Genomic DNA, 72,089 nt, shown 5'->3' with positions numbered 1-72,089 from the left:
GAAATGCAATGTCCCCTTGAATCTCCTTCTCTCTCTCTGTCTCTCTCAGTCTCCCTCTTCTGCCTGCTGCTTGTCATTCAGTATGAAATGCTCTCAGTTCTGCTGAAAGTCTACAACAAGTTATCTGCTTGCTGAAGTGACATCATGGATAGTCTCTGTAAAATTATAAGAATTTTTCCAAAAAGTTGCCTTGGTCATGAGGGTATTCCCAGTAGTAATTCACTGACTGAAGACATATCTCTACATTTAATAAATAACATTGGGATCTGTGATGATATGAAAATCACATGTCAAGGACAGAGAACTTTACTAATAAACACTTGAAAGAAATATGTGACAGATTAACTGAACTAAATTGGACACAGGAACTGTCCTCTCTCAGTAGTGTGCTTTCAGCTGCCCAGATTGAGGCATGCAGGGCTGCTCAGCCTTTCTCTCAAGCATGCTGTCCAGTTGGGACTTTTAATAACTGTCTCCTCAAACTCTTACTGGCTTTCACTTGTTTCATGACATCATTCTTCCTCTCAGCCAGTCATCATCTAACTATTGTGATATCATAATAGCGTTGGGATATCATGATGAATTTTCATGTCATGATGCCATTGTGACTTCATAATAGCATTGTGATGTCATCATAGCACTGGATGTTGTAATATCATTTTGAAGTCTTACTGTTGTGAAGTCATAACAGCTTTTTGATCTCAAAATTCCATTTTGATATCATAATACAATCATGTCGATATACAATTTCAAAATCATAAAAGCCTTGGAATGTCATAATAACATTGTGAAATCATAATTCCATTGGGATGCCATACCATTGTGATGTCATAATACTATTTAGATGTCATAACACTTTTGTGATGTTGTAATAGCATTGTGATTCCATATCTTTGTATTCTTGAATACCATTGAGATAGCGTAATAGCATTGTGATGTCATAATAGCATTATGAACTTATAAGAGCATTGTGAAGTCAAAATAGCATTGTGATATCATAAAAGCATTGTAATGGCATAATATCATTGTGATTGTCAAATTTCCTTTGTGGTATCATAAAACAATCATGTTGTAAATGCATTTTGATGTCAAATAGCATTGAGATATCATGATGAATTTTGATGTCATGCCATTCTCATAGAATAATTGCATTGTGATGTCATCAGAGCATTAGGATGTCATAATACCATTTTGATATCATCATAGCATTGTGAACTCATAAAGTTGTGAAGTCATAATAATATTTTGATGTCAAAAGTCCATTGTGATGTCATAGCACAATCTTGATGTAATACCATTTTATTAATAACATGGTGATGTCATAATGTCATTTTGAAGTCATGATAACCATTGTGATGTCCACATAGCATTTTGTTGTTATATAATTGTGATGTCATAATAGCCTTGTGATGCTATATCTTTGAGATGTCATCATAGCATTATTATATCATAATACCATTGTGATTTCATAATACCATTATGATGTCATCATAGTATTATAAGGTCCTAATCCCAGTATGATGTCATAAAATTGTGATGTCATCATTTCATTGTGAAGTCATAATACCATGGTGAAGTCATAATAGCAGTGTGTTGTCACAATACCATTGTAATGTCATAATACTATTATAATGTCATAATATCATTTAGGTGTTATATCATGGTGATATAATGAATGTATTGATATGACATAAGACCATTGTGAAATTATCATACCTTCTTAATGTCATAAAAGCATTTTGAGGTCATAATAGCATTGTGATGTCATAATACCATTGTGAAGTCATAAAACCATGATGACGTTACAATACCAATGTGATATCATGTCATTGTGAGGATATTATAGCATTGGGATGTCTTACCATTGTTATGTAATAATTACATTAGATGTCATAAGTACTGTGATATCATAATGCCATTTTGAAATTATAATAACATTGGAATATTATACTACTATGCTGTCATAAAAGCATTGTGATGTCATAATGCCTTGGGAATTCATGACCCTTTTTTAGTTCATATTACTATTGTGATGTCATAAAAGCACTTATATGTAATGTCAACCTCGTTATGACATAATACCATTGAGATGTCATAATAAATTTGTGATGTCATAATACTACTGTGATGTAATTTTATCAAAAAGATATCATAATACCATTGTGATGCCATAATAGCATTTTGATGGCATAATATGATTGTGATGTCATGACAGCATTTTGATGTAATAATAGCATTTTGATGTCATAAAGCCATTCTGATATCATAGCACCATTGTGATGTCTTAACATTGTGATGTCATAATAGCATTGAAATATAATACATTGTGATGTCATAATAGCATTGTGATCTCATAATATCAGTGTGATGTCAAAATACCATCGTGATGTCATAATTGTATTGGAATGTGATACTCCTTTGATGTCATAATAGCATTTTGATGTCGTCATAATACCATCCTGATAACCTAAGATTGTGATGTCATAATCACATTTTAAGGTTATACTGCCCTTGTGACTTCATAATTCCATTGTGATTTCATACCACAGTCATTTAAAAATAGTTTTTTGAAATTCCTAATTCCATTGGGATATCATGACCCCATTGTTATTTCAAAAAAACATTGTGATGCAATAAAAGCTGTGAGATGTCATGACTCCAATGTTTTGAATTAATACAACTGAATTGTCATAGTAAAATTTTGATGTCATAATGTCATTGTGACTTTAAAATTCCATTGTGATTACATACCACAATCATGTTGAAATACCACTGTGATGTCATAATAGAATTGTGGTGTATAATTGTGAAGACATAAGAGCATTGTAATGTCATAATTCCATTGTGATGTCATAATACCATGTGACGTCATAAGAACCCTGAGATGTCATTACACAATCGTGATGACATAAAGCCATTGAGATGTCATAATAAGGTTTTGATATCATATTACAATTGTGATGTCATAATATAATTGAGATGTCATAATACCATGGTAATGTAATAAGAGCACTAAATGTCATGACACAATTGTGAGCACAAAACAATAAACATTTCATAATAAATTGTGATGTCATATTACAATTGTGATATCCTAATAGAATTGTGATGTCATAATACCATTGTAAAGTCAAAATACCATATTGATGTCATAATAGCATTTTTATAGCATATTGTCTTTGTCATGTCATAATAGCATTGTGTTGTCATCATAGCACTGTGAGGTTGTAATACCATTGTGAAGCAAATATCAACTGTGCTGTCATAATATTGTGATGTATCATTGTGAAGACATAAGAGCATTGTAATGTCATAATCGTATTGTGATGTTATAATAACATTGGGATATCATAACGCCATTCTGATATCATGACACAGAAGTTATGTCATAATACCATTTTAATATCATGATACAATGTGATGATATGATAGTATTTGGATGTCGTACTATAGCGATGTCATGATACCATTGTGATATCCTATATATTGTGATGTCATTATAGCACTGTGATGTCATAATAGCATTGAGATGTCAGACCATTGTGATGTCATAAAAGCCTTTTGAGGTCATAATGCCATTGTAATATCATAATATCATTGTGATGTTATAAAAGATTTGTGATGATGTAATAGTATTTTTAGGTTATAATGCCATTGTAATGTCATTATTCCAATGTGATATCATACCACAATTATGTTGGAATTGATTTATAATGTCATAATACTATTGTGATGCCATAAAACTTTTGGGTGTCATAATAGATTTGTGACATTCTAACACTATTGTGAAGTTATAATAGCATTGTGATGTCATAATATCATTGAAGTCATAAAACAATTGTGATATAATACCATTGGATGTTATAACATTATGCTGTCATAATAATATTGTGATGTCAAAATTTCATTGTGATGTCATATGACAATCATGTCTGAATAGAATTTTGTTGTCATAATAGCATTGGGATGTCATAATAGCATTGTGGTGTCATGACACTATTTTGATGTCAACATAGCATTGTGATATCAAAATTCCATTGTCATGTCAAAATAACATAATGATATCATAATAGCATTTTGATTTCAAAATTCCATTGTGATTTCATAATAGCATTTTGACGTCAAAATTCCATTGTGATGTCATAATAGCATTTTGATATCAAAATTTCATTGTGATGTCATAATAGGTATTTCCACAATAGGCTGTCTTTTGCTCCTATGTCAGTTTAAAAGTCTCTCTTAAAAAGACAGTAATAGATCTGGGAGTTTTTAAGTTTTGGTTGTTGGGGTTTTATTACTGAGAGCTTATTCCCCCCACCAAATTATGTTAAAGTATGATGTAAAGGCTGTGGATACTTAAATTAGTTGATGACTATTTATTGTACAGTTAGATTAGCTGGGTGCCATTTGTTAATAGCTATTAATATTTACTATTGAAATATCTTTTAGTCAAGCAGCAGTTATTTCTAATCCAACTTTATACCCAAATCACAACACAGAAACTGAGGTTTATTTAAATAACCTAGAGCACAATGCTGGGCAATAGTTATTCCATCCTAAACCTCCAAGACCACATAGATACCTACCATTGATACTTCACTCATTATATGTGATTTTAGTCATATCTTAGGTACAGTCCATCTCCTCACATGGTTCCAAGACCTCTCCTGATTCTCCACCTCTCCTTCCCTGCTTTCTTTCTCTTTCTCCCACTGTGGACCAAGATGTCCTACCCTTTCCTCTCCATTGCATAGCACTGTAGCTGGTTGTTTTATTAAAAATACAGAGAACAAATGGTGGCATGTTTACACAAACTTGAGACAGGTGATATGTAGAATAAGCATCATAGTGCAATTTCTGGATTGAAACCAGAGAGTGGGGGACAGAAATCAGCATTTGAATGAAAAAGAGTAAATTGTATATATTCCAAAAGAAGGTTTTATCAACAATTTATTTACTTATTATATATATATATATACTTATAATAATAAGTAAATAAATACTGTATAAGTATGTATATACTGTATATACCATGTTCTGCCAGCATTGCAAAAAAGGATACCAGATCTCATTATAGATGGTTTTGAGCCACAGTGTAGTTGCTGGGAATTGAAGAATGATATCTGTAAGAGTAAACAATGCTCTTAAACTCTAAGATCTCCATCTCCAGCCTCGGTCCCAATTTTCTTTAGTTCATATTCCTTAAATTTTTGGTGTTATAATATCATTGTGATGTCATAACTTTGAGATGTTATAATACATTGGTGAAATCGTAATTCCATTGGGATTTCATAATACTAATGTGATGTCATAATATTGTCATTTCCTAATATCAATGTGAAGCCATACTGTTGTGAAGTCCTAATAGCATTGTAATGCCATGATTCCATTGTGATGTCACAACAAAATCATGTCATAATAGCATTGTGATGTCCTCATAACATTGTGACATCATAATATTATTGGAAAGTCTTGACACAGTTTTGATATCATCATAGCATTGTGATGTCCTAATATCATTTTGAAGTCATACCATAGTGAAGGTGTAACATCATTGTGATGTCATAACATTATTTTGATGTCATAATAGCATTGTGATGTAATAATTCCTTTGTTAGGCCATAACACAATCATGTTTTTATATTATAATAGCATGGTAATGTCATAATATACTTGTGAAGTTGTCATAACATTGTGATGTCATAATAGCATTGTGAAGTCCTAACATCATTATGATAGCATAATAGCATGCTATGTCATCATAACATTGAGATATCCTAATATTTATTATAAAGTCATACACTTGTGAAATCATAATAACATAGTAATGTCATACCACAATCAAGTCTTAATACCATTGTTATGTCTTAATAGCATAGGGATATCATGATTAATTTTGATGTCATAATGCCATTGTGATGTCACAATAGCATTGTGAAGTCATCATAGGGTTGTGATATCAATATCATTGTGAAGTCATAACACAATTGTGATGTCATAATAGCATTGTGATATCATCTTAGCATTGTTATGTCATAATACTTTTTGTGATGTCATATTACCATTGTGATAGCATGATACTATTTTCAAGTCACAATAGCATGGAGATGTGTAATACCATTGTGATGGCATAATAGTATTGTGAAGTCATAATACCATTGTGGTGTCATCATAGCATTGTGATGTCATCATAGCATTGTGATATCATAACATTGAGATATCATCATAGCATTTAAATGTCACAATTTGTCAGACTCAACCAAGACTTGGTAAGCACATCCTACATAGTTCCTCCTTCACATGTATGTCTTTCAAATATTCTGGGCCAGAAGGCTGAAGATGATGCTCCAATGTTACAGAGATAAGTTATGGGAGACTGTGTAGGCAGCAAATTGTTTCTGTCAATTTTTTTTTATTTTTTGGAAGCTGCTAACATACACTTCCTATTCACACTAGTAACTAATTTAATTCCTTCTCAATTCTCCGATGGGGTTGAATGCCAAATAGCTATACTGCCATAATTACACTTACGTTGTTTAGCAGTTAAGAAATGTAGGTAATACCAATGAGGATGAAAGTTAATTTAGGTGTAGAACTCTAAACTTGTCAAGATAGATAGGATAATTGGATACTTTCTCCTAAGTTTCTAAATACACATGGACTGGATATTACACATGTAGATTTTACCTAACAGTTTTCATAATTTTATAATTACTATTGTATTTAAAGAAAATGAGCCTTTTATTGGATTTAAAGAGGGAAATGTTGGCATAATGTTCTTTTGAAATGTATACACCTGACCCTTGTTCATTCAAATGCTGACTTCTCCCCCTTAGCCCCACTCTCTTGTTTCAATCCAGGTATTGCTTTGTGATAAACAGGCCAAAATAAGACAACTAGCCACAATGTTGAGAAAGGAAAGAGGAGGAGCCTGAACACAGGAAATGAGTGGTAGGAAAAAAGGGCAAATGCAAAGCTAGGAGAGCTGAGCTGGGAGGGGAACTAGGAACTACATGGAGAATGAACCAGACATAAGATTTCACCAAAAAGCAAGTAAAATGGGTAAAACCTAAATGTTAAGAAACTATGAGGGCTTGGAGGTTTAGGATAGAGTAACTATTGGCCAGCATTGTGTTCTAGGGTAACTGAATATAATCAGAATCTGTCTGGTGATTTTGTTATACAGCTCTATAGGATTAAGAGCAACTTTACCATAGATATATCAAAAGTAAATATTAATCAAAACATACAAAAGTGATGTCATAAAATTGTGATGTCATAATAATACTGTTAATTCATAAAAGAATTGTAATGTCATAATACAAATTTGAAGTCATACAAGCATTATGATATCACAATAGCATTGTGAAATCATAATAGCTCTGAGATGTCATGACACCATTGTGTGATGTGATATCACTGTGATTTCATCATAGCATTGTGATATCATACCATTGTTAAGGCACAATAAGATTGTAATGTTGATAATAGCATTGTAATGTCATAATTCCACTGTTATGTCATAGTCATACCATTGTGATGTCATCAAAGCATTGTGAGTTCATGATAGCATTGTGATGTCATAATACAATTTTGATTTTACCATATCACTGTGATGTCCTAATAACATTGTGAAGCTATACTTTTGTGACATTTTAATAGAATTGTGGTGTAATAATAACATTGTGATGTCATATCATTGTGTTTTCATAATAGCTTTGAGATGTTATACCATTTTGATGTAATTATATCATTGTAATGTCAACATACCTTAGTGAATCAATTATTTCATTAGGATGTCATAATATCATGCTGATGTCATAATACCATTGTGATTGAATAATAGCATTGTAATATATCATTGAGATGTCCTAATACCATTGTGAACTCAGACCATTGTGAAGTCATAATAGCTTTGTGACAGCATACTATCAGTGTGATGTCAAAATACCATTTTGATGCCACAATACCACTATGATGTCACAATAGCATTTTTCTGTCATAATAATATTTTGATATCATAATATTGTGATGCCTTAATAGCATTGTGATGTCATAATACCATTGTGATGTCATCATAGCATTGCGATATTACAATGATATAGTGATGTCATAATAGCATTGTGATGTCACAATAGGATTGTGATGTTATATAATTGTGAAGTCATACACACATTGTGATGTCATAGTAGCATTGTGATACCGTATCTTTGAGATGTTGTAATAGCATTGTGGTGTCATAGTACCATTGTGATATTATATTATTGTGAAACCAGAAAAACATTGTGATGTTATAACATTGTGATGCCAAATAGCATTGAGGTGACATAACATCTTGATGCCATTATTGCATTTTGATGTCATAGTACCACTGTGATGTTATAATATTTTTGTGATATTGTCAAAACAGCATTGTGATGTCATAATTCCATTGTGATATAATAATCATGTGATGTCAGGATAGGATTGGATATCATAATTGCATTGTTATGTTTTATTATTATTATGAAGTTATAAGTCCATTTTGATATCAAGCCATGTTATGTCATAATAGCAGTGTGATGTCCTAATAGCACTGTGAAGTTATAATAGCACTGAGATGTCATGACACAATTCAGGTGACATAACACCATTATGATGTCATAAAAATTGTGATGTCATATTAGCATTGTGATGTCATAATATCTTTTTGATGTCATATCATTGTGTTATAATGATAGCATTGAGATGTCTGTCAACAGTTGTGAAGTCTGAATAGTATTATGATGTCATACCACAATCATGTTGTAATAGCATTAGGATACCATAATACTATTGTGATATCATAATAGCATTTTAATGTTATAATGCCATTGTGATGTCAAAATTGCATTGTGATGTCATACCACAATCATGTGGTAATAGCGTTTTGATGTCGTACTATTGTGATGTCATAAAAGAACTATGATGTCATAATATCATTATATCAAAATTCTATTTTGAAGTCAAAATACCATTGTGGTGTCATACTTGCACCGTGAAATACCTTTGTGATGTTATAGCATTGTAATATCATTAAATAATGGTTCTGTCATAATGGCATTTAGATGTCATATGAGTATTGTGAAGTCATAATACCATTGTGAAATAATAATACCTTTGTGATGTCATATGAGCAATGTGATATTACAATAGTATATTTCAAGTCATATTGCCACTGTGATGTCAAATGTTCCATTGTGATGTCACTCCACAATCACATCAGAATAACATTGTGATGCCATAATACAATTGTGATTTCATACTATCATTTTGATGTCAAAATGCTATTATTAAAATAGCATTTTTAAGTCATAATCAAATTGTGATTTCAAAATTTCATTATGATGTCATAATGACAATGTGAAGTAAAAATAAAATGGCAATGTCATAATACCATTGGGGTATGACACCAATGTCATGTCATAATACCATTGTGATATCATAATAGCACTGAAATATTATGACACCATTGTGATGACATAATACTATTGAGATGTCATAATAAAATGGTGACATCATAACAGCATTCTGATGTCATAATATCAATGTGATGTCATAATATCAATGTGATGTCATAATAACATTGTGAAGTCATAATAGCATTGGGATTTAATAATACCTCTGTGATGTCAAAATAGCATTTTGATGTCATAATATCCATGTGATGTCATACTAGCATATTGAAGTCATAATGAAATGGTGATGTCAAAATTCCACTGTGATGTCATAATTACAATGTGATGTCATAATAGAATTGTGATCTCATAATACCTTTGGAATATCATGACACCATTGTTATGTCATAATACCATTGTTATATCATAATAGTACTGAGATGTCATGACATGATTGTGATGACATGATGCAATTAAGATGTCATAATAAAGTTGTGTCAAAACACAGTTATGATGTCATAATATCATTGAGTTGTCATAGTAGCATTGTGATGTTGTCATAATATCTATGGGATGTCATAATATCATATTGAGGACATAATCCCATTGTGATGTCATAATAGAATTGTGATATCATCATAGTATTATGATTTGTCATAACATTGTTGGTATAATGTTCTTTTGAAATGTATTCACCTTACCCTTGTTCATTCAAATGCTGATCTTGTTCATTCAAATGCTGATTACTCCTCCCACTCTCTGGTTTCAATCTGGATATTGTACTGTGATACGTATTCTATGCATCCTCTCTCAACTATGTGTAAGCAGGCTTGACTAAAATAACTAGCCACAATGTTGACCTGTGGGAGGAGCCAGAGGGCAGAAAATGAGTGAGAGGGCAGAGGGTGAAGGAGCAGAGCTTAGAGAGCAGAATGGAAGGAGAGAACTTGGAACAGCATGGAGAGAATGAACCAGACCTAAGACTTCAGAGAAAGCAAGTATAATGGGTAAAATCTAAATGTTACAAAACCCTGAAGGCTTGAAGGTTTAGGAGGGAGTAACTATTGACCAATATTGTGTTCTAAGTTACCTAAATAAACCCAGTCTCTGTATGGGAATTGGTTATACAGCTGTTTAGGATTAACAGCAAGCATTAATAAAAGATAAACCAATAGTAATTATTAATCATCACTTAAAACATATCATTATGAAGCCATTGTACTATTGTGATGTCATAACACCATTGCAATGTCATATCATTGTGAAGCTATAATAGCATTGTGATGCCATAATAGCATTGGGATGTCATAGTAGCATTGTGATGTTATAATACATTGAAATATCATTTACCATTGGGATATCATGACAAAATTGTTATGTCATCATACCATTGGGAGCTCATCATAACACTGTAATGTCATCCTATTGTGATGTCATAATACCATCATGATGTCATTGTGATAGCATAAAAGCATTGCGATGATATAATAGTATTTTGATGTCATAATGCCATTGTGAAGTGAAAATTCTACTGTGATATCATACCACAATGATGTTGTATTAGCTTTATGATGTCATAATACAATTGGGATATGATAACAATAATGTGATGTCATAATATAATTGTGATGTCATAATTTCATCTTTATGTTTTATTATTATGATGATGTTAAAATTCCATTGTGATATCATACCATATGAGGGCATAATAGCATTGTGATATTACAGTAGCATTGTGATATCATAATTCCATTGTGATATCATAATACATTGTGCTATCATCATAGCATATTGAGAACATAATAGTATTATTGAAGTCATAAAATAGTATTGTGAGGTCATGATAGCATTGTGATGTCATAATATTATTATGATATCAAAATTACATTTTGCTGTCATACTAGACAATTTTATTAATGACATTTTGAAAGAAATGTGTGACAGTATTCCTGAACTAAGAGTCTTGGACAGGAACTGGTTTGTGTGCTATCAGCTGCCCAGATTGAGATATGTATGGCTGCTCAGCCTTTCTCCCAAGCAAGCTATGTCTAACTCAGTGGTCAGTGAGGAAACCTCCTGGTCCTGGGGTTTACAGTTATACCTGAGCTTTCAGGACAGAGAAATCGGTCCATGATATATGCCTAGGACACAAGAGCAGCTGTGTTTACTTCAGTGGTGTTTCAGACAAACCCACTAAACATAGTGTTAGTTCCAGGACTGATTGTTCAATGGAATCTTTTCTCCATTTTCACAGTCATTGTAAAAGTTGTCAACATATTATTTTTACTGATTATGTGGGAATTTCATATAATATACAATACACTCCATTTTCCATTGCTCCCTGTTTCAATTCATAACCATGTGTCACATTATTATTTTTATTTAATGTACACCAATTCAATTACGTGTTGTTCATATACTCATTGGAACATAATCAAAGTCTCAGTACAAGTCCCTTAAAGAAAACAGAGTACATCGTTGCTACACCCTGCAACCACATCCAAGAAGAAGTCATAGTCCTGAAGAGGTCTATAATTCATCCCCCTGATCACAGTTTTTCTTGTGTATTTATTTATTACAATTTGTTTACTTTGTATCATCTCTGCCGCTCTCTCCCTCTTCTCATTCAAGACCCACCCATACTCCTTCTTCTAACCCTATGCCCTTTCTCTAGTTCACTGATAGGGGAGTTCCTCTCCATTTCTATCTGACCCTAGATTATCAAAACTCATCAAGGCTGGCTGCATCATCTACCTCTGTGGCCTGATTCTCAGGGTATTGTTCTTCTTGTGTCCTGAATTACCTCTACTTACAACACTCTTCCTACCTACTCTTCTGCAGGCTTCCCAGAGATCTGAGGGGACGGAGAATTCCATAGTTAAATCACATTTAGAGCTGGGTGCTTTATGGACTCTCTCTGCACAATATTGGACTGTGTGTTTCTGTATGGAATCCCATTTCTGTGGATCCAAGAACATGACACTGATCTATTAGCTGAAGGCAGAAAGCAACATATTTAAATAACAACAGCCTGGGTTGTTTGAAAATTTCCATAGGATGATGTCCTGGCACAACAACTTAATTAACTGCCACCCAATCCCCAATTGGAATTTGGGTTGGTCACAATGGATGACCTAATAGAAATTTATCCCCCCCAATTAGGACACCTCCTAATAAGGGAATGCATAGCATATTTGTCTTTCTGCATTTTAGTTACTTCACCCAGGATGATTTTTCCTGGTTCTATCCATTTGCCTGAAAATATCATGATGTCATTTTCTTATTTGAATGATTCTTGTTTATGGGAATAGAACACAATTTCCCCATAGGAGATTGTCAGTCCTGACTTTAGACCTTGGATGTTACTGGGACTTTAGTCATTATATTTAATGAAAAAATATCCGTAAAACAATGTTCTTTACCATGAAGTCCCTGAACCTTCTTTCACTTCCTTTTGTTTTAAATTGCTATGTCCCCCCAAAACATCTATTTACATGTTAGGTCCCCAGAGCAAATGTCAGAGAAGGGTTATAACGTATGGCCTTGTACGATAATATGATTCCTATTGCAGTTATATTATAGGAGGGTGTGCTTTTAGATTGATATGCCAATGAAAGTGACCAGACAGAAGAGAGTCTGTGTCTCTCAGTCTCTGTCACTTTCTATCTTTGTTTCTGTTGGTCTTGACCTCTATTTCTCTGAATCTGTCTCTCTAGCTCTTTGTATATCTGTGTACATCTCTCTGCCTGTTGCTTGTGGTAAAAAAAGCTCTATGCTCTGCTGAAGGACTACAAAAAGGTGACTACTTCCTGATGTGACATCCTGGATGATCTCTGTAAGAATATAAGCCAGGTACAATTAAATGCTTTTTGTTCAAAGATTTGCCTTAGTCAGGGAGCATTTTCAAAGTAAGTAATTCACTGACTGAGGATGTGTCTTTCCACTTAACAAATAATAATGAAATTTGTGATGATATAAAAGTCACATGTCAAAAACACATGATTTTATTAATGACCACTTGAAATAAATATGTGTCAATTTTGCTGAATTAAGAGTCTTGGACACAGGAACTTTCATCTCTGGGTTGTGTGCTTTCATATGCCCAGGTTGAGGCATATAGGGCTGAACAGCCTTTCTCTCCAGCAGGCTGTCTACTTGGCCCTTTTAATAACTGGCTGTTGAAAATCTTACTGGCTCTCACCTGTTGCATGACATCATTCTGTCTCAGCCATTCAGCAACTGAGAGAATCTTGAGGTATCCTTGGAAATGAGTAAACAACCTTTCAAAAGTGTACAATATCTCTGAACCTGTGGACACATGACTTTTCTTGTGAAACCCAACAAACCTTTATCTCATCCCTTTATCCAGATCCCATACCTTTACTCCTATTTACATCTGTGACAATGTCAGGTAGGAAATGAAATTTCATGTTCATTTAATTGGACAGCTCCCGAAGTAGGAAAGCTTCAAAGTGGGATTAAGGGGAATGTAATGAAAGACAAGATTTTTTCCTACTGTGGTCTCCGATTTGAAATTTTCTAGGTTGTGACTTTGAACTGAGCAGTTACTCACATATTCACTAAATGTACATTAACATTCTTATTGATATGATAGTCCGGCAGGGTCTAGGGTTCCCTGGGATATTGAGTCTTTAAAAGCAGGGAAACGAGAAGGAAACAAGACAATTCCTGGGACTGGTTTGGCTGAAAAAGAGAAAGATTCCTGAGTTCAAAAGGAGAAATGAGGGGCAATAAACTATTTGACAGCTGGTGCTGTTCCACACTAGTGTTGACAACTGTTTATGAGCAGGGATGCCTTGGCAGACTAAGCGGGACCCTACTCAATGGTTATTGAGGAACAAATTCTGGTCCTGGGTTTTAAATTTCAAACTGGCCCTTCAGGACAAAGAAATGGAACTGTTTTATATGCCTGGTACACAAAAGCTGCTCTGTTTCCTGCTCTGGTCCTTCAGACAAACACTCTAAACATACTGTTAGTGCCAGGATGGCTAATTTAGAGGTGCCACCTTTGCACATGGAGTCTGGGTAACCACTAGTTCAGGGCTAGGATTCTCTGCTACATAATGAGTAACAGGAATTCATGCTTTACAAAGACAAACTCTGCCCTACTTTAGTGGAATCTTTTCTCCATGTTAAAATTCATTATAAAAGTTATCGATATGTCATTTTTTTATTGCTTATGTGGGAATTTCATATAATATACATTAATCTTCTTTTCCATTGCTCCCCAGTTCAAATTTCTACACATGTATCACACTAATTGTTTTTTTCTTTAAAATAGACCAATTAAAGTATGTGTTGTTCATATACTCATTGAAAGATGATCTGAGTCTCAGGACAAGTACCTTAAAGAAAACTGCTACCCCCCCCCCCCAGAATAAGCCATCAGTCCTAAAGAACTCTATACTTCATCACCTTGATCACAGTTTTTCTTATGTAAGTATTTATTATGACTTTTTCACTTTAAATCCCCTCTGCTATTCCCTCCCCATTTTCCCCGGTCTCAAAAAAAAAAAAAAAAACCTCCTTCTACCTCATCTCCTTCTACCCCATGCCCTTTCTTTAGTTCCTTGATAGGGGAGGTCCTCCTCTTCCTTCTATCTGACCCTAGCTTATCAGCCTACAAACAAACCCTCTAAATATAGTGTTAGTGCCAGGACTACTTGTTCAGAGGTATCCCCTTAGTCATGGGTCTGAGCTAGTTGGATAACCACTAGTTCATGGCTAGGATACTCTGCTACATAATGAGTTATTGTAAAGAATGCCTCACAAAGTCAAACTATGCTCTCCTGTAGAGGAATATTTTCTTCATGTTAAAAACCATTGTAAAATTGTCAAATATTATTTTTACTGCTTATGTGGAAATTTCATATAATATACATTACACTCTTTTTTCATTGCTCCCAGGTTCAAATTTATACCCATGTGTCACAGTAATTTTTTTTCTTTAAAATACATCAATTGAGGAGGGGTTCCAAGATGGCAGTGAATAGAGTGCACCATTTTGGAGAAATCAAAACTAGAATTTGGACTTTTAAGCTTTCTAAAGGAGAGGGGACACAACAGAAACACAGAGTGTTTGTAGATTTAGATTGGGTGAGGACTTCTCTAGGAATTAAGTGGGGCAATTCCCTTGTCCAGTCCTCCTAAACAGGGAAACCTGCACACAGCACCAGGTAGCTGAGTGCAAAGCTCACAGCCTGGGGACTCAGAGAGCAGAGACTGTTCTCCAGGCCCGGTAGGGCAGCAGATAGCTGTAACCACCCGTTGAACAACACCCCTCAGACACACGTCCAAGGAGCCCATACCCCGGGCCCTTCCAGGAATCTTCTTGCCAAGCTCCTGGCCTAAGAAGGTGTACCCTCCCCTGCCACAAGAAGCAAAGCCGAGCTCATGTCCCTCCAGAAAAACCGCCCTGCCAGAACACACCCACCACCGGAAATCCCTCCCCCTGGTACCATTTATAACTCTGGAAACCCATTCACATCAGAGTGCTCACATCTCAAGAACACTACCACACTGGAGGAGCGCAACACCTCAGGAAACCCTGCCACACCAGAAAGCACCCACTGCCAGCTCCAGAGTGCAGGCCCAACCACAGAGTGTCAACCACAGTGACTCAGTTCCACAACACAATCCTTCCTGGATCCCAAATCCACAAAGTTCAGTGACTGGGGCCCAAGACAGCAGAGGCAGGGCTTCAGGCCCCTTAGCCTTAGCAGAGAGCTGTAACCACGCGCTGAATGCCACCCCTCAGAGCACACATCTGAGGAACCCATACCCCATCTAGTGCCCTCTCGTCAAGCTCTGGACCCTCGAAGCACTCCCCCCCACAGGACCCTGCCATAGTGCATGCACCACCAGAAACCCCACCTTGCCAGAGTGCACACCCAAAGAGTGCTAGCCACAGAGATTCAGATCCGCAGTACAATCCTTCCCAGATCCCAAGTATGCAAGTGGCAGTATTGACTACACAGGGCTGCCCAGCCAGTGATTGTATAGGACATCCAAAACCTCAGTGGCAAATAACCAGCTAAATAGCTGCCAAAGCCTAGGAAACCTGCAAAAACAATACACGCTCTCAATCTTCAACACTGCTTGTGATCCCTTAAGCGCCTGCCACACTTTCAGTGCCTGCAAGGAACCCCTCTAACACTTGGAAGTCCTCTTCATTCCCCAACACCCTGTCCATTAGGACACACCTACAAGCACATGCTCAATCACATGCTACCCCACATTTGCCCTTCTGTGCCTGCAAACTTTCCGTTTATGGTTATAGCTGAATCACCAATGCACACACTGAAACCACTGGACCTCCCTCATTTTCCTGAAGAATTCTCCAGACACCAGAGAAAGACCAGTCTGATCTGCAGAATCCAGGAACAAACAGTGAACACTATGGATAACCAAATGGCCAGGGGTCGGAAAAAGAACACAACCAACATAAATCAAGATATCATGGCTTCACCAGGAACCAGCAAAATTAATGAATATTCCAAGTCAGCACAAGAAAATTATTTTAAAGCTATGATTATCCAGTTATTTGATGCACATAAAGGGTAAACCAAAAAATTTCAGAGAAATTTCTCTCCACATCATAGCCAAAACACTTAATCTACAACAAAGAAAAGATACTGAAAACAGCAAGGGAAAAGGGCCAAGTAACATATAAAGGTAGACCTATCAGAATCACAGAGGACTTATCATCAGAAATTATGAAAGCCAGAAGGGCCAGGGCAGATATCATGCAGGCTCTAAGGGACCACAGATGCAGATGCCAACATAGACTACTATACCCTCTAAAGCTTTCAATCAACATAAATGGAGAAAACAAAATATTCTGGGACAAAACTAAATTTAAGCAATATTTGAACAGCACACCAGCCCTACAGAAGATACTAGAAGAAAAATTCCAATTCAACGAAAAGAACTACACCAAAGAAAATATAGGTTATAGATAATTTTCTCCCCCCAAAAAAATCAAAAGAAAACAAGCAATGAATCACGGTAAAAACCAACAACTTCACAATAATAGGAAATAACATTCAATGGTCATTATTATCTATCAACATCAATGGACTCAACTCTCCAATAAAAAAACACAGAGTAACAGAGTAACAGAATGGGTGTAGAAAGAAGATCCAAAATTCTGCTATATCCAGGAAATACACCTAAACAACAAAGGTAAAAACTACCTGAGAGTAAAAGGCTGAAAAACTGTTTTTTAAGCAAATGGACCCAAAAAACCATGCAGGAGTGCTTATCCTAATATCTAATAATATCTAATAAATAGACTTTTAACCAAAACTAATCAAAAGACGTAGAGTGGCACTACATTCTCATCAAAGGAAAAATCCACCAGGAAGACATCACAATTCTGAACATCTATGCCCCAAATACAAGAGCACCTACACTTATAAATGAAATGTTATTAAAGCTTAAATCACACATTGAACCCAAAAATTCATTAGTGGGAGACTTCAACACCCCACTATCAACAAGAGATAGATCATCTAGACAGAAGCCAAACAGTGAAATACAGGCACTTACAAACATCCTAATTCATATAAACCTAATGGATGTCTACAGAACTTTTCACCCAAACTCAAAAGAGTATACATTCTTTTCAGTACCTCATGGAACATTCTCCAAAATAGACCATATAGCCTCAACAGATACAAGAAGTTTGAAATAATCCCCTGTTTACTATATGACCACCAGAGATTGAAGCTGGACCTCAACAAAAATAGAAATAGCAAAAAGCCTACATGCACATGGAAACTTAACAATTTACTTCTCAATGACACCTGGGTTAAGGATGAAATAAAAAAAATTAAAGAATTCCTAGAATTCATTGAAAATGAAGGCACAACATACCCAAATTTATGGGACACAATGAAAGGAGTTCTTAGAGGAAAACTCAGAGCACTAAGTGTCTTTAAGAAGAAATTTGTAACAGTTCATATGAACAACTTAATGGCACAACTGAAAGCCCAAGGGGGGGGGGAAGAAGCAAATACATCCAAGAGGAGCAGACAACTGGAAATAATCAAACTCAGGGCTGAAGTCAATCAATTAGAAAACAATAAAACAATTCGAAGAATCAATGAAACCAAGAGCTGGTTCTTTGAGAAATAAGATAGACAAATTCTTAGTAGCCAAACTAACTAAAAGGAAGAGAGAAACTATCCAAATTAGCAAAATGAGAAAAAAAAGGGGGGGGGACATAACTACAAACAATGAGGAAATACAAACAATAACTAGGTCATACGAAAAAAGCCTATATGCCACAAAGTTCGAAAATTTAAAAGAAATGGACAATTTTCTTGACAGATTCCATCTACCAAAATTAAGTCAAGACCAGGGGACAGATTGAACAGCCCTATATCCCCAAAGGAAATTGAAGCAGCCATCAACAGCCTCCCTTCCAAAAAAAAAGCCCAGAGCTAGATGGTTTCAGAGCAGAATTTTAGCAGACCTTCAAAGAAGTGCTAACTTCAATTCTCTTCAAATTATTCCACAAAATAGAAACAGAAGGAACATTACCAAATTTGTTCTATGAAGCCACAGTCACCTTAATACCTAAACCACACAAAGATCAAAAATGAGAACTTCAAACTGATCTCTCTTATGAAAATTGATGCAAATATACTCAATAAAATACTTGCAAACCAAATCCAAGAACACATAAAAGAGATCATCCACCATGACCAAGTAGGCTTCATCCCAGGCATGCAAGGGTGGTTCAATATTTGGAAATCCATCAATCTAATCCAACATATAAACAAATTGAAGGAGAAAAATGACATGGTGTCATCTCCCTAGATGACAAAAAAAGCATTTGACAAAATCCAACACCCATTCTAGTTTAACATTTTGGAGAGATCAGGGATAGAAGGAACATACCTGAACATAGTAAAGACAATATACAGCTAGCCTATAGCCAACATAAAACTCAAGGGAGAGACACTTAAATCAATCCCACTGAAATTAGGGACAAGGCAAGGCTGCCCATTGTCTCTATATCTCTTCAACAAAGTAATTGATGTCCTAGTTAGAGCAATAAGACAAGTAACGAAGATCAAGGGAATACAAATCAGAAAGGAAGGAGTCAAAGTTTCAGTATTTGCTGATGATATAATAATATACCTAAGTAACCCCAAAAACTCAACCAGAGAACACCTTTAGCTGATAAACAACTTCAGCAAACTTCAATTCACTCAAAAAATCAAAAGCGCTCCTGTATACACAAGACAAAAGGACCAAGAAAGAAATCAGGGAAACAATAGCTTTCACAATACCCATTAATAACATGAAATAGCTTGGGATGACCCTAACCAAGCAGGTACAAGACAAGTTTGAAAAAAAAAAAAAAAACTTCAAGTCTCCGAAGAAAGAAATCAAAGACAACAGAAGATGGAAAGATCTTCCATACTCATGGATCAGTAGGATTACAATAGTGAAATTTGCCATCCTGCCAAAAGCAATCTACAGATTCAATGCAATTCCCATCAAAATACCAACACAATTCTTTACAGACCTTGAAAGAAAAATTCTCAACTTCATATGGAGAAGCAAAAAACACAGAATTTCCAAAACAATCCTGTACAACAATAGATCCTCTGGAGGTATCTCTATCCCTGATCTCAAGTTGTACTACAGAGCAATAATAATAAAATCTGCTTCGTACTATCATAGAAACAGAAAGGTGGATCAATAGAACTGAATAGAAGACCCAAAAATAAACCCACACAAATTGATTTTTGACAAAGAAGCCAAAAACATTCAATGGAAAAGCATCTTCAACAATTGGTGCTGGTCCAACTGTATGTCTACATGCAGAAAAATGAAAATAGATTTCTACTTATCACCCTTCACAAAATTAAAGCCAAGTGTATCAAAGACCTCAACATAAAACCAGATACTCCAAATTGGTTAGAAGAAAAAGTGGGGAAGAACCTAGAACTCATTGCAAAGGAGACAAAATAGAACACCATCAGCACAGGCCCTAAGAGCAAAAATCAATAAATGGGACATCGTGAAATTTAATAGCTTCTGTAAAGCAAAAGACACTGCCAATAGAAGAAAACGACAGCCTACAGATTGGGAAAGGTTCTTCACAACACAACATCTGACAGAGGGCTGATATCTGGAATATATAAAGAACTAAAGAATTTAAAAGGCAATAATTCATGTAACCCAATTAAAAAATGGGTTATAAAGCTAAATAAAAATTCTCTATAGAAGAATATAGAATGGCAGAGAAACACATAAGGAGATGTTCAACATCCCTAGCCATCAGAGAGATGTAAATCAAAATGACCCTGAGATTTCACCTTACACCCATCAGAATGGCTAAGATCAAAAACTCAAGAGATAACACATGCTGGAGAGGCTGTGGAGAAAGGGGAACCCTCTTCCATTGCTGGTGGGAATGTCAAGGTACAACCACTATGGAAATCAATCTGGAACTTTCTCAGTCAATTAGGAATAGTGCTACCTCAAGATCCAGCTGTACCACTCCTAGGCATATATCCAAAAAATGTTCAAGTACACAACATGGACATTTGCTCAACCATGTTTGTAGCAGCTTTATTCATAATAGCCTGAACCTGGAAACAACACAGTTCAATGGAGGAATGGATACAGACATTGTGGTACTTTTACACAATGGAACACTACTCAGCAATTAAAAACAAGGAAATCAGGAATTTTGCAGGCAAATGGTGAGATCTACAAAAAATCATCCTGAGTGAGGTATCACAATAGCAGAAAGACACATATTGTATATCCTCACTTATATAGACCTGTAAGATAGGATAAATCTACTAAAATATGTACACTTAAAGAGGATAAACAAGAAAGAGCTACAGGTGTAAGATGATCAATCCTCATCTAGAAAGACAATGTTCATCTGGATGGACATTGGAAATAGAGAAAACAATTAAGAGGACAGTAGTCTACCACAGAAAGCACCTAAAAGACTCTACTTAGCCGTGTATCAAAGCAGATGCTGAGACCCATAACCAAACCTTCACCAGAGTGTAGGAAATCATATGAAGGACAGAGGAATTATTATATCCTAGAGGGGACAGGGAGCCCCACGAGGCCTAAATATATCTTACGAATGGGGTCTTCTATGAGACTGTTTATCCAACAAAGGACCATGCATGGATATAACCTACAACCCCTGCTCTGACATAGCCAGTAGTAGCTCAGTATCCAAGTGGGGACAGGAATTGTTTCTGACATGCGCTCATAATCTTCCTCTCCCCACCCCTCTCGGGGAGGAGCAGCCTTTGCTAGGCCACAGATAACGACATTGCAACCATCCTGAAGATACCTGATAAGCTAGGGCCAGACAGAAGGAGAGGAGGATACCCCCCTCAGTGGACTCGGAAAGGGGCAGGGAGGAGATGACTGAGGGAGGGGAGGATTGAGAGAGAAAGAGGGAGAGGGCTACAGCTGGGAAACAAGTGAATGTATAAAATTATTTAATAATAAAAATATTAAAAAATAAATATTTAATATAAAAAAAGTTGAAATAAGTGTTGCTCATATACTCATTGGAACATGATCAGAATCTTAGTGGCAAGTCCCTTAAAAAAATTAGTTCATCCTTGCTGCACCCTGATGCCACCCCCAATAAGAAGCCATCAGTCCTGAAGAGCTTTATACTACACAACCTTGATCCCAGTTTTTCTTATGTATTTATTTATTATAATTTTATTACATTGTATCTCCTCTGCTTCCCACTCCATCTTCTTCGTCAAGTCCCACCTACTCTCCTTCCTTTGTACATATTCCATTTTTCTAGTTACCTGATAGAGGAAGTCCTCCTCCTACTTCTAACTGCCCTAGCTTATCAGGTGTCATCATGGTTGGCTGCATCATCTACTTCTGCAGTCTGACTCTTAGGATTTTATTCTCCTTATAACTTTATTCTCCAGTTCTCTCTATTTATGACACACTTTCTGCCTCCTCTCCTGCAGGTTTAGCACAGATCTGAGGGGAGAGAGAATTTCACAGGGAAATCACATTTAGAGCTGAGTGTTTTAAGGTTTCTCTCTGCATAATATTGGACTGTGGGTTTCTGTATGCAATCTGATATAATGCATAAGGAAGCATCCTTGTGGATCCATGAACATGGCACTAATCTATTAGTTGAGGGCAGAGAGCAACATATTTTAATAACAGCAGCCTGGGTTGCTTGAAAATTTCTGTAGGATGCCCTGACCCAACAACTCAATTAACTGCCACCCAATCTCCTTAGGGGATGACTGGTTTGGTCACAATAGATGGCCTATTCTAAATTTATCCCCCACTATTAGGAGACCTCCTAAGAAGTTAATTCATTCCATACTTTTTTTTCTACATTATGGTTGCTTCACCCAGGATTATTTTTCCAGTATTCATCTATTTATCTGAAAATATCATGATGTCATTTTCTTAGCTGAATAATACTTCCCTATGGAAATATTCCACATTTTTCCCAAAGGAGATTATATTTCTTGTTCTTCATTGCTGCGAAGTTCCTGGGTCTCTAAGCATTGTATTGAATGACAAACTTTCAGGATAAATATTTTCTTTTAGCATAGAAGTACCTTCATATTTTTTCACTTCCTGGTGATTTGAATTGCAATGTCTTCTTAAAGCTCAACTATTCACATGTTGAGTCCCAGTGAGGAAATGTCAAATGTCTGAGAAGGTTTAGGAGGTATGGCCTTATTAGATAATGTAATTTCTTTGGGTGCTTTATTATACCAGGGTGTGCTTTGAGGTTGATATGCCAATGAATGTGATCAGACAGAAGGGAGTCTCTGTCTCTCAGTCTCTGTCACTTTATATCTTTGTTTATGTTGGTCTAGCTCTCTCTCTCTCTGTGTGTGTCTCTCTAATGCTTTCCCCTTCTGCCTGCCATTTCTGAATCAGTATGAAAAGCTCTCAGCTCTGCTGGAGGACTACAACAAGATCATTGCTTTCTAACATGACTTCCTGGATGTTCCCTGTAAAAATATAAGCAAAGTCCCTATTAAACACTTTTTGTTCAAAGTTTTTTTCTTGGTCAAGGAACATTTTTCCAGTAAGTAATTTACTGACTGAGGACATACCTGTGCATTTAAAAAATGATAATGGTATATGTGATAATGAGAAACGCACATGTCTAGGATAAGTGATTTCATTAATGACCATTTGAGAGCAGTATGTGACACTTTTCCTGAACTAAGCATCTTGGACACAGGAACTGTCATTTCTGAGATGTGTGATTTAAGCTGCACCATTTGAGACATGCAGGGTTGTTCAGATTTTCTCTCAAACAGGCTGTCCTCTTGGCCTTTATAATAACTGGCTCCTGAAAATCTTACTGGCTTTAACTTCTTTCATGACAGCATTCTACCTCTCAGCCAATCAGCACCTGAGGGAATCTTGATATTTCCATGTAGGTGGGTAAACAATCTTCCCTCAGTGTCCAGTATCCTCTGCACTGGCCAACTTTTTCTTGTGAAACCCAACAAGCCTTTAACTCACCCCTTTATGCAGATCCCACACATTAACTCCTGTTTACCTCTGTGACAATGTCTGGTAAGAACTGAAACTTTAATGTTTATTTAACTGGACATCTTCCTAAGTAGGGAAGCTTCAAAGTGATGTGTAATTAAGGGGAATGTACCAAAAGAGAACGTGGTCTCCTACTGTGGTCTTAAATCTGAAATTTCCTAGGTTGTGACTTTGAACTGAGTGGTTATTCCTGCACTCACTAAATGTACCTTCACATTCTTAGTGATATAATAGGCTGGCAGGGTCTACAGTTTTCTGGGGTTTTGAATCTTTAAAAGCAGGGAAAAGAAAAGGAAATCAGACAATTCCTGGGACTGGTTTGGCTGAAACAGTGAAAATCAGTGAGTGTAAAAGGAAAACTTAGGGGCAATAAAGTATTTGAAAGCCCTTGCTGTTCCACACCCTCTATGAGCAGGGTTGCCTTGATTGACCTTCCTGGATAGGCAGCTGTGTCCTGTTCTTTCAGTGAGGAACCCTCCTGGTCCTGAGGTTTCCAGTTCAAACTGAGCCTTCAGCTCAGAGAAATGGGTCCATGTTATATGCCCTAGAGACAAGAGCAACAGTGTTTCCTGCTACAGTCCTCCTCACAAACCCTCTAAACATAGTGTTTGGGTAAGGACTGCTTTTTCAGATGTTCCACCTGAGATCATGGGGTCTGAGGCAGTTGGACTAGCTCATTGCTAGGAATCTCTATTAATAAGTTCCTGGAATCAAGTTTACAGAGTCAAACTCTGCCCCCCTTAAACAGAATCTTTTCTCCACGTTAAAATTCATTGTAAAAGCTGTCAACATATTATTTTTACTGATTATGTGGGAATTTCATATAAAGTACATTACACTACTTTGCCATTGCTCCCAGATTCAAATTCCTACCCATGTGTCACATTACATTTTTTCTTTAAAATACCTCTGTTGAAGTATGTGTTGTTCATATACACAACGGAACATGATCAGAGTCTCAGTGCCAAGTCCCTTAAAGTAAACTGAGTTCATCCTTGCCGTACCCCTTTACTACCTCCAAGAAAAAGCTATCAGTCCTGAAGAGCTCTATAATTCATCCCTATGATCACAGTTTTTTTTATGTTTTTATTTATTAGGAAGTGTTCACTTTGTATCCCCTTTGTTGCCCTCTTATTCTTCCATTCCCACCCACCCTCTTTCTATGAAATACCTAAAATTCCCCTGATAGTTGAGGTCCTCTTCCCCCTGTCATTGACCATAGTGTTCTGCCCAACTCATGAACCCCAAAAGACCAGGAATATCTAGACTCCGCTGTAAATACATGGGTTTCTTTTATTGTAAATTACAAACTTCAGCTTGCCCCCCCCCCACCAACGTGGTGAGATTTGAGAGTCCTGGGCTCAGGTTAGTTGGGTGATTTAATGATTCTGGTCCCTCCCAGCATGCCCAAGGCAGGGGGCATTCCAGCCTGGCAAGCGTGTATTGATCAAAATGCTACATTTTGAATTGATTGGCTATAGGAAGGTCCCCAACCATTAATGACCTGGTGCCCCCCACCCTCAGGGGATGGGCCAGTTTCCTACCAACTATATCTCTAGTGAGTGGGAAAAGAATACAGAAAGTCAGGTTCTTCCCCTCAGGGCATGGCTGTACTTCTCTACTCACATAGTTCAGGCCTTAATTAATGATAGCTGCTAATTTTTAATCTTTTGGTCTCTGAATAGCTAATCAATTCTCATCAAGTCTAGCTGCATCATCTTTCTCTGCAGCTTGATTCTCAGGGTTTTGTTCTCCTTGTGTCCTCAATTGCCTTTACTTATGACACTCTTCCTGCCTCCTATCCTGCAGGCTTCCCTGAGCTCTGAGGGGAGGAAGAATTTCATAGGGAAATCCCACTTAGAGCTGGGTGTTTTAAGGTCTCTCTCTGCATATTATCGAACTGTGGGCCTTGTTGGCATAATTATTTTTTTTATGTAAACACCTTATACTTGTTCATTCAAATGCTGATTTATACCCCCACTCTTTGGTTTCAATTCGGATATTACATTGTGATACTTATTCTAAGCATCTTGTCTCAATTGTGTGTAAACAGGTCAAAATAAAACAACTAGCTACAATGTTGTGCAAAGGGAGAAGCCAGAGGACTTGAAGTAGGGGAGGAGACAGAGGGCATAAATGAGTGGGAGGAGAAGGGGCCAGAGGAGAGCTAGGAGAGAGAGCTGGAGGAAAGGTCTTGGAGTGGCAACATGGAGAAATGAACTGGACTTAATATATCAATAAAAGCAAGTATAATGTAGTGAAATATAAATGTTAGGAACTATGAGGAGTAACTATTGCCCAGCATTGTGTTCTAGGTTAACTAATTAACCCAGTTTCTGTGTGGTGATTTGGGTATACAGCTGTTTAGGACTGACAGCAGCTTTACCAGAAGATAAATCAATAGTAAATATTAATTGTCACATATAACAGGGTCTCTGCACAGAATCCCATTTGAGTCAGAAGGAACCATCTCTGTGGATTCGAGAACATTGCACCAATCTATCAAGTGAAGGCAGAGAGCAACATATTTTATTAACAACAGCCTGGGTTGCTTGAAAATTTTTGTAGGATGCCCTGGCCCAACAACTCAATTCACTGACACACAATCTCTCTAGTGGAAGATTGGTTTAGTCACAATAGATGGCCTATAGGAACTTTATCCCCGGATATTAGGAGACCTCCTAATAAGTGAATAAATACCGTATTTTTCTTTCTGCATTTTAGTTACTTCACCCAGGATGATATTTCCTGGTTCCATCCGTTTGCCTGAAAATATCATGATGACATTTTCTTAGCTTAATAATACCCACTATAGAAATTTTCCAGATTTTCCCCAAAGGAGATTGTCTGTCCTGTTCTTTAGTAATTGGGACTTTATTCATTGTATTGAATGAGAAAGTATGAGGATAACTGTATTCTTTTCGCCTAGAAGTCCCTCTATCTTCTTCCACTTCCTGGTTGACATTGAATTACAATGTCCACTTGAAGCTCATCTGTTTGTTTAGTGAGGAAATGTCTTTGAAGGGATAGGAAGTATGGCCTTTTTAGATAACATAATTCTTCTTGGAGTTATATTATAATTCCTATTGGAATTATATTATAGGAGGTTGTGCTTTGAAATTGATATGCCAATGAAAGTGACGAGAGAGAATTGAGTCTTGGTCTCTAGGTCTCTGTCACTCTCTGTCTGTTTCTGCAAGTCTTCATCTCTATTTCTGAATCTGTCTCTCTAGGTTTTTCTCTGTTTCTTCCAGTCTCCATCTCTCTGTCTGCCTCTTGTGGTTCAGTACAAAAATCTCTCAGTTCTGCTGAAGGACTACAACAGGATGACAACTTGATGATGTGACATCCACAATAGTTTCTGTAAATAATATAAGCAGAGTCCCAATTAAATGCTTTTTGTTCAATGATTTGCCTTCGTTGGGGAGCATTTTTCCAGAAAGTTATTCACTGACTGAGCACATATCTGTGCATTTAACAATTAATAATGGTCAAGGACGCATGACTTTATTGTGACCAATTGAAAGAAATATGTGACATTTTCTGAGCTAAGAGTCTTACTCACAGGAACTGTCATCACTGGGTTGTGTGCTTTCAGTTGACCAGACTGAAGCATGTAGGGCTGCTCAGCATTTCTCTCAAGCACTCTGTCCACTTGACCATATTAATAACTGGCCCCTGATACTCTTACAGGCTCTTATCTCTTTCATGACACCATTCTCCCTCTCAGCCAATTAACTCCTGAGCTAATCTTGAGGTTTCCATGGACATGACTAAACAAACTTTCCTGAGTGTCCAGGATCTCTGATTCTGTACAAAAGTGATGTTTTCTTGTGAAACCCAACAAGCCTTTATCTCATCCCTTTATGCAGATTCTATAACTTTACTCTTATTTGTGCAATATAAGGTAGGTAATGAAACTTTAATATTTATTTAATTGAATAGCTTCCTAAGAAGGGAAGCTTCAAAGTGATGTGGGATTAAGGAGAATGTACCAATTGATAAGGTGGTCTCCTGCTGTGCTGTTGGTTCTGAAATTTTCTAGGTTATGATTTTGAACTGAGCAGTGACTGGCATACTCACTAACTGTACCTTCACATTCTTATTAATATAATAGGCTTGCAAGGCTTTGGGTTCCCTGGGCTATTGAGTCTTTAATAGCATGGTAAAGAGAAGGAAACCAGACAATTCCTGGAATTGATTTGGCTTAAACAGAGAAAGTTCAGTGTTTGTAACAGGAGATCTGAGAAGCAATAAACTATTTGACAGTTGGTGCTGATTCTTACTAGGGTTGCCAACCATCTATGAGAAGGGTTGCATTTGATGACCAGGCTGAACCAGCAGCTGTGTCCTACACAGTGGTCAGTGAGGAACCCTCCCTGTCCTGGGATGTACAGTTTAAACTGGACCTTCAGGATAGAGAAATACGTCCATATTATATGCCTAGTACACAAGAGCAGCTGTGTTTCCTGCTGTGGTCCTGCAGACAAACTATCTAAAGGTAGTGTTAATGCCTGGACTGCTTGTTCAGAGGTGCCACCTGAGCTTATGAGGTCTGTGGTAGTTTGAAAATCACTACTTTACCCTGGCATCACCCCAAGAAAAAGCCATCAGTCCTGAAGAGCTGTATAATTTATCACCTTGATCACAGTCCCTCTGTTGCCCCCTCCCTCTTCTTCTTCCAGTCCAATCCTTTTTCTACCCTATGGCCTTTCTGTAGTTTCTTTATAGGGGTAATTTCTAAAATTCACCTCATAGTTGATGTCCTCCTACCCCTTCTCTCTTTACCTAGCTTTTCAAATCTTATCTAGACTGGCTGCATCATCTTCTTCTGTGGCCTTATTTTCAAGGCTTTGTTCTCCTTGTTTACTCAATTCCCACTAATAATTACACTCTTCCTGCCTCTTCTCCTGCAGGCTTCCCAGAGTGCTGAGGGGATGGAGAATTTCATTGGGAAATCCCATTTAGAGCTGGGTGTTTTAAGGTTTCTCTTTTCATAATATCGGACTGTGGGTCTCTCTATGCAACCTGATCTGTTGCAGAAGGAAACATCTCTGTCTATCCAAGAAGATGGCAATGATCAATCAGTTGAGAGCATAGAGCAGAATATTTTAATATTCTGCTCCACTTGACCATATTAATAACAACAGTCTGGGTTTCTTTATTTTTTTAATTTCTGTAAGATGCCATTCCTCAATAGCTCAGTTCACTGCTACCCACCACCCATTGTAGAAGACTGGTTTGGTCATAATTACATGGACTTTTGGAACTTTATCCCCACTATTAGGAGACCTCCTAATAAGTGAATATGTACCATATTTGCATTTTAATTACTTTACACAGAATGGTTTTTCCTGGTTTCATTTATTTGCCTCAAAATATCATGATGTCATTTTCTTAACTGAATAATATTCTGTTTTGGCAATATTCCACATTTTCTCCAAAGGAGAATATCAGGCCCATTTTTTAGTCCTTGCAAGTTGCTGGGACTTTATTCATTGTATTGAATGACAAACATTCACGATAAGTACATTCTTTTAACCTAGAAGTCCCTGCATCTTCTTCCACTTCATGATGATTTGAATTGCATTGTCACCTTGAAGCTCATCTCTTTACATGTTTAGTCTCCAGTGAGGAAATTTCTGGGAAGTATTAGAAGGAATGGCTTTGTTAGATAATGTAATTCTTATTGGCATTATATGAGAGGAGGGTGTGCTGTGAGGTTAATATGCCAATGAAAGTGACCAGACAGAATGTCTCTCTGTCTCTGTCACTTTATATATTTGTTTCTGTAGGTCTCCATCTCTCTATTTCTGAATGTATCACTCTAGCTCTTTCTCTCTCTGTCTCTCTCAGTCTCAGACTCTCTGTCTGCTTGCTGGTGGTTCAGAATGAAAAGCTCTCAGTTCTGCTGAAGGACTACAACAACTTGTCTGCCTGTTGATGTGACATCATGGATAGTCTTTGTAAAAATATAAGCAAGCTCCTAACTAAACACTTTTTGTTCAAAGATTTGCCTTGTTCAGGGAGTGTTTTCACAGTAAGTAATTCACTGACTGCGGACCTCTCTGTGCATTTAATACATATTGGAATCTGTGATAATATTAAAGACACAGGATTTTTATTAATGACCACTGGAAAGAAATACATGACAGATTGACTGAACTAAGAGTCTTAGACATAGGAACTCTCATCTCTGAGTTGTGTGCTTTCAGCTACCAAGATTAAGGCATTTAGGGCTGGCTCCTCAGCATTTCTCTCAAGCAGGCTGTCCACTTGGCCCTTTTAGTTACCCTGTTTTTTTTTTTTTTTGTTGTTGTTGTTGCTTTGTTTTGTTTTGTTTTGGTCTTTTTGGTTTTTTGTTGTTGTTGTTTTCTTTTGTTTTGTTTTATTTTGTTTTTCCCTTTTTTTTTTTCCAGAGCTGAGGATCGAACCCAAGGCTTTGCACTTAGTGGGCAAGCATTCTACCACTGAGCTAAATCCACAACAACCACTTGGCCATTTTAATAATTGTCTCCAAAAACTGTTACTGGCTTTCGCCTGTTTCATGACTTCATTCTCCCTGTCAGCCAAGCAGCACCAAACCACCATGACATCATAGCATTGGATGTCCTAATATCATTGTAAATTCTTACCGTTGTGAAGTCATAATCGTTTTTTATGTTAAAATTCCATTGTGATGTCATACCAAATTTAAGTTGTAATACCATTGTGATGCCATAATAGCAGTGTGATGTCATAATAGCATAGTGATATCATTATAGCAATTTGATGTTATAATATTATAAAATGTCATAATAGCATTTTGATATCATCATAGCATGTTGAGTACATAAACCCAATATGATGTCATCATAGCATTGCGATGTCATCATAGCATTGTGAAGTCCTAATACTATTGTGAAGTCATCCATTTTTAATTCATAATAGGATTGTTATGTCATAATAGCATTGTAATGTCAAGAAAGTGAGGTTATGTCATAATGAATTTTGATGTCAAAATCCATTATGAGGTCATAATATCATTGTAATGTCATAATAGAATTGTGATGTCATAGCACCATTATGATAGCATAAAAGCCTTGTGATGTCTTAGTAGCATTATGATGTTTTAATAACATTGTGAAATCATAATATCATTGGGATTTCATAACATTGTGATGTCATAAAACTTTTTGTGATTTTGTAATAGCACTGTGATTTTATAACATTGTGATGTCCAAACAGCATTGAGATATCATACTAGCATTGTGAATTTATAGTATCATTGTTATTGTATCAGAGCATTGTGAACTCATAACACCATTGTGATGTCATAATAATACCTCTGTGAAGTCACACTAAAATTGTGTTGTCATAATACCATTGTGATGTCATCATAACATTGTGACATCATAATAACATTTAGTTGTTATATCATGGTGCTATCATGATTGCATTGATATGTCATAAGACCATTGTGAAGTTATAATACCTTTGTAATATCATAACAGCATTTTGAGGTCATTGAGATAATAGCATTGAGATGTCATAATAGCATTGTGCTTTCATAATAGAATTGTGAGGTCATAAGACCATTGTGAAGCCATAACACCATTGTGATGTTGCAATACCATTGTGATATAATATCTTTGGGAGGATATTATAGTATTGAGATGTCTTACCATTGTCAAGTAATAATTTCATTAGATGTCATAATAGCACTGTCACGGAATAATGCCATTTGATCTCATAATAGCATTTGAATGTCATACTATTGTGATATAATAATAGCAGTGTGATATCATAATCCCATTAGGATTTCATGACATTGTTTATATTTCATAATACCATTGTGATATCATAAAAGCACTTATGTCTTGACACTACTGTAATGACATAATACAATTGAGATGTCAAAATAAAGTTATGACATCATAATTCCATTTTGATGTGATTATATCAATAAGGTATCATAATGCCATTGTAATGTCATAATAGCAATTTGATGTAATAATAGCATTTTAATGGCATAAAGCCATTGTGATATTATAATACTATTGTGATATCATAACACCATTATGATGTCCTATCATTCTGATGTCATAATATCATTGAGATGTCATACAATTGTGAAGCCATTATGATCTCATAATGTCAGTGTGATGTCAAAATACCACTGTTACATCATAATCATATTGGAATGTCATACTATTTTGATTTCCAAATAACATTTTAGTTTCATAATACCATTGTGATGCCATAACACTATTGTGATGAACTATCATTGTGATATCAAAATAGTATTGAGATTTCACACCTTTGTGATGTCATAATAACATTTTTGAGGTCATAATGCCATTATGACATCAAAATTCTATTGTGAATATATACAATAATCATGTTGAAATACCATTGTAATGTCATAATAGCCTTTTGATGTTGTAATACCATTGGTGTGTCATAATACCGTCGGAATATCATGACACCATTATGATGTCTTAGTACCATTGTGATGTCATAAAAGCACTGAGAGGTCATGACACCATTGTGTTGACATAAAACCATTGAGGTGTTATAATAAAGTTGTGATGTCATATTATATTTGTGATGTCATGATAACATTGTGATGTCATAAAACCATTGTGAAATCATAAAACCATTGGATGTCATACCATTGTGCTGTCATAATAGCATTGTAATGTCATAATTGCATTGTTACATTATATTTTTATGTTCTAATACCATATGACATTATAATAACATTGAGATGTCATAGTTCCATTATGATGTCATACTATCATTATGATATCAAAATACCTTTGTAATATCATAATAGCATTTTGAGGTCATAATGAAATTGTGATGTCAAAATTCCATTATTATGGCATACAACTATCATTGTCATAATAGAATCGCAATGTCATAATAGCACTGTGCTGTCATACTAGTTAGTTATGTCAAAATTCCAATGTGATGTCATACGACAATCATGTTGTAATAGCATTTTGGTGTCATAATAATAATGTGATGTCATAATAGCATTGGGATATCATAAAACTATTGTGATATCATCAAAGCACTGTGATGTCAAAATTCCATTGTGATGTCATAATACCATTTTGAAAACATTATACCATTGTGATGTCAGCATAGCATAGTGTTAGGGGTAGGGTTTAGGTTTAGCCTTAAGGTTAGACATCCTGTACCTGGGTTTTGACATTTGTTTTGGCTTTCTTTTGTTTTTTTATTTTCCATTTTGATATTAGATGAACAGTTTTGCTTTTTAAACATATGAAGTATATTTTTTGAGGTTTTAGTACTTAACTAGGCTGGTGTGAATTTTGCCAGCTATAAACCTCCTGTGTCTATTTTGCATTAGGCATGACCAATATTTATCCCCCATGAAAATATCTCCTATTGAAAAGATATGTCAGCTTCCAGAGCATTGTGACATGTTCATTTATTCAGCATTTAAAAATGTTTTTGATATGTCAGGCATGCAGTTTGCATGTTTGTCTCCCAGCCTAATTTTAGGTTCTGACATTGACCAACAGAGCATATTTCTTAAGCCAAAATGACCTTTGGCACCAGTTCTTCTGTGGAAGTCCCACTTTCTGAGATTAGCTGGCCTTCTTAAAGAATTGTGACATGATCTCTCCTCATATAAACCTAAAACTGATGTGAATTCAATCTTTAAAACAGTAAAGACATAACATCTATCATAAAGAAAAAAGAACTTATATGGTAACCTTAAGGAAAATTTTGTCATTTTGAATCTTAGACTATCTCTGCAAGTAGTTAAACAGAAGGAGTTGCCATCCTGGTTTTTATTATGTAAATTAGGCTGATCAGGGACTCACAAATCTGCTTGTTTCTTTTTACTTTGTGTTAGGATTAAAGGCATGTGCCTTCATCAACTTGTTCAATTTTTTTTTTCAAATCAATATAATTGTAACTCAAAGCTTTTAAATGAAAATTAAGCAAAGATACAAGAAAATTTTAAATTCTGGGTCAGTTGTTATACTGTAACAAGCAATGCCCACTTGGTTGTTTTTTGGAATTTAGTTGATGTTTCAGTGAATTGGTGGACCCTTACCAGAAAGAGCTGACAAGTATCTTGTAGCCAGACACCTTTGAATTTTAGCCATTATTAATCTAATTTTTATTAGGCAGAGTGCCCTTTCTATTGTCTGTAAATTAGTATTCCAGTCCTTGGTTGTTTTTCCCATTTCCTCCTTGCACCTTACTTGGAGAAGTCCTCCAGAAAAGCCAACACCATTAAATATATTTCAACCAAATCCATGACTATGACAATCAAAACAAAGTCAAAGTGGATTAAAACACCCTCTGCCATGGCTTTTATTTATTTATTTATTTAGTTATTTATTGGATGCAGTTTTAGGCCAAGCTCTGTCTAGAGGTCTGTGTGCCTCCATTTCTTTCTTTCCAGTCATGGCTGCTGAGTTTAGCTGAGCTTAGCCAGCCACAGTTTAAGGTAGCAATGCTTGTATATCCTCCTGTTAGAACTGTAGTAGCAGCCAGTTTTGTTCTGTTAAGTCTCAGGTCTGTCCACAATAGGCTGTTTAAGAGTCTCTCTTAAAGAAACAGTAATTGATCTGGGAGTTTTTAGGTTTTAAGTTTAGGTTATAGAGGTTGTATTACTGCTGGTTGTATTACTGTATTAGAGCTTATTCACCTCTTCAAATTATGCTAAAATCTGATTTAAAGGGTATGGATACTTAGATTAGCTGGTGGTCATTTATTGTACAGTTAGATTAGCTGGGTGCCATTTGTTGATAGTTATTAATATTTACTATTTAAATGTCTTTTAGTTAAGCACTGAAATTTCATGACACAACTGTGATGACATGATACAGTTGGGATGTCATGATGAAGTTGTGACATCATAATGTACTTGTGATGTCATAATATTGAGATGTCATAATAGCATTGTGATGTCATAATATCAATGGGATGTCAGAATAGCATTGAGATTTCATAATATCATTGTTAAGTCACAATAGCATTGTGAATTAATAATATCATTGTGATATCATAATAGAATTTTTATGTCATAATATCAATGTAATATCTTAATAGCATATTGAGGTCATAACTCCATTGTTATGTCATAATAGCATTGTGATATTGTCATACCATTGTTGTTATAATGTTATTTTGAAACATATACACCTTATCCTTGATACAACTTATCATTCAAATGCTTATTTTTACACCCCACTTTCTCTTCTCAATCCCGATATTGCATTGTGATACTTATTCTAAGTATTTTATCTCAACTTTGTGTAAACAGGCCGGAATAAAGCAATTAGCCACAATGTTGATCAATTGGAGGAGCCAGAGGGCAGGGAATGAGTAGGAGGAGAGAGGGTTAGGGAGCAGAGATTGGAGAGTAGAGCAAGAGGAGAGAACTTGGAACATCATGGAGAGAATGATCCAGATCTAAGATTTCACAAAAAGTAAGTATAATGGGTAAAATTCAAATGTTAGGAAACTATAAGAGCTTGAAGTTTTAGGAGGGAGTAACTATTGACCAGACTTGTGTTCTAAGTTAACTTAACAAACCCAGTTTCTGGGTGGTGAATTGGTTATACAGCTGTTTATGATTAACAGCAAACATTAAAAGAAGATCAATCCATAATAAATATTAGTCATCACCTACAACATATCATTGTGAAGCCATTATATAATTGTGATGGCAAAACACCATTGTGATGTCATATACTTGTGAAGGTAGAATAGAATTGTGATGCTGTAATAGGATTGGGATGTCATAATACCATTGGGATATAATGATAACATGGTTATGTCATCATACCATGGTGATGTTATAATACCATTGTGATGTCACCATAGCATTGTGATGTCACACTATTGTGATATCATAATAACATTGTGGTATCATGATATCATTGGGATGTCATAAAAGCGTTGTGATAATATAATAGTATTTTGAGGTCATAATGCTACTATGAAGTCAATATTGCATTGTGATATCACTTCACAATAATGCCATAATAGAATTATGATGTCATAATATGAATGCCATATGATAACAATAATGTGATATCATGATAGCATTGTGATGTCATAATACCATTTTGATGTCAAAATTCAATTTTCTGTCATAGCAGATGACTTTATTAATGACCTCTTGAAAGACATATATGACAATATTACTGAAAGAGTCTTGAACACAGGAACTGTCATCTCTGTGTTGTATGCTACCAGCTGCCCTGATTGAGGAAGGTAGGGCTGCTCAGCCTTTCTTTCAGGCAAGCTATGTCATACTCAGTGGTGTGAAGAACATAATCAGATTCTCAGTGCCAAGTCCCTTAAAAAAACTGAATTCATCATTGCCACACCCTGACACCACCCCCACAAAGAAGCCATGAATCTAAGAGCTTTACACTTCATCCCTTTGATCACAGTTTTTCTTATGTATTTATTTATTATAATTTGTTCACTTTGTATTCCCTCTGCTACACCCTCAGTCTTCCCCTTGCAGCCCCAACAACCATCCTTTTCTACACCTTGGCCTTTATCTAATTACCAAGATAGGGGGTTGTCCTACTCCCCCTTCTATTTGAACCTAGCTTATCAGGGCTCATCAATGCTGGCTTCATCACCATCTTCTGCAGCCTGATTCTCAGGATATTGTTTTCCTTGTGTCTTTAATTACCTCTACTTATGACACTTTTTATGCCTCCTCTCCTACAGGCTTCTCAGAACCATGAGAGAAGGGAGAATTTCATAGGAAAATCCCATTTAGAGCTGGGTGTTTTAAGGTCTCTCTGTGCATAATATTTGACTGTGGATCTTTGAATGCAATCCCAATATATACAGAATGAAACATCTCTGTGGATAAAAGAACATGGCTCTGATCTATCAGTTGAGGGGAGAGAACAACATATATTACTAACAGCAGGTGTGTTTGATTGAAAATTTCCTTAGGATGCCCTGACCCCACAACTCAATTAACTACCACCCAAATCCCCTAGTTTAAGACTGCTTTTTTCACAATAGATGGCTTATTGGAACTTTATCCCCACTATTAGGAGAACTTCTATGAAGTGAATACATACCATATTTGTCTTTCTGCATTTTAGTTACTTCACCTAGGATGATATTACCTGGTTCCATCCATCTGACTGAAAATTAATATGATGCCATTTTCTTAGCTGAATAATATTCCATTATGGAAACATTCCCCATTTTATCCCAAAGGAGATTTTCAGTCCTGTTCTTTAGAATTTGGAAGTTGCTGGCACTTTAATTATTATATTGAATGACAAACAAATGTTCTTTTAGCATAGAAGTCCCTCCATCTTCTTCCACTTCCTGGTGATTTGAATTGCAATGTCCCTTTGAAGCTCATCTATTTACATGTGGAATCCCCAGTGAGGAAAAGTCTGGGAAGTGTTAGGAGATATGGCCTCATCAGATAATGTAATTCCTATTGGAGTTATATTATAGGAGAGTTTATTTTGAGGTTGATATGCCAATGAAAGTGACCAGACAAAATGGAGTCTCTGTCACTTTGTATCTTTGTTTCTGTTGGTCTTGGTCTCACTATTTCTTAATATTTTGCTCTAGCTGTTTCTCTCTGTCGCTCTTGGTCTCTCTTCCTCTGCCTGCCGCTTGTGTTTCAGTAAGAAAACCTCTCAGTTCTGCTGAAAGACTACAACAAGATGAATGATTACTGACATGACATCAGGGATAGTCTTTGTATAAATATAAGGAAGGACCCAATTAAATGCTCTTTGTTCAAAGATCTGACTTTGTAAGGCAGCCTTTTCACAATAAGTAATTCACTGACTGAGGACATATCTGTGCTTTTAACAAGTTATAATGAAATCAGTGATAATATAGAACTCACAGGGCAAGGGCATGTGATTTTATTAATGAATACTTGAAAGAAATATGTGATGCTTTTCCTGAACTAAGAAACTTGGACACAGGAACTGAAATCTCTGGGTTGTGTGCTTTCAGCTGTCCTGAAAGAGGCATGTAGGGCTGCTCAACCTTTCTCTCAGGCAGGTTGCCCACTTGGCCCTTTTAATAACTGGCTTTCATCTGTTTCATGACATCATTCTGCCTCTCAGCCAATCAGTACCTGAGAGAAGCTTGAGGTTTCTTTGTAGATGAGTAAACAAACTTTCCTCTGTGTCCTGTATCTCTGATCCTGTGCACAAGCATATTTTTTTATGTGAAACACAACAAGCCTTTTTCTCATCCCTTTATCCAGATCCCACACCTTTACTCCTGTTTACGTCTGTGAATATATCAGGTAGGAAATGAAACTTTAATGTTTATTTAATTGGACAGCTTCCTAAATAGGGAAGCTTCACAGTTATGTGGCATTAAAGGTTATATACAGAATGACAAGGTGGTCTCCTACTGTGGTCTTGGATCTGAAATTTTCCAGGTTTTGACTTTGAACTGACCAGTTTCTGGTGTGCTCACTGAATGTACCTTCACATTCTTTCTGATATAATTGGCTGGCAGGGTCTAGGGATCCCTGGGGAATTGATTCTGTAAGAAAAGGTGAAAGACAATGAAACCAGACAATTCCTGAGATTGTTTGGCAAAAACAGTAAAAGATCAGTGTATTCAAAAGGAGAACTTAGGCGTAATTAACATTTTGTCAGCTGGTTCTCTTCCACACTAATATTGCTAAACCTTTATGAGCAGGGTTGCTTTCACTCATCTGAGTGGATCGGCAACACTGTCCTACTCAGTGGTCAGTGAGGAACCCTCCTGGTCCTGGGGTTTACAGTTAAAACTAGTCCTTCAGGACAGTGAAATCAGTCTGTTCCATATGACTAAAACACAAGAGCAGCTGTGTTTCCTATATGTGTCCTCCATACAAACCTTCTAAACATAGTGTTAGTTGCAGGACTGCTTGCTCTAAGGAGCCACCTGAGATCATGCAGTTTGAGGAAGCTGGGTAACACTAGTTCATGGCTAGGATTCTCTGCTAAATAATGAGCTGCAGGAAAGCATGCCTGATAGAATCAAACTCTTCCCTTCTTTAGCAGAAACTTTTCTCCATGTTAAAGGTCATTGTAAAAGTTGTCAACATCATTTTTTATTGATTATTTGGTAATTTCATATACTATACATTACACTCATTTTCTGTTGCTCCAACATTCAATACCGACCCATGTGACAAACTGAAATAGTTTTTTTAAAATACATCAGTTGAAGTATTTGTCTTTGATATACTGATTAGAACATGATCAGTCCCAGTGCCAATTCCCTGAAAGAACACTGAGTTCATCCTTGTCACCCGAGGCACAAGGGCCAAGAGGAAGCCATCAATCCCGAAGAGCTGTATGTTTCATCACCTTGATCACAGTTTTTCTTACTTATTATGATTTGTTCACTTTGTTTCACCTCTGCTACCTCCTCCCTCTTCTCCACTCAGTCCCACCAACCCTTCTTCTCCTACCCATTGGCCCTTTCTCTAGTTCCTTGATAGGTGAGGTCCTCCTCCCCCTTCTATATGACCCTAAATTATTAGGTATCAAACAAGGCCGGCTGCATCATGATCCTCTCTGGCCTGATTCTCAAGGCATTATTCTCCTTGTGTCCTCAATTCCCTCTACTTATGACACTCTTCCTTCCTCCTTTCCTGCAGGCTTCCTAGAGCTCTGAAGGATGGGAGGATTTAATAGAGAAATCCCATTTAGATCTGGATGCTTTAAAGTCTCTCTGTGCATAATATCAGCCTATGGGTTTCTGTATGCAATCCCTTTTGATGCAGAAGGAAACATCTCAGTGGATAAATGAATGGCACAGAATTATCAGTTGAGGCCAGAGATCTGAGTATTTGATAACAACAGCATGTGTTGCTTAAAAATTTCCAAAGGATCCTATGGCCCAACAACTCAATTCACTGCCACCCAATCCCCCTAGTTGAAGACTGCTTTGTTCTCAAAAAATGGCCTAATGGAATTTTGTCCCCCACTATTAGGAGACCTCCTAATAAGTGAATACATACCATATTTGTCTTTCTGCATTTTAGTTACTTCACCCAGGATGATCTGTCCTAGTTCCATCCATTTGCCTAAAAATATCATTTCATTTTCTTCTCTTAATAATACTCTATTATGGAAATATTCCATGTATTCCCCAAAGGAGATTGTCAGTCCTATTTAGACCTTGGACGTTGCTGGGACTTTAATCATTGTATTGAATAACAAATTATCAGTATAATTATATTCTTTTAGCCCAGAATTTCCTCCATCTATTCCACTTCCTGGTGATTTGAATTGAAATGTCCTCTTGAATCTCATCTATTTTCATGTTTATTCCCCAGTGAGGAAGTGTCTTGGAAATGTTAGCAGGTTTGTCCTTGTTGAACAATATAATTACTACTGGAGTTATATTATAAGAGGCTGTGCTTTGAGGCTGATATGCCAATGAAAGTGAGCAGACAGAATGGAGTCTCTATCTCTCAGTCTCTGTCACTGTATATCTTTGTTTAGTTGGTCTCCCTATTTTTGAATCTGTGTCTTGACCTTTTTTTCTGTCTCTCTCTGTATCTCTCTCTTGACTAAAGCTTGTGTGGTTCAGTAAGAAAAGCTATCAGTTCTGCTGAAGGACTAAAACAAGAAGACTGCTTCCTGATTTAAAGTCCTGGATGGTAGCTATAAAAATGTAAGCATGTTGCCAATTATACATATTTGTTCAGAGAGTTGCCTTGATAAGGGAACATTTTTCTAGTAATCAATTCACTGACTGAGGACATATGTGTGCATTATCAAATATTAATGGAATCTCTGATAAGGTGAAACTCACAGGTCAAGTACATGTGACTTTTTAATGAATACTTGAAAGAAATATGTGACTGATCCTGAACTAAGAGACTTGGACACTGGATCTTTCATCTCTGGGTTGTGGGCTCTCAGCTGTCCAGATTGAGGAATGTAAGGCTGCTGCAACTTTTTCTCAAGCAAGCTGTCCACTTGTCCCTTTTAATAACTGGCTTCTGAAACTCTTACTGGTTTTCTCCTGTTTAGTGACATCATTCTGCCTCTCAGCCAATCAGCACCTGAGAGAATCTTGAGGTTTTCATGGAGATAAGTAAACATCTCTCAGTGTCTTGTATCTCTGATCCTGTGCACACTTGCATTTTTCTTATGAAACAAGGCTTTATCTCATTCCTGTATCTAGATGCCACTCCTTCACTCCTGTTTACCTCTATGACAAAGTCAGGTAGGAAATGAAAATTTAATGTTTATTTAATTGGACAACTTCCTAAGTAGGGATGCTTCAAAGTGATGTGCAATTAAGGGGAATGTACCAAATGACAAAGTGGTCTCCTACTGTGGTCTTGGATCTTCAAAATAATAAAAAAATATTTTTAAATGTCATATTCTGTAGGTCTCTGAGGTTTTTGAAGATTACCTATCTTTATATTATTGTTGTACTTATGTTGGAATTTGATATAATATACATTACACTACTTTTCCATTGCTCCCAGATTCAAATTCATACCTGTGTGTAACTCTAAAAATGTTTTTTGTTTGTTTAAAATACATCAATTCAAATATATGTTTTTCAAAATCATATTGGAAACTGATTAGTCTCAGTGCCAAGTCCCTTAAAGAAACCTGAGCTCATCTTTGCCATAATATGGGACTACTGCCAAAAGGAAGCCACATGTCCTTAAAAACTCTATAGTTCATCCCCTTGATCACAGTTTTTTAATATATTTATTTATTATTAAAAATAATAATAATAAATAAATAAATAGATGCAATTTGAACATTGTATTCCCTCTGCTGCCCCCTCCCTCTTCTCCTCCATTTCCACCCACCCTCCTTCCTCTACCTTTATGCCCTTTCTAAAATTCTGTTCATAGGGGAGGTACTCCTCACCATTCTAACTGATCCTAATTTATCAGGTGTCATCAAGGAGGGCTGCGTCATCTACCTCTGCATTCTGATTCTCTGGTTATTGTTGTCCTTGTTTCCTCAATTCCCTCTATTTATGACACTTTCCTTGCCTCCCCTTATGAAGGATCCCCAGAACTTTGAGGGGAGAAGCATTTCATAGGGAAATTCATTTATAGCTAGCTGTTTTAAGGTCTCTCACTGCATAATATCGGACTGTGGATCTCAATAAGCAATCCCATTTGATGCAGAAGGAAACATCTCTGTGCTATGGATCAAAAACATGGCACTGATCTATCATTTCAGGATAGAGAGCAGGATATTTTAATAACAACAGCCTTGGTTGCTTGAAGTTTTCCTAAGGATGCCCTGGGCTCTCAACTCAATAAAATGCCACCCAATCCCCCTAGTGGTAGACTGGGTTGGTCACAATAGATGGCCAATTGGAATTTTATCCCTCACTATTAGGAGATCTCCTAATATGTGATTTTGCATTTTAGTTACTTCTCCCAGGATAATTTTTCCTGATTCTATCCATTTGCTTGAAAGTCTCATGATTTCATTTTCTTAGCAGAATAATACTCCGTTATGGAAATATTCTGTGTTTTTCCTGAAGGAGATTGTCAGTCCTGTTCTTTAGCCTTTGGAATTTGGTGAGACTTTAATTATTGTATTAAATGAAAAACTTTAAGGATAAAAATTTACTTTTAGCCTAGAATTCCCTCAATCTTCTTATACTGCCTGGCGATTTTAATTGCACTATTCCCTTGAACAGTGGAGTCCATATTTACATGTGGAGTCCTCTGTGAGGAAATATCCGGGAAGTGTTAGGAGATATGGCCTTGTTAGATAATATAATTCCTTTTGTTTCACCTAATTTCTTTCTCAGTGCTTTTTTTTCTTTTTTTATACAGGAAGGCTACTGATTTTTTAGAGTTACCTTTGTATCCAGCCACAGTTTTGAAGGTGTTTATCAGCTCTAGGTATTCCCTGGTCAAATTTTTGGGGTCACTCAGGTATACTATCATATGATATACAAATAATGATGCTTTGACTTCTTCCTTTCCAATCTGTAGCTGTTTGATCTCCTTAAATTGTCTTATTGATCTAGGAAGGCTTTCCAGATATATGTTGAAGAGATATGGAGAGAAAGGCAGCCTTGCCTTCTCCCTGATTTCAGTGGGATTGCTTTATATTTCTCTCCATTTAGTTTGATGTTGGCTATAGGCTTGCTCTATTGCCTTTACTATATTTAGATATGTGCCTTGTATCCTTGATCTCTCCAACACTTTAAAGATGAATGAAGTTTGGATTTTGACAAATGCTTTTTCAGCATCTAGGGATATTATTTTGTATCATTTTTTCATTCATTTTTTTAATATGTTGGAACACATTGATGGATACACATATAATTGAACCAGACCTGCATACCTGGGATGAAGCCTACTTGGTCATAGTGGCTGATATTTTCGATGTGTTCTTGTATTCATTCAAAGATAAAGTAACTTGGTGTGACCCTAACCAAGAAAGTCAAAGACTTGTATCATAAAAATTTCAACTCTCTGAATAAAGAATTAGAAGATATCAGAAGATGGAAAGATCTCCCATGCTCATGGCAGGATTAACATAGTAAAACAATTCAATTCCCATCAAATTACCAACACAATTCTTTATAGAACTTGAAAGAAAAATTCTCAACTTCATATGGAAAAACAAGAAACCCAAAATTGCTAAAACAATCCCCTACAATAAAAGATCTTAGTGAAATATCTCCATCCCAGATCTCAAGCTGTGCTATAGAGCAACAGTAATAAAAACTGCATGGTACTGGCATAGAAACAGAATGGTGGATCAATGGACCTGAATAGCAGACCAAGAAATAAAACCACACACTTACGGATACCTGAGTTTGACAAAGAGTCTTTAAGAATAGAAAAGAAGGAAAAGAGAAGGAAACCAGACAATTCCTGGGACTGGCTGAAACAGAGATAGATTGGTGAGTATAAAAGGATAATTGAGGACAATATATTTTTTGATAGCAGGGCTGCTAAACACTAGTGTTGTCCACTCTCTATTATCAGGGTTGCCTTGGCTGACCTGGCTGTGTCCTAGCAGTGGTCAGTGAGGAACCCTCTTGGTACTGGTGTTTACAGTTGAAACTGGGCCTTCAGGAAAGAGAAATGGGTCCATGTTTTAGGCCTAGGACACAGGAGAAGCTGTGTCCTCCAGACAAACCCTCAAAATGTAGTATTAGTGCCAGGACTGCTTGTTCAGAGGTATCGCCTGAGCTCATTGTGTGTGAGGTAGCTGGTTAACCACTAGTTCATGGCTAGGATACTCTGCTACATAATGAGTTCCTGGAAAGCATGCCTTGCAAAGTCAAACTCTACCCTCTGTTAGCGGAATCTTTCTCCATGTTAAAGTCAGTGTAAAAGTTTTCAAGATATTATTTTTATTGATTATGTGGGAATTTCATGTAACATACATTACACTCTTTTTCCATTGTTCCCAGGTTCAAATCCTACCCAGGTGTCACACTATTTCTTTTTCCTTTTCTTTATTTACATCAAATGAAGTATTTGTTTTGGATATACTCATTGGAACATGATCAGAGTCCCAGTACCAAGTCCTTTAAAGAAAACTGAGTTCATCCGGGCCTCAACATGACAAAACCACCCAAGAAGAAGCCATCAGTAACAAAGATCCCTATACTTTATCACCATGAACAAAATTTTCTTATGAATTTTTTATTATGATTTGGTCACTTTGTATGCATTCTGCTGGCCCCTCCCTCTACCCCTTTCAGTTCTACCAAGCCTCCTTCTTCTACCTGTATACCATTTCTCTATTTCCCTGATGGGGGCAGTTCTCCTCCACCTTCTCTCTGACTCTAATTTACCAGGTCTCATCAAGGCTGGCTGCATCATCTTCCTTTGCGGCCTCCATTCTCAGGGCAATGTTCTCATTATGTCCTCAATTCCCTCTACTTATAACACCCTTCCTCCCTCCTATCCTGTAGGCTTTCCAGAGCTCTGAGGGGAGAGAGAATTTCATAGGGAAACCCCATTTATAGCTGGGTGTTTTAAGGTCTCTCTTTGCATAATATCAGACTGTGGTTCTCTGTTTGCAATCCCATTTGATGGAGAAAGAAGTATCTCTGGATAAAAAAACAAAAACAAAAACAAAAACATGGCACCAATCTATCAGTTGAGGGCCAAGAGCAACATGTTTTAATAACAACAGCCTGGGTTGCTAGAACATTTCTGTAGCATGCCTTGACCCAACAGCTCTTTTCAGTGTCACCCATTCCTCCTAGTGGAAGTCTGGGTAGACTATTCCATAGGGCCTATTTGAACTTTATTCCCCAGTATTAGAAGACATCCTAATAAGTAGATACATACCGTATTTCTATTTCTACATTTTAGTGACATCACCCAGGATTATTTTCCTGCTTTCATCCATTTGCCTGAATATCATAATGTCATTTTCTTAGCTGAATAATACTCCAGTATAGAAATAATCTACATTTCCCCAAAGAAAATTGTCAGTCCTGTTGTTTAGCCCTTGAAATTTGCTGGGATTTTAATCATTGTATTCAATGAGAAACTCTCAGGGTAACTATCTGCTTTTAGGCTAGAAGTCTCTCCATCTTCTTCCACTTTATGTTGATATGAATTGCAATATCCCTTTGAAGCTCATCAATTTATATGTTTACTCCGCAGTGAGTAAATGTCTAGGAGGGGTTAGTAAGTATGGCCTTGTAAGATAATATTATTCCTATTGGAGTTATAATATAGGAGGGTGTGCCTTGAGGTTGATATGCCAATGAAAGTGACCAGAGAGAATGGAGTCTCTGTCTCTTAGTCTCAGTCAATTTTTATCTTTGCTTCTGTTATTTTATCTCTCCATTTCTGAATCTCTCTCTCTAGCTCTTTCTCTCTTTCTGTTTCTCTCAGTCTCCCTCTCTGCCTTGCACTTGTGGTTTAGTATGAAAAGCTCTCAGTACTGTTAAGGACTACAAAAAGATTACTGCTGACTGATGTAACATCCACGATGGTCTCTGTAAAAATATAAGCAAGGACCCAATTAAACTCTTTCTGTTCAATGATTTGCCTTGGTTCAGGGAGCATTTTCACAGTAAGTAGTTCACAGACCAAGAACGTATCTTTGAATTTAACAAATAATAATGGAAATCTGTCATAATGTGCAAGTCACATATGAAGGAAAAGTGACTTTATTAATGACAACTTAAAAGAAGTATGTGACACTTTTCCTGAACTAAAAGATCTTGCACACAGGAATTGTCATCTCTGAGTTGTGTGCTTTCAGCTGCCCAGATGGAGGCTTTTAGGGCTGCTCAGCCTTTTCCTCAGGCAGGGTGTCCACTTGGCACTTTTAATAACTGGCTCCTGAAACTCTTACTGGCTTTCACCTTTTGCATAACATCATTCTCCCTCTTGGCTAATCAGCACTTGAGAGATTCTGGAGGTTTCCATGGAAATGAGTAAACAATGTTTCCTCTGTGTCCAGTATCTATGATCCTGTGCATACTTGATTGTTATGTCATAATAGAATTGTGAAGGCATGAAAGCATTATGATGTCATAACAGCATTGTGAAATCATAATAACACTGAGACATCATGACACCATTATGAAATCATACCATTGGTATTTGATACCACTGTTATGTCATCATAGCACTGTAAGTTCATAATAACAGTGTGATGTCATATCATTGTTAAGGCATAAGAGAATTGAGATGTCATAATAGCATTGTGATGTTATAACAGCACTGTATGTCATAATAGAATTGTGATGTCCTAACATTATGATGTCATCATAGAATTGTAAGGTCATGATAGCATTGTGAGGTCTTAATAATATTGTGATGTCATATGAAATTGTGATGTCATAAAAACATTTTAATTTCACCATATCACTGTGATGTCCTAATAACATTGTGAAGCCATACCTTTGTGACACCATAATAAAATTGTGATGTCATAATAACATTTTGATATCATAGCATTGCATTTTCAAAATAGCATTGAAATGTCATACTATTTTGATGTCATTATAGCATTGTGATGTCATAATATCATAGTGAATCTATATTACCATTGTGATGTCATAATAACATTCTCAAGTCATAATAGGATTGTGAAGAAATAATATCCTAATACCATTGTGAAGTCATACCTTTATGAAGGCATAATAGCATTGTGACATCATAGTATCAGTGTGATGTCAAAATACCATAGTAATGTCCTAATACCATTGTAAAGTCATCATAGCATTGTGATGACATAATATCACTCTGATGTCATAATAGCATTGTGATGTCATAAGACTGTTTTGAGTTCATACCATTGGGATGTGTTAACATTGTGATGTCATAAGAGCTTAGTGATATCATATCTTTGTGATGTCATAATAGCATCGCGATGTCATATGTTTGTGATGTAATTATACAATTTGATGTCATATTACCATTGTGATGATATAATACCACTGTCATATAATAATAGCATTGTGATGTCATAACATTCTGTTGTCATAATAGTATTGTGATGTCATATCTTTGTGATGGGATTATAGCATCGTGGTATCATAGTACCATTGTGATGTCATAAAATTGCGAAGTATAAAACCATTGTGATGTCATAACACTGTGATGAAATAATACCATTTAGGTGACATACCATCATGATTTTGTTATAGCATTTTGATGTAATACCACTATGTAATGGTATTATATCTATATAATGGTATTATAATACCATTATGATGTTGTCAAAACAGCATTGCAATATCATAATTCCATTGTCATATTATAAGACTCATTTTATGTCAGGATAACATTGAGATGTCAAAATCGCATTGTCATATTGTATTATATTTTTTGTGATGTTATAATTCCATTGTGATATCATACCATATGATGTCATAATAGCAGTGTGATATCCTAATAGCACTGTAAAGTCAAAATAGCACTGAGATGTCATGACACAGTTGAGATGACATAATACCATTATGATGTCATAAAAATTTGTGATGTTTTAATACAGTCCAAGTGGGTTATGTAATAATGGGAAGAGGAACTGCCTCTGACATAATTTGATTGGCCTACTCTTTGAGCATCTCCCCCTGAGGGGGGAGCAGCCTTACCAGGCCACAGTAGAGGACAATTCAGCCACTTTTGATGAGAACTGATAGACTAAGATCAGAAAGGAGAACCTTCCCTATCAGTGGACTTGGGGAGTGGCATGCATGCAGAGAAGGGAGGGAGGTTGGGATTGGCAGGGGAGGAGGGAGGGGCTTATGGGAGAATACAAAATGAATAAAGTATAATTAATAATAATAAAATAAATTTGTGATGTTTTAATACAGTTGTGGTAGCATAATATAAATGAGATGTCATATCATTGGGTTATCATGATACCTTTGATATGTCATACCATTGTGATGTCATAATACAATTGATATATCATGTTAGCATTGTGATGTCATATTAGCATTGTGACGCCATACTTTTGTGATGATATAAACCATTGTGATGTTTTAATACATTTGAGATATCATATTAGCATTATGAGATCATAATAGCACTGTGATGTCACACAATTGTGAAGTCATAATAGTATTATGATGTCATGAAACAATCATGTTGTTATAGCATTGTTATGCCATAATAACTTTGTGATATCATAATAGCATTTTGATGTCATAATGCTATTTTAATGTCAAAATTCCATTGTGATGTCATGCCTCACATGTGGATGTGGAAATAGCATTTCCTTTTCATACTATTGTGACATCATAATAGAACTGTGATTTCATAATAACATTGTGATATCATAATAGCATTTTGAAGTCAAAATATTATGATGTCATAATAGCATTGATATGACATATGAGCAATGTGATATCATAATAACATTGTGAAATAATGCCTTTGTGATGCCATACCATTGTCATGTCATTGTGTCATTGTGATGTCATAATAACATTGTTATGTCATAATAGCAAAATCACATTTGGATGTCCTATGGGTAATGTGATGACATAATATTATTTTTCAGGTGATAATGCCTTTGTGATTTTAAAATCCATTGTGATGTCACTCCACAATAATATCAGAATAGCACTGTGATGTAATAATACAATTGGGATATCATACTTTCCTTGTGATGTCAAAATGCCATTGTGATATCATGATAGCATTTTTAGATCATAATGAAATTGTGATTTCAAATTCCAGTATGAGGTCATAATGACAATGTGAAATCAGAATAGAATGGTGATGTCATATTATCATTGTGATATCATGACACCATTGTTATATCATAATACCATTGTGCTGACATAATACCATTGAGATGTCCTAATAAAGTTGTGATGTCCAAATATCATTGTGATGTCATAATATCAATGTGATATCAGAATAGAATTGAGATCTCATAACACCATTGTGAAGTCATAATAGCAATGAGAATTAATAATACCATTGTGATGTCACAATAGCATTTTGATGTTTTAATATCCATGTGATGTCTTAATAGCATATTGAGGTCATAACCCCATTGTGATGTCATAATAGCATTGTGATATCATAGTATTGTGATTTGTCATAACATTGTTGTTCTTTGAAATGTATACAATTTACCCTTGTTCATTTAAATGCTGATTACTATCCCCCACTCTCTGATTTCAATCTGGATAGTTCATTGTGAAACTTATTCTATGCAACCTGTCTCCACTTTGTGTAAACAGGCCTGAATAAAGCAACTTGCCAAAACGTTGAGCAATAGGAAGAGCCAGGGGGCAGAAAATGAGTGGAAGGAAAGAAGGCAATGGAGCAGAGCTTGGAGAGGAGAGAGGAAGGACAGATCTTGGAACAGTGTGGAGAGAATGAACCAGACCTAAGACTTAACAAATGCAAATAAAATAGGTAAAATCTAAATGTTAGGAAACTAACAGGGCTTGAAGATTTTGCATGGCAGTAACTACTGACCAGCATTTTATTTTATGTTAACTAAATGAACCCAGTCTCTTTGTGGTGAATTGGTTATACAGCTGTTTATACAGCAAGCATTATTAAAATAAAAACCAATGATAAATAAGAATCATCACATACAACATACCATTATGAAGCCATTATACTAATGTGATGTCATAACACCATTGTGATGTCATATTATTGTGAAGACATAATAGCATTGTGATGTCATAATAGCATTTTATTTTATAATACATTGGGATGTCATATACCATTGGGATATCATAACAACATTGTTATGTCATCATACTATCGTGATGTGATAATACCATTGGATGTCATCATAGCATTCTTTTGTCATACAATTGTGATATCATATATCATGATATCATTGTGATGTCATAAAAACATTGTGAAAATATAATAGTATTTTGAGGTCATAATGACATTGTAAAGCAAAAATCCCATTGTGATGTCATTATGTGATTGTGCTATGATAATAATGTTATGTCATGATAGCATTGTGATGTCATAATTGCATTTTATGTTATATTTTTATTGTGATATTATGATTCCATTGTGATGTCATAATATCAATGTGGTATCATAATAGCATACTGAGGTCATAACCCCATTGTGAGGTCATAATAGCATTGTGATGTCAGGATAGCATGGTGACATCATAATACCATTGTGATTTTTGCTGTCATACCAGGTGAATTTATTAATGACCTCTTGATAGAAATATGTGACATTATTCCTAAACTAGGAGTCTTGGACAGGAACTGTTATCACTGGGTTGTGTGCTATCAGATCTCCAGACTGAGGAATGCAGGGCTGCTCACCCTTTCTCTCAAGCTTGTTGTCCATTTGGAACTTTTAAAAACTGGCTCCTGAAACTCTCACTGTCTTTCACCATGGAGATGAGTAAACAAACTTTCCTTAGTGTCCAATATCTCTGATCCTATGCACTCATGACTTTTTCTTGTGAAACCCAACAAGCCTTTAGCTCATACCTTTATGCAGATTCCACACATTAACTCCTGTTTACCTCTGTGACAATGTCAGGTAGGAAATGAAACATTAATGTTTATTAAATTGGACAGTTTCCTTAGTAGGAAAGGTTCAAAGTGATGTAGGATTAAGGGGAATGTACCAAAAGACAAGGTAGTCTCCTACTGTTGTCTTGGTTCTGAAATTTCCTAGGTTGTGACATTGAACTGAGCAGTTATTTGCATATTCACTAAATGTAGCTTCACATTCTTATTGATATAATAGGCTGGCCAAGTCTAGCATTCCATGGGTATTGAGTCTTTAAGAGCAGGGAAAAGAGAATGAAACCAGAAAATTCCTGGGATTCATTTACCTGAAAAAGAGAAAGATCACATTTGTAAAAGAGAACTGAGGAACAATAAACTATTTAACCGCTGCTGCTGTTCCACAATAGTGTTGGCAATGCTCTATGAGTAGGGTTGCCTTGTTTGACATGGCTGGATTGGCAGCTGTGTCCTACTCTGGGTCAGTGAGGAACTCTCCTGGTTCTAGGGTTTTCATTTCAAAATGTTCCTTCAGGGCAGATAAATGGTCCATGGTAAATGTCTAGGATACATTAGCAGCTGTATTTTCTGCCGTGGTCCTTCATACAAGCCATCTAAACATATTGTTATTGGCAGGACTGCTAGTTCAGTGGTGATACATGAGCTCATGGGGAATGAGATAGCTAGGTAAACACTAGTTCATGGCTGAGATTCTGTGCTACATAATGAGTTTCAGGAAAGCTACCTAACAGACTCATTCTCTGCCCTCCTTTACTAGAATATTTTCTCCATGTTAAAAATCACTGTAAAATTGGTCTAAATATTATTTTTACTGATTATGTGAGAATTTCATATACTATATACATTACACACTTTTTCCATTGCTCACAGGTTCAAATTACTACACATGTGTCACACTATTTTTTTTTTTTACAATATATCAATTAAATTATGAGTTGTTCATTTACTTACTGGAATATGATCAGAGTCTCAGTGCCAAGTCCCTTAAAAAAATGGAGTTCATCTTTACTGCACGCTGGCACAATGCACAAGAAGAACCCATCAGTCCTTAAGAACTCTATAGTTCATCAACTTGTTCACAGATTTTCTTATGTATTTACTTATTAAGATTTGTTCACTTTGTATCACTCTGTTGTTCACTCCCTCTTCTCCTTCTAGGCCCAACCAATCCCTTCTTCTACACCTATGCTGTTTCTGTAGTTTCCTGATAGTTATCCTCCCCCTTCTATCTGAACCAAGTTTCTCAGGTCTCAACAAGGCTGGCTGCATTATCTTCCTTTGCTACCAGATTCCAAGGTCATTGTTCTCCTTGTGTCCTCAATTCCCTCTACTTATGACACTCTTCCTACCTCCTCTCCTGCATGCTTCCCAGAGCTCTGGGTGGAGGGAGAATTTCATAGGAAAATCCCATTTAGACCTGGGTGTTTTAAGGTCTCTCTCTCTCTGTATAATATCACACTGTGGGTCTCTGTATACATTCCCATTTGATGCAGAAGGAAAATCTTTGTGGATCCAAGAACATGTCACTGATCTATCAGATGTGAGCAGAGACCAACATATTTTAATAACAACCGCCTGGGTTGCTTGAAAATTTCCATAGGTTGCCCTGGCCCAACAATCCAATCAACTGCCACCCAATCATCCTAGTGGAAGACTGGTTTGATCACAATACATGGCCTATTTTAACTTTATCACCCACCATTAGGAGACCTCCTAAAAAGTGAATACATATCATATTTTTCAGTCTGAATATTATTTACTTCACCCACGATGATTTTTTTTCTGGTTCCATTCATTTGCCTGAAAATATCATGATGTCGTTTTCTTAGTTGAATGATACTCCTTTATAGAAATATTCCACATTTTCCCCTAAGAAGATTGTCAGTCCTGTTTTTTAGTCCTTGGGAGGTGCTGGGATTTTAATCATTGTACTGAATGAGAAAGTTTCAGGATAACTATGGTCTTTTCGCCTAGAAAGGCCTCTATCTTCTTTCACTTCCTGGTGATTTGAATAGCAATGTCTCTGTAAAGCTCATCTATTTACATGTTGAATCCCAGTGAGGAAATGTCTGGATGGGGTATGAGGTATGGCCTTGTTAGATAATATAATTCTGTTTGGTGTTTTATTATAGGAGGGTGTTCTTTAAAGTTGATAGGCCAATGAAAGTGACCAGACAGAAAGGAGTCTCTGTCTCTAGGTCTCTGACACTTTATGTCTTTGTTTTTATCGATCTTGCTCTCCCTCTTTCTCTATCTGTCTGTCTCTCTAGTTCTTTCCCTTTCTGTCTGCCACTTGTGGTTCAGTAGGAAAAGCTGTCAGTTCTGCTGGAGGACTACAAGAGGATGACTGCTTGCTGTCATGAATTCTTGGATGGGCTCTGTAAAAATGTAAGCAAGATCCAATTAAACTCTTTTAGTTCAAAGATTTGCCTTGATCAGAAACATTTTTCCAGTAAGTTATTAACTGAGTGAGGACATAACTGTGCATTTAACAATAATAATTCAATCTGTAATGATATGAAAGTCGCATGTCCAGGACAAGTGACTTTATTAATTACCAGTTGAAAGAAATATGTGACACCTTTCCTGAACTAAGAGTCTTGGACACAGGAAATTTTATTTCTGAGATGTTTTTTAAACTGCCCAGTCAGCATGTAGTACTGCTCAACCTTCCTATAAGGCAGGCTTTCGTCTTGGTCCTTATACTAACTGCCTCCTGAAACTCTTACTGGCTTTCATGTGTTTCATGATATCATGCTACCTCTCAGACATTCAGCACCTGAGAGAATCTAGAGGTTTCCATGGAGATGAATAACACTAAATAAACTTTCCGCAGTGTCCAGTATCTCTGATCCTATGCACTCATGACATTTTCTTGTGAAATCCAACAAGAATTTATCTTATACCTTTATGCAGATCTCACACATTAACTCCTGTTTACCTCTGTGACAATGTCAGGTAAGAAATGAAACTTTAATGTTTATTTAATTGGACAGCTTCCTAAGTAGGGAAGCTTCAAAGTGATGTGGGATTAAGGGGAATGTATTGAAAGACAAAGGGGTCCCCTACTGTGGGCTTGGATCTGAAATTTCCTAGGCTCAAGAGTTTGAACTGAGCGGTTTGAATACTCACTAAATGTACCTTCACATTCTTATTGATATAATAAGCTGGCAGGGTCTTTAAGAGTAGGGAAAACGGTAGGAAACTAGACAATTCCTGGGACTGGTTTGGCTGAAACAGAGAAAATCAGTGAGTGTAAAAAGAGAACTTATGGGCAATAAAGTATTTCAAAGCTGGTGCTGTTCCACACTAGTGTTTCCAACCCTCTATGAGCAGAGTTACCTAGGCTGACCTGGCTGGATTAGCAGTTGTGTCCTGCTTGTGTCAGTGAGGTACCCTGCTGGTCCTGAGGTTTCCAGGTCAAACTGAGCCTTCAGCAAAGAGAAATGTGTCTGTGTGATATGCCTAGGACACAAGAGCAACAGTGTTTCCTGCTATGGTCCTTAAACAAACCCTTTAAACATGGTGTTAGTGTCAGGACTGCTTGTTGAGAGCATGGAGTCTGAGGTAGTGGCACAACCACTAGGACATTGGTAGAATTCTTTGCTACATAATGAGTTCCTGGAATCAGGCCATATAGAGTCAAACTCTGCCCTCCTTTCAAGGAATCTTTTCTCCAAATTAAAAGTCCTTGTAAAAGTTGTCAACATACTATTCTTACTGATTTTGTGAGAATTTCATATAATGTAGATTACACTTCTTTTCCATTGCTCCCAGGTTCAAATTGCTACCCATGTGTCACATTGAAATTTATTTTTCCATTAAAATACATCAGTTGAAGTATGTGTTGTTTATATACACACTGAACATGATCAGAGGCTCAGTGACAAGTCCTTTAAAGAAAACTGAGTTCATCTTTGCCATTCCTTGGCACTACCCCCAAGAAACCATCAGTCCCGAAGAGCTCTATACATCATCACCTTAATCACAGTTTTTGTTATGTATTTATTTATTATGAAGTGTTCAGTTTGTATACCCTCTGCTGCCCCCTTCCTCTTCTCCTCCCACCCTCCTTCTTCTACCCCTAAGCAATTTCTAAATTCCACCTGATATGTGAGGTACTCCTCCCCCTTTTAACTGACCCTAGTTTATCTGGTCTCATCAAGGCTAGCTACAACATTTTTCTTTGCAGCCTGATTCTCAAGGCATTGTTCCCTTGTGCCCTCAATTTCCTCTACTTATGACACTCCTCCTGTCTCTTCTCCTGCATGCTTCACAGAGCAGTGAGGGGAAGGAGAATTTCATAGAAAAATCCCATATAGAACTGGGTGTCTTAAGGTCTCTCTCTGCATAATATCAGACTGTGGGTCTTGTTGGAATAATGTTCTTTTGAAATGTATACACCTTACCCTTGTTTATTCAAATGCTGATTTCTCCACCCCCACTCTCTGATTTCAATTTAGATATTGCATTGTGATACCTATTCTAAGCATCATGTCTCAACTGTGTGTAAACAGGACAAAATAAAACAACTAGCCATAATGTTGTGCAAAGGGATGAGCCAGAGGACAGGAAAAGGGCAGGAGCCAGAGGGCAGGAGCCAGAGGGCAGGAAATGAGTTGGAGGAGAAGGGACAAGAGGAGAGCTAGGAGAGAGAGCTGGAGGACAGATCTTGGAATGACAACATGGAGAGATGGGCTGGACCTAATATATCACTAAAAGCAAGTATAATGTGGTGAAATCTAAATGATAAGAAGTATGAGGGCTTGGAGGTTTAGGATTGAGTAACTATTACCCAGCATTGTGTTCTTGGTTTATAAATAAACCCCATATCTGTGTGGTGATTTGGGTATACAGCTCTGTAGAATTAACAGCAGCATTAGTAAACGATAATTATTAGTAAATATTAATCATCATCTACAACAAATGGCAACCAACTAATCTAAGTATCCACACTCCATCAATCATATATAATCATAATTTGTTGGGAGGAATAAGCTCCCAGTTATAAAACCTAAAACCTCTCAGGTCAATTACTATCTCTTCAAGAGAGACTCTTAAATAAGCCCAGGAGCAAAATACAGCCTCCTGTGGGCAGACCTGAGACTTCACAAAACTGGCTGCTGCTGCAGTTTAACTAAGGGGTAAACAAGCATGTCTCCTTTACACTGTGGCTGGTTCAAATGGCTTGGCTCCACAGCATGGCAGGAAAGAAAGGAACTGGAGACATACAAACCTCTAGTCAGAGTTTGGCCTGAACTGAATCTAAAATAAAAAAAAAAATGCCATGGCATGGGGTGTTTTAGTCCCAGTTGGCTTCATTTTCGCTGTCATATTCATGGGTCTAGTTTTAATATGTTTAATGATGTTGGTTCTTCTCCGTGCCTTCTCCAAGAAAGTTGATGGAGAAAAAAACAAGGATTGGAATACTGGGTTACAGACAAGAGAAAGGGCACTCTTTCTAGGAATTAGATTAATAAAAGCTAAAATTCAAAGCTCTCTGGCTGTAAAATATTTGTCAACTCTGCCTGGCAAGGGTCTGCCAATTTACTGGAACATCAACTAAAATATCCAGCTGGGCTTTGTTTGTTACAGCGTAAATTGGCACAACTGACCCCAAACTTAAAATTTTCTTGTCTTTTTGCTTTATTTTCATTTAAAGGATATGAGTTACAATGATACTGACATGAATATATATATGAACAAGTTGGTGAAGACACAAAGTAAAAATAAATAAATAAATAAATAAATAAATAAATAAAAACAGGCATGTCTCTGAGTTCAGGATGAAGCTAATTTGTACAATAAAAGCCAGAATGTTAACTGCTGCTGTTTAGTAGCTTACACAGATAGTCTAAGATTCAAATGATAACCTTAAAGTTACCATATAAATTCTTTTTTCTTAATAATAGATGTTATGTCCTTACTGATCTAAAGGCTGAATTCACATCATTTTTTGGTTTATGTACAGAGAGTTAATGTCACACTGCTCTGGAAACTGCCTTATCCTTTTAAACCTGAGATATTTTTATGGGGGAAAATGTTGGTCATGGCTATTTAAAAAATACACAAGAGACTTAAAGATTGCAAAGTAAATGCCAATGTAATGTGGTCCTAAAAACTCAAAAATTATATTCATATGTTTAAAAACAAAACTATCCATTCCATATCAAAAAGGGGTCAAGCCAAAGATAGCCGAAACCAAAGTAAAAACTGAAATACAAGATGCCTAGGGATATACTTAAATGCTAATGTTAAGAGAGTTTACATAAAGTTCAGCTATAAAGGCATAACTGCCCATCCTGTCTAAAAAAGGGGCAAGCCAAAAAATAGCTTCTATTAATATAAAGCCTGGGTACAAAAGGCCTAGGATATGCTTAAATGCTAAAGGTAAGAAGGAGTGTAAATAAAATTTGGCTTTAAAGGCATAACTGCTCATTATATATAAAAAAATGGGGGATAGGACAAATAACTACAACATATATAAAAATAGAGGGCTAAACCTCAAAATAGGTACAAGATACCTATGGTGTGTTTATATTCTAAATTAAAAAGGAGTTTATATATAGTTTACTTAAAACCTGCATTTTCTATTGCTCAATACAACCAGCTTCTCTTTCTAGTGGGAGGCTTCTCTAGGAAAATAGGTAGCAGCTTGGCCTAATACCACAGGCATGCAAGAGCCCAAAAAGATATTTTACTCTATCCAACCTTGTTTTAATTTCAACATGATAATGATTTTATTTTCAATAAAAATGGTAATTTATATTGCTCTCATCCCTTTATATGGTAATAACTCTAAAACTAAAACATAAAATATGTCTCCAGAACTCCAACAATACTTGACCAATAAATCCTTGGCTGTAATATTCTCAAAATGTATTATGTTAATCTTTTAATTTGATAGATGAAATTGGCTTACATTTTAGTTTTATCCTGCACATCTCATACATTTATAATTTTAGAACACTATAATGCTTGTGAGAAGTTATATGTTTGCAGAATAAAAGAACTGGACACCAGAGATGTTGGATTAACCCTAACAATCCAACCAATCATTAGGACTTACTTCAAAAGACTATATGCCACAAAATTTGAAAATCTAAATGAAATAGACAATTTTCTTGGTCGATTTGACTTACCAAAGCTGAATCAGGACTAAGTAAATCAACTAAATAGTCCTACATCCCCCAAAGAAATAGAAGCAGTAATCAAAAGTCTCCCATCCAAAATAAGCCCAGGACCAGATGGTTTCAGCGCAGAATTCTACCAGACCTTCAAAGAAGAGCTAACACCAATTCTCTTCAAACTATTCCACAAAATATAAACAGAAGGAACATTACCAAACTCATTCTATGAAGCCACAGTCACCTTGGTATATAAACCTCACAAAGACTCAACAAAGAAAGAAAATTTCAGGCCAATCTCTCTTATGAACATTGATGCAAAAATACTTAATAAAATACTTGCAAACCGAATCCAAGAACACATCAAAGATATTATCCACTATGACCAAGTAGGATTCATCCCAGGTATGCAGGGGTGGTTCAATATACGGAAATCCATCAATGTGATCTACCATATTAACAAACTGAAAGAAAAAACCACATGATAATCTCCCTAGATGCTGAAAAAGCATTTGACAAAATCCACATCCATTCATGTTTAAAGTATTGGGGAGATCAGGGATACAAGGCACATATGTAAGCATAGTAAAGGTGATATACAGCAAGCCTATAGCCAACATCAAACTGAACGGAGAGAAACTTAAAGCAATCCCACTAAAATCAGGGACAAGACAAGGCTGTCCACTCTCTCCTTATCTGTTCAACATAGTGCTGGAAGTCCTTGCTAGACCAATAAGACAGTTGAAGGAGATCAAGGGGATACAAATTGGAAAGGAAGAAGTCAAATTATCACTATTTGCAGATGATATGATAGTATACGTGAGTGACCCCAAAGACTCTATCAGGGAACTCCTACAGGTGATAAACACCTTCAGCAAAATGGCCGGATACAAAATTAACTAAAAAAAATCAGTAGCCCTCCTGTATACAAAAGACAAAAGGGCTGAGAAAGAAATTAGGGAAACAACACCCTTCACAATAGTCACAAATGACATAAGGTACCTCAGAGTAACCCTAACCAAGGAAGTCAAAGACTTGTATGAAAAAAATTTCAAGTCTCTGAAGAAAGAATTAGAAGAAGATATGAGAAGATGGAAAGATCTCCCATGCTCATGGCTTGGCAAGATTAACATAGTAAAAATGGCCATCTTACCAAAAGCAATCTACAGATTCAATGCAATGCCCATCAAATTACCAACACAATTCTTTACAGACCTGGAAAGAAAAATTCTCAACTTCATATGGAATAACAAGAAACCCAGAATTGCTAAAACAATCCTCTACAATAAAAAATCTTCTGGAGGTGTCTCCATCCCTGATCTTAAGTTGTACTATAGAGCAACAGTTTTAAAAACTGCATGGTACTGGCTTAGAAACAGAATGGTGGATCAATGGAAGCAAACAGAGGACCCAGAAATAAACCCACACACTTAAGGATACCTGATCTTTGGCAAAGACGCCAAAACCATACAATGGAAAAAAGATAGCATCTTCAACAAATGGTGCTGGTCTAACTGGATGTCTACATGTAGAAAAATGAAAATAGATCCATACATATCACCCTGCACAAAACTGAAATCCAACTGGATCAAAGACCTCAACATAAAACCAGACACATTAAATTGGCTTGAAAAAAAAGTGGGAAATACCCTAGAACTCATTGGTACAGGAGAAAACTTCCTGAACAGAACACCAACAGCACAGGCTCTAAGAGCAACAATCAATAAATGGGACCTCATGAAACTGAAAAGCTTCTACAAAGCAAAGGACACCGTCATCAAAACAAAGCAACCACCTACAGATTGGGAAAGAATCTTCACCAACCCTTTATCTGACAGAGGACTCATATCCAGCATATATAACGAACTAAAGAAGCTGAAAAGCAGCAAACCAAGTAATCCAATAAAAAAAAATGGGGAACAGAGCTAAACAGAGAATTCTCTGTAGAGGAATACCGAATGGCAGAGAAGCACTTAAAGAAATGCTCAGCCTCACTAGCCATTAGGGAAATGCAAATCAAAACAACCCGGAGATTTCACCTTGCAGCCATCAGAATGGCTAAGATCAAAAACTCAAGTGACAACATATGCTGGAGAGGTTGTGGAGAAAGGGGAACCCTTCTCCACTGCTGGTGAAAATGCAAACTTTTACAACCACTCTGGAAATCAATCTGGTGCTTTCTCAGACAACTAGGAATAGTGTTTCCTCAAGATCCAGCCATACCACTCCTGGGCATATATCCAAAAGAGGCTCAAGTACACAAAAAGTACATTTGCTCAACCATGTTTGTAGCAGCTTTATTTGTAATAGCCAGAAGCTGGAAACATCCCAGATGCCCCTCAACTGAAGAATGGATGCAGAAATTGTGGAACATCTACACAATGGAATATTACTCATCAATGAAAAATAAGGAAATCATGAAATTTGCAGGTAAATGGTGGGATCTGGAAAGGATCATCCTGAGTGAGCTGTCCCAGAAGCAAAAAGACACACATGGTATATACACACTCCTATAGACATACAACATAGGACAAACCCTCTAAAACCTGTGCATCTAAAGAAACTAAGCAAGAGAGTGGAACCTAACTAAAATGTCCAATCCCCATCCGGAAAGGCAAAGAGGATGGACATCAGAAGAAGAATAAAACAGGAAACAACTTAGGAACCTACCACAGAGGGCCTCTGAAAGCCTCTGCCCTACAGACTATCAAAGCAGATGCTGAGCCTGATGGGCAACTGTTGGGCAGAGTGAATGGAATTTTAGGTAAGAAGTGGGAAATAGTAAGAGCTGGAGGGACAGGGTCTCCACAAGGAGAGCAACAGAACCAGAAAATTTGAACACAGGGAACCTCCCAGAGACTCATACTCCAACCAAGGACTATTCATTGAGATAACCGAAAACCCCTGAACAGATGTAGCCCAGGGCAGTTCAGAGTCCAACTGGGTTACATAGTAATGGAAAAGGGACTGCCTCTGACATTATCTGATTGGCCTGCTCTTTGATCACTTCCCCCTGGGTGGGGGGAGCAGCCTTACCAGGCCATAGTAGAGGACAATGCAGCCACTTTTGATGTGGACTGATAGACTAAGATCAGAAAGGAATGGAGAACCTCCCCTATTAGTGGACTTGGGGAGTGGCATGCATGCAGAGGGAGGAGAGAGGGTGGGATTGGGGGAGGGAGGGGCTTACAGTGGGATTCAGAAGGAATAAAGTGTAATTGATGAAAAATTAAAAAAAATTAAAAAAAGAACAACCTTTTCTTCATAAATATACTGAAAGAAAAATTCTAATTAAGAAAACTATGTCTTATGACTATATAATAAGAGGGAAAACGAAACAGGTGATAAAAATGTGTTGGTTTTAATTTAATGAAAAGGACAATAAGGCCTTTTGAGTACAGATATGAAGAGGAAGAGCAGAGAGTTACAAAAAAAATAAAAATAAAACAACTAGCCATGATGTTGTGTGAAGGGAGGAGCCAGAGGACAGGAAAGAGGGCAGGTGTCATAGGGCAGGAAATGAGTCGGAAGAGAAGGGACAAAAGGAGCTAGGAGAGAGAGCTGGAGGACAGATCTTGGATCAACAACATGGAGAGATGGACTGGTCCTAATATATCACTAAAAGAAAGTATAATATGGTGAAATCTAAATGTTAGGAAACTATGAGAGTTTGAGGTTTAGGATGGAGTAATTATTGCCCAGCATTGTGTTCTATGTTAACTATATAAACGCCATCTCTGTGTGGTGATTTAGGTATACAGCTGTTTAGGATTAACAGCGGCTTTACCAGAAGATAAATCAATAGTAAAAAATAATAGTCACATACAACATGGTCTCTACAAAGAATCTCTTTTGACGCAGAAGGAACCATCTCTGTTGATACAAGAATGTGGCTCTGATATATCATTTAAAGGCAGAGAGCAGCATATTTTTTTAACATCACCCTGGGTTGTTTGAAAATTTCTATAGGATTCCCTGTCCCAACAACTCAAGTAACTGCTATCAAATTTCTCTAGCGGAAGATTGGTTTGTTCGCAATAGATGGGCTATTGGAACTTTATCCCCCACAATTAGGAGAGCTCCTAATAATCGAATACATAGCATATTTGTCTTTCTGCATTTCAGTTACTTTACCCAGGATGATTTTTCCTGGTTCCATCCATTTCCTTGAAAATATCATGATGTCATTTTTTTAGCTGAATAATAACTCTTTCAAAAAAATTTTCCACATCTTCTCCAAAGGAGACTGTCTATCCTGTTCTTTAGAAATTGGAAGATGCTGGGAATTTAGTCTTTGAATTGAATGAGAAAGCATCAGGATAACAAAATTATTTTAGCCTAGAAGTCCCTGCATCTTCTGCTTAATGGGGATTTGAATTACAATGTTCACTTGAAGCTCACTATTTTCTTGTTTAGACCCCAGTTAAGAAATGTCTGGGAAGGGATAGGAAGAATGGTCTTTTTAGATAATATAATTCCTCTTGGAGTTATATTACAGAGGTGTGTGCTTTGAGGTTGATATGCCAATGAAAGTGAGCAGACAGAATGGAGTCTCTGTCTCCAGGTCTCTGTCATTTTATATCTTTGTTTCTGTCGGTCTTGGTCTCAATTTTTGAATCTGTCTTTCTTGCATTTTCTCTGTTTCTCTCAGTCTCCCTCTCTCTGCTGCCTCTTGTGGTTCAGGATGAAAATCTCAAGTTCTGCTGAAGGACTTAACAGGATGACTGCTTGCTGACTTATATCCTAATAATTATCTTTGGCATTAGGATGACACAATTGATCTGCCATTAGGATTATATGGAATGCCTGTTTCATGATTTATACTCATTTGTGCACAAAAACACTGAAAAACTAGACTCGCATAGCCTGAACCATTATCAATTTTTATAATGGAAGGAATAACAATTGCAGCAAAACACTTTAAGCAATGACTTATAACATTTTGGTGGCTTCTCCTGTTAAGGGAGGTGCCATGATAAATCCTGAAAGAGTGTCAAATGTTACATGAACATATTTTAGTTTCCCAAATTTTGGGACATGAGTTACATCCATTTGTTATAAATGATTGGGAGTCAAGCCACTAGGGTTGACACCATAATGTGGTCCATTAAAATGTTTAGGACAAGAGGAACATGATCTTAAAATTTGGCTTCTCTGGTAATATTAAATTGTTTTATTAAGCTCTTGCAATTTTGATGATATGTAATGCATGAGAATTTTGAGCCAATTCTTTTTGGGTTAATACAACCAAAAGTGTGGATGGATCTGATAAATTAATTCCTAAAGTTAAAGGTCCAGGAAGCCCTGAATGAGCTCTAATATGTCCTACATAGCAAGGCTGCACATGGCTCCAAATATTTTGTTTAATCTCTCTAAATAGATCTTGTATTTGTTTATTATCTGTGTTAACATATGTTACAGTCTCTAGGACTTGTAAAGATTAAGCTATAAAATGGCCATTAGTGTACAAGTTGAAAGAGGTAGAAGCCAAATTTTCAAAGACTGCAGCAACAGCTCATAATTCTACAACTTCAGCTGAGGCTGGCAATGTTTGCAAAACAAAATCTTGTCCCTGCAGTACATACACAGCTTTTCCATTTGAAGATCCATCTGTGAATACTGTTGGAATTTGAGGCAATGGCTTTTGTTTAGTTATTTTAGGAAATAAAAAAGAATGCTCATTGGCAAACTGAAGTAATTTATCTTTTGGATGATGATTATCAATACATCTTAAATAATGAGCAAAAGCTATGGCCCAATAAACTGCATTTTGAAATAACCAATGTACTTGCTGTTTGGTAAAAGGGACTCCAATTAAGACGGGCTCTCTACCAAAATACTTGCAAGATTCTGTGTGTGCCATTTGAACTAAACTAGCCACTGCTTCATACTATGGTGTCAGAACTCGAGCAGGAGACACAGGCAAGTGCAACCATAATAATGGTCCTTCTTGCCACAATACAGCAGTTGGACTATGAACAGTAGCCAAAATATATGTACCCCATTCTTTTGAATAATCAATGTATTGAACATGTTGCTTTTCAATAGCTAATTCTATTTTTTGTAAAGCATCATGAGCTCCTTTGGCAAGTTCCCTTTTTGACAAAGGATTAGCCTCTCCTTTAAAAATGTCAAAAAGTGGTTTTAGCTCTCCTGTAGTTAATTTTAAATTGGGTCTTAGCCAATTAATATCACCTAACAACTTTTGAAAATCATTTAAAGTTTTTAGGTTTTCTTTTCTTAATTAAATTTTTGGAGGCATAATGGTCTGAGGATATAATTATGTCCTAAATATAAATAGGGTGGTTTAGTCTGCACCTATTCTGGTGCAACCACTAAACCTAGATCCTTTAGAGCTTGTTGTAAGTGTGTAAAATCACTTAATAAAATCCCTTCATTTTTATGAGCTAGTAAAATGTCATCCATATAATGAATAATAAACACAGAAGAATATGCCTCTCTAGTTTTAAAAACAGCTGAGCCACACATTTTTGACATAAAGTCAGACTGTTTGCCATACCTTGAATTAATACAAGCCAATGATACCTTTTCATGGGTTCTTTAAAATTTACTGATGGCATGCTAAAAGCAAATATTTTACAATCTTAAGGCGCAAGAGGAATAGTATCCAATTGATGTTCTATTTCCTTATAGATTTTTTCTCCAACAGGTATGTCATAAGTGATAGGAATTTCCTGAACTCGTTTAAGTTCAGCTGTAGCTTGACAATGCTCTGCATATTTTGACTTCTGTAATAAATATCTCCTCCTCATAATCATGCTCATGCTAACTGTTTCTAGTCCCCTGGGCAGAGGGCCTCAGTAGACTAGAACTCCAACAGAGCCTGAGTGAAAGGTGTTGTAGGATCATACTGGGAGCATGCAGATTTTAATTATTTTATTTGTTTAAAAGGTGTAGGAGCATGGACTCTTGCCATATTTCCCTATTCATCAGGTTGCTCTAGAACTGGAAAACCATAAAACTCAGTTACATCTTCTTCATTTTGCCTAACTTCTTATAAAGAAGCTTGCAAAGGGGATAGAGTTGTCCATCCAGTGGATAAAGGAAAAGATCCCCTGTGTTTTGGGCCACTGCAACTGTAGCACTCCCAGGAGGAGGGTCCAAAACTGCAACCAATGATGGGATTGGAGTGGGAGATTGAGCTTCATTTTTCCTAGTAGTTAAGTCTCGACATTTTTATTTCCTCCAAGCCACACTCCAGTCTTTTAATTTCTTTTTGCCAAGGCTCACACTTTTTAACATGCATAGCCTGAATTGGAGGGTATCTCTCAGAATAATACTGCTCTGGTTCTTCCTCCAACTCTGTAACCTCATTTAGATGTAAGTCTTCCTCAAAGTCTCTTTCTGGCAATAAATTACTGTCATCAGAAGGAAAATATAACTCCTCTGGAGAAGCTTATGGTATAATATAATTTTTCTCTTGAAGCCTTCCCTCTTTCTAACCTCCTTCTCTCTGAGCCTACAAGTTTAACTTTCTCAGTTTCCTGCTGCTTATACAGACTAACTTTAATTAAGTTCCATACAGAAAACACAAGGCTAATTTCTTGTCCCATTATTATTTTTGGATTTACTACCACGCCCTTCCTACTTAATTCAAGCTCACCAATAACCATGGTGTCCTTCACTGATTCCCTGTATCTCAAGCCCCATGTTGGGCGCCAATCTGCCTGAGCCCACCAGCAGAGTTGAACAGTTCTTGAGTTGGGAGTGAGCATTAAAATTAATAATAATAAAAAAATACACAGCACACAGGAGACTTTTTTAAGAGGTTCCAGACTCAACAGCCACATCAGCAAGCTGCAAGTAGTGGCCTTAGCAGCAGCAGCTGCTGCAAGCAGCAAGCAGTCCCAAGCACAAACCTATTTTTTTATTGTAGAGAGTTTTTAAGCCAGAGTAAAAACATCTCAGAACAATGGGTTAAATTCACACAAGGAGATGAAATAAGAGGTGTGATCTTCACAAGCTACCCCAGTTGCTGTCACAAAGAAAAGGAGATGGACTTGCAAATTCTTCCCTGACTTAGTGAAGGCCTGGTAAAAGCAGTCTTTCCACTGAGATTTAAATATCAAAGCAGCAGCCAGAGGCATGGCTCCCAACAATTCCTTATTTGTTTTGTTTGTTTGTTTGTTTGTTTTCAACTTAATTATTTCAATCAGGATTATTTTTTCTGGTTCCATCCATTTGCCTGAAAATATAATGATGTAATTTTCTTAGCTGAAAAATACTCAGTTCTGGAAATATTCCACACTTTCCCCAAAGGAGATTGTCTGTCCTGTGTTGTAGGAAGTTATTAATATTTACTATTGGTTTATTTTCTAGTAAAGCTTGCTGACTTGCAAGCTAATCTGACTCAGCTGTATAACCAAATCACCACATAGAGACTGGGTTTTTACTTAACCTAGAATACAATGCTGGGCAATATTTAATCCCTCCTAAATGTCCAAGTCCTCAGTTTCCTAATGTTTAGATTTCCCATATTATACTTGCTTTTTATGAAATCTTAGGTCTTGTTCATTCCCCATGTCCTCCAAGATCTCTCCTACAGCACTGCTCTCCCAGTTCTCTTCTCACCCCTCCTCCTCCAATTCATCTACTGCCTTCTGGGTCCTCCCCTCTTTCCTGTCCTCTGGCTCCTCCCTGCTCAACATTGTGTCTAGTTGCTTTATTTTGTCCTGTTTACACAAGAGTTGGGACAGGATGCTTAGAATGAGTATCACAATGCAATATCCAGATTGAAATCAGAGAGTTTAGTGTGGGGTGTGGAAGAAATCATTATTTGAATGAACAATGGTAAGGTGTATACATTAAAAAACAAACAAACCAAAAAAAAAACTTATACCAACATTTCCCCCTTTAAGTCCAATAAAAGGCTCCTTTTCTTTCAATACAATAATAATTATGAAATTATGAATGTTAGGTAAAATCTACATGTGCAATGTCCAGTCCATGTGTATTTAGCACATGGAGAGTGTATCTTAGGAGAATGTATCTGATTATGTTGATTATGTTGACATGTTTAACGTTCTATACTTAAATTAACTTTTATCCTCTTTGGTATTACCTATATGAAAAGATTTCTTAACCTCTAAACCACTTAAGCTTAAATGTGGTACTGTAACTATTTGGTCTTCAACCCCATCATAGACTTGAGAAGGAATAAAATTAGTTATGAGAGTAAATAGGAAGTGCATGCTAGCAGCTTCCAAAAAATAAAAATTGACAGAGACAGTTTGCTGCTGAACAGTCACCCATAACTCTCTATAAAGTTGGAGCATCATCATCAGCCTTCTGGCTCAGAATATTTGACAGACATACACATGAAGAAGGAACTATTTAGGACTTGCTTACCCTGTTTTGGCAGAGTTCAGCAGTCCACCTATCTTGCATTTAAGCTTGCCCATTTTAGGCTGAAATTCTCTGTTGTGAAGGGAGGGTATTTTCTTTACCTGAGTGGCTTGTTTGCCACATTTGAAGCCATCTCCTTATGGAGGTTCTTCGATGCTCATTATCTTCTTTCAGGTAGGTGGGGTGCTTCCAGGAAATGACTTGTCTCATTGTCAAAGAATCATTAAAACAATAAGACCATTTTAAATGCCACATTCTGTAAGTCTCTGAAGTTTTTGAAGACTACCTATCTTTATGTAATTGATTTGTATACAAAACCATATCTATCTGTTAAACCTAGGATGTATACTCCTGTGATAAATTAGACTAGTGTCTGATATGTGCATGAGTTGAGTAACTAACAATTAACTTGCATACCTAATATCCTAACCACCTTTTAATCATAGTTTAAAAGTACTGGAAGTAACCTTGACTTTCTATCAATATACTAAAGCTTATACCAATATATGAAAAATACTTATTTTTGCATCAATATGCAAAATCCCATACAGGAGTTAAAATTAACCTTATTTGGGAATAACAAATAAAACCTTAAGTTGAGTAGATTCAGTAATCTACCCTTTTTTCTATTTCTATAAAATACCCCTGTACATTCCTTGTTTTACTTTGAATATGACTGTTAATAATAAACATCTCCCAATGACAATAAAATTTCGTAGCCATGGCAAACAACCAAAAACATATGCTACCCTCTTTAAAGGAAATTGGACACCGTTCTCATGAGTTTCTTCTAGCTGACAGTTTGGACATGTAGAAATCCTGTAGGGGGCCCAAATAAAAATGGTTAATTAAGCAAGCAATAACATTTGTGGTTTAATAACATTTGAATGTTGAGAAATTTCAGGCTTAATAAAAGTCCTCTTTGGAAAAGTCTAAAATACTGTACCAGTTAAAATTAGTAGCTTTCTTCAAATTTCTTTTAGAAGCAGGTTTTGGTAAGAAAACAGCAATTGAAGCAGTTGAGGCAGGAATAAGCAGAATGCTGGAACATGCAAGATGCTGGAACAGATGTGTCAATGACTCAGCATGCTGAAGAATGAATCCTTCTGGTTTGATCCAGCATCTCTGATATCCAGTTATTTTGTCCTACAAACATAATTTCCCACAAGCATTATAGAGTTCTAAAATTATAAATGTATGAGATGTGCAGGATAAAACTAAACTGTAAGCCAATTTCATCTATCAAATTAAAAGTTTAACATAATATATTTTGAGAATATTATAGCCAAGGATTTATTGGCCAAGTATTGTTGAAGTTTTTGGTAAAAACGTATTTTTCTTTTTTATCTCTCAGTCAGTTTCTGAGTTGTTCCCATGTAAAAGGATCAGCAATATAAGGTACCATATTATGCAACATACAATCATTATCATGTTGAAATCAAAACAAGATTGGATAGATTAAAATATCTTTTTGGGCTCTAACGTGCCTATATTAGGCCAAATGGCTACCTATATCGCTAGAGAAGCACCCCAATAGTGAGACAAGCTGATTGCCTTGAGCAATAGAAAACACATGTTTTAAGTAAACTTTATAAACTCCTGTTCAATTTAGACTATAAGCATATTATGTGTATTTTGTATCTGTTCTGAGGTTTAGTCCTAGATTTTTATATATGTTGTAGCTGTTTGTACTATTCCCATTTATATATAGAATGGGTAGTTATGCCTTTATAGCCAAACTTTATTTAAACTCCCTCTTACCTTTAGCATTTAAGCATACCTTAGGCATCTTGTACCTGGACTTTAAACTCCTTCCTACCTTTAGCATTTAAGCATACCCTAGGAATCTTGTACCTGGGCTTTACATTGATAGTGCCTATTTTTTGGCTTGCCCCTTTTTTATACAGACTGGAGAGTTATGCCTTTATAGCCAAATTTTATATAATTAGCATTAGCATATAAATTCTCTTACCCTTAGCATTTATGTATATCCTAGACATCTTGTGCCTGGGTTTTTACATTGGTTTTGGCTATTCTTTGGCTTGCCCTCTTTTTGATATGGGATGGATATTTTTGTTTTTTAAACATATGAATATAATTTTTGAGTTTTTAGGACTAAACTAGGTTGGCATGTATTTTGCCATCTTTAAGCCTCTTGTGTCTTTTTTACATAGGCACAACCAACATTATTCCCCTGTGAAAATGTGTCATATTTAAAAGGATAAGGCAGTTTTCAGAGCTGTGTTATCTTATCTCTCTTTACATAAACCTAAAAAATGATGTGAATCCAACCTGTAGAGCAGTAAGGACATAACATCTATTAATAAGAAAAAAGAATATACAAGGTAACCTTAAGGAAAATTTTGTCATTTTGAATCTTAGACTATCTCTGCAAATGGCTAAACAGCTGGAGTTGCCATTCTGGCTTTTATTGTGTAAATAAGCTTGATCCAGAACTCAGAGATCTGCCTGTATTTTTATTTTTTACTTTGTGTAGGGAAGAAAGGCATGTGTCTTGACCAACTTGTTCAGATATATATAGTTTCAAATCAGTATATTTGAAACTCAAAGCCTTTAAATGAAAAGCTAACAAAGAGACAAGAAATTTTTAAGTTTGGAATCAGTTGTGCCGATTTACGCTGTAACAAACAAAGCGCAGTTGGTTATTTTTTGTTGATGTTTTAGTGAATTGGCAGACCCTTACCAGAAATAGCTGACAAGTATCTTGCACCCAGAGAGCTTTGGATTTTAGCTGTTATTAACCTAATTATTTGGATGAGTACTATTGTCTGTAACTTAGGACCCCAATCCTTGGCTTTTTCCCCATTTTCTCCTTGAACTTTCTTGGAGAAGGAATGGAGAAGAACAAACACCATTAAACATATTGCAACCAGATCCATGAAAGCCAAAATGAAGCCAAAAGAGATTAAAATACGCTCTGCCATGGCAATTTTTTTTTTATTTCAGATGCTGTTTAGGCCAATCTCTGTCTAGAGGTCTGCCTATCTCCACTTTCTTTCTTTCCTTCCAGGGCTGTGGAGCTTTTTTTTTTTTTTTTTTTTTTTTATGGAAGTCTCAGGTCTGCACACAGGAAGCTGTCTTTTGCTCCTGGGTGGGTTTAAGAGTCTCTTTTAAAGAGCCAGTAGTTGACCTGCGAGTTTTTAGGTTTTAAGTTTGGGTTTTATTACTGGGAGGTTATTCCCCTTTCCAAATTATATTTAAGTATGATTTAAAAGGTGTGGATTCCTAGATTAGTTGGGCGCCATTTGTTGTAGGTTTTTATTAATATATACTATTGGTTTATCTTCTAGTAAAGCTTGCTGCTAATCTGACTCAGCTGTATAACCAAATCACCACATAGAGACTGGGTTTGTACTTAACCTAGAACACAATGCTGGGGTGGCTTGGGGGAAAAATCAGTATTTGAATGAACAAGGGAAAGGTGTATTCATTATATATATATATATATATATATATATACCATTATATATATATAAACCAACAGTCCTGTTCTTTAGACTTTAGAAGTTGCTGGGACTTTAATCAATATATTGAATGAAAATCTATCAGGATAACAATGTTCTTTTAGCCTAGAATTCACTTTCTGGTGTTTTGAATTTAATGTCCACTTGAAGCTCATCTATTTACACGTAGTGTCCCCGTTAAGGATATTTCTGGGAAGAGTTAGGAGGTATTGCCTTGTTAGATAACATATTTCCTAATGGAGTTATATGATAGGAGGGTGGGCTCTGAGTTACATATGCCAATGAAAGTGACCAGACAGAATGGAGTCTCAGTCTCTTGGTCTATGTCACTTTATATCTTTGTTTCTTTCAGTCTCAGACTCTATATCTGAACCTTTTTCTCTAGCTCTTTCTCTGTTTCCTGGGCATGTGCATGTGGTTTAGTATGAAAAGCACTCAATTCTACTGAAGAACTAGACAAAGATGACCAATTCCTGGCTGCCTCATGGATGGTCTCTTTAAAAATATAGTGACATTCCCAATTAAAAGCTTTTTGTTCAAATATTTGCCTTGGCCAGGGACATTTTCCCAGTAAGGAAATCACTGACTGAGGACATATCTGTGAATTTAAGAAATGAAAATGGAATCTGCCATAATGTGAAAATCACCTATAAAGGACAAGTGACTTTATTAATGGCTATGTGAAAGAAATACATGATAGTTTTCTTGACCTAAGTGTCTTGGACACAGGAACTGTCATCCCTGGGCAGCTTTCAGTGCCAAGATTGAAGCACATATGGCTGTTCAGCATTTCAAGCACTGTCTACTTAGCCTTTTTAATTACTGGCTCCTAAAACTCTTACTGGCTTTTACCTATTACATGACATCATTCGCCTTATCAGCCAATCAGCACCTGAAAGAGTCTTGATGTTTCCATGAGATGAATAAACAAACTTTCCTCAGTGTCCCATATTTCTGACACTGTGCATATGTGACTTTTTCTTTTGAAACACAGCAAGCCTTTATCTCATCCCTATATCCAGATCCCACATATTTACTTACGTTTACCTCTGTGAAAATGTCAGATGGGAAATGAAACTCTAATGTTTATTTAATTGGACAGCTTTCTAATCAGGGAAACTTCAAAGTGATGTGTGGTTAAGGGGAATGTA

This window comes from Meriones unguiculatus (genome assembly GCF_030254825.1).
Source record: "Meriones unguiculatus strain TT.TT164.6M chromosome Y unlocalized genomic scaffold, Bangor_MerUng_6.1 ChrY_unordered_Scaffold_23, whole genome shotgun sequence".
NCBI classification, from domain to species: Eukaryota; Metazoa; Chordata; class Mammalia; order Rodentia; family Muridae; genus Meriones; species Meriones unguiculatus.
This window is presented reverse-complemented; position numbering follows the sequence as displayed.